Here is a 72,089-nt window from a genome sequence, read left to right as displayed (position 1 = left end):
GAAGTTCTCCTATATAGTTAGTCGAGAAATCCCAAAAAATTGCAGAATATTTATTTGAATTTCAGTAGAAATTGAACGAAATGTTAATAATGTAAATACTATTTTCAAACTCGTCAGTCTTTTAATATCTAAAAATATTTTGTTTTCAAGTAAAATTGTCAATAAATAGTTCTATAGCTTCAGAAGTCTTTGTAAACTTTGTCTATAGACCTAATACAATCTTTACTTTGTTGTGTGGATATCTTTCTTATCGGAAATTTTCAATTTTCTGCAATAGTACGTAGAATTGCACTCGCTGTTATGACGTACGCAATGGGAATTTCATACGAAAGTCGAAAGAAATATAAGTGATGTCTTTAGAAAATGCCTTTATCTTATTTTTTTCTTTTCGTTTTCTACATCTTTCTGATTTATTTTCTATTATAAAAATAATTATATATGAAAATAAACTCACTCTTTTTGTTCTTTCTTGCGATAAGTTCCCTGTACATACATACTATACATGATGTTTGTCAGATAGAATAATTGCCAAATGAAACAATTTTTGAAATTTAAATATTATTTTTGTAAATAAATCGATATTTGCTATGTAATAATACACACAGAAACTTTACAAAATAAGTAATATTTTTAGCAGAAAATAAATTCGAGATTTTCCTCAATAATTGAGAATTGTAGTCATTAGTTTTAACATATAAGATAATTATATGTTAAATAAATTATATTATATATATATATATATTATTTACCTATTTTAAACTAATTTCTGCAGTAAAATTTTTAAATTTATAAATTTAATTTATCGCATTTAATTGTAAGGATTCGTATATAACTTATTAAATTCATAAAAATCGAAACTGTATCAACTAAATCCTATTAAAGTATAATTTTAAATTATTTAATGAATATATTAATTGTATTATTTGTTAATTTGGAATGAATTTTTCAAATTTCTAATTTCTTTCATACAAAAGATAAGGATGAAAGCTCGAAATTCTGAAAGCTTTGATGTCTCTCACAAGATTAAATCATATAATTTAAGTGATATTAAATTGATGGAGATTAACTTTTATATAATAAAATTATCGTTTGTTTAAATTCTTGTATTTAGTAACTGTCCATCCCCTCTTTCTTTAATTAAATGTTTTAAATTTAATTACAGAATGGCCTCGATTTTAATTATTATTAAAATTCATATTCAATAATCATTATTAATAATAATTACGTTTAGCTCTGTGACCTTTAGGGTATTAATATCTAATATTTAATATTTAAAATTTAAGAAAAGTCCGGAATATTTTTTAATATTTTAAACATTTTTCTGTTATTTTCAAAAAGAATTTTTCCAATAAATGTGTTGATACCGTTAAATATGTGACGAGTTTTTCCATTTGCTCTATAAGAATGTGTAATGTAGAGAATATAACAATATTTTACATTCTTTGGTTGAAGTTTTCTCGATTTTTGTAGTAAGAAACAACTTTTAATCGGTTTATTTTTATTTTATCACACGAAAAAATGATATTAGAGACATTTCTTATACAAACACATCATTGATTTTAAGGATTTTCAAAGACGTGAGTCAAAAATCACCAATCTAATGTTAGAAAGTCAAATATATTGGACAATTTAACCACTGATATTATTTTTACATATAATTTAATAGACTTTAGATTATTTTAATCCTTTAAAATGTATTAAATTCTTAATATTTAGATACTTATTATTTTACTCTTTGTATAAACTGAACAGTGTATAATGTTTACATAAGTAGGCTGTATATTACTTGTTATACTAAGAATTTTCTAGGATAGAAAACGTATTTAGTAAATAAAGAATATTCTAAAATATTATTAATCGTTTTGAGTTACGCAAAAATCTAATAAGATGCGTATAAATTCAGTAGAAAATGATCTTGCTGATGGATGAATGTAACAGCTGGTCCTCTTGCTAGTAGCTGAATTCTCTTACTTTTAAAGTTATATATTTTTTTTTTTTTAAAGAAAGAACAACTTTTTAAGCTTAAATTTAAAACTGCAAGAAACTTTTTAAGTGGTAAATATTAATTTATTTAATTTAAATATCAATTAATTAATCAAATTGTTTTATAGTAATAAGGTGAATTTCCTGTTACATAAATTGTTTGTATATAATATATAAAATATATAATATACATTTTAAAATAATTTTAAATGCAATTTGTTATCCATTAACAGTTAAATTTATTATTTTTTCTATTTTAAATCAGTAATTACTTATATAAATAATTATTTTTAATGGTAACTTTAGTGCAGGATACATAGAATATTAAAAAATATTAATATAATTTGAATAAAATTTGACAATTTACTTAAAAATTAGATTATTATTCTGTATAGCTACATTCGAAATTCACTTCATTTCACAAATTTAGACTTGGAATTTACTGAATGAACTGAATCTATAGTATTTGATGTACAGACATGACTTCAATTGTGTAGTGTTTTTAAATGCGTGACTAAAATCGATAGCAACTTACTTTAAAATTTTAAAATATAAAAAGATAATACAGTATAAATATATTTCATTTATGGGAAATAAATTATTGCATTTTATATATGTGAAATAGTCATCTTTGATGGGATAAGGCAACACAATACATGAACGAGCTGTCTAGGAGATGCCTACATACTGGGAACTGGTCCAAATTTAGGTGAAGAAAGCCTGAGAAATCTACGTGTCCAGCCCTTTGGTTAGGCGTGTACCCACGTTCACACCAGTGTTGAATGGTTTTACGCACTGACGCTGGTGAGCCCAAATGTATAAAATGTCGCACGAATTTAGATATATGAATTTCGTATTTAAATATTCAAAAGAAACTTTTATTTCATTTTATATTTAAGTATGGAAATTAGTATAATTTAGGACGGGGCAACATGGAGCACTCTAAGCAAGCATTTTCAAAAAATCATCAATACGATAAGTTTTGGAAACTATCAACACGTGGAAGCACTTTGCAGATAATTCTCTTTCGTTTAGTTAAAATTTGGATTCATCCACTTTTTCTAGAAGCCGTAATTTCATTAAAAACATGACATTTTAACTTTCCGCAAAAGGGATGTTACGAAACGAGGTATAAGGAAATATAAGAATTTCACACAGACTCAGGATTATTTACACAAACACGTTGGTGCTTTTTCTTCCAGTCACGGAGTGATAGCAAACGACTTGAGGATAAAATACTAAAATCCTCATTAAAAAAAAACCGACGATACACCATTAAAAACAATACACACGTAATAAAACTTGTACAGTACATAGACACCAACCTTCTATTGTGGGATCTGGTGCCATTAGAGAGTTATAAGAGGTCTTGATTATGACGATTAGTTCTAAAAGTCCTACTTATAAATGATGTTAAATTTGATGCTGAAGTCCTTCGGTGGTATCGGATGACTAAAGAAAATTTACATAATTCCACACAATAATCATTTTAATAATAGAGATTTATCTCTATTAATATATAAAAGTTTTCGCTTAACTGTTGCTGTTTATGACTGTTTCATCTAGTCCATAACATCTAGTCCACACATCATTTAGTTTACATTATTATCTAGTCTCTATCATCATCTAGTCCCCTTTACTGTTCTATACTATCTTACACAGGAGTTCACAATGGAATACAACCATTATTATTAACACCCGATAATTATTTTACGAATAAGTGCATTATTCTGATTTATTTAATTTAGCTTGTCATGCCCATCAAACATACATGTACTCTTCTAACGTAAAATATATCTAGTTGACATTTCACAAACAGAAAACCCTTAAGTGTTCCATGTTGCCCAACCTATACTAATCCAAAACGCTAAGTTATGTAATTATTGTTTATACTGAAAGGGTTTTGGTGTAGTGGATTAATACCTGTTTAAACATTCCTATTAATTAATTAAATATCGAATTTCAAGCACGATTGATTGTAATTTAATTTAACTAAGAGTAGTAACAGCATCGCAATTTGTCAATTATGGCATGATTCTATCTATATTTAGTATGATTTTGTTATGTTACACATCTTAACATATTGTGAAAATAAAGATATGATATCTAATTAATATATTTTTGCATGTATGACGTGTTCTTCTATGATTTCTTATGTTTTATCGATAACAATGCGATGGTTTAAGGTGATAAAAGCAGAAGTATAGCCAAACCTCTAAACAACGGCCACAGACTGAAACATATAAAATGGCCATTGTTGGGAATTGAACCTTCAACTTGTGTTATCTGTTTTTTTATACTTTTAAATATTTAATAATGTAATTTTATTATGTGCTTACTTTATTAAATAATATGTGATAAAAATATTGATGTGTATAGCTGTTTTTTTTTAGATTTCTCTGGCTGCTGGCCATGAAATTTTTAAATAAATAAAAGAAACCATTTTGAAAATGTCATCTTGTATAATAAAAAAACAATAACATATATCTTTATTTTTAAAATTGCATTAAAACGACTGTATATATTCGGAAATTAAAAAATATATATATTGATTTTACAGATTGTATTCACTTAATTAGATTAGTCTCCTTTTTTCTCTTTTATATAAATATTAAAATAAAAATATTGTAAAGCTTTCAATAATATTTGCTTAAGATTTTATGATATAAATAAAAAAATATGCCAAAAAACTAACAATATTATAATCTGATTTTATAAATTCATTTGGTTTTGGATAATTAAATTCACAAAATTCGATTAAATAATTTCTAAAGTAAATCCGAAATAAATTTTTAATTTAATTTAAAGCAGAGCAATATTATTTTTTATATGATATTATATTATTAACTTATTAATATATTATCTGATTTAATGTCATTATTCATGTGAAGTTTGCATTTTATTTCATGTGAATGGAAATTTACCATAAATGATTGTGAACAAATTATGTTTCTTTGCGGATAAATTTACTTAAATTTATTTCTTAAAGACAAAAATATTCATATTTAAATATTTTAAAAGTAAACTTAAAATGTGCTTTTCATTAAAAGTATTTTTTAAATTTATTCTATGCAATCGTATTTCATCACTGCTGTTACCACGGATTTGGTAATCCGTTTATTATAAAATATTTCAGTTTTTCTCTTCATAATATTGGCAACATTAAATACTTAATTTAATAAAAACTCAAATAAAAACTGGGTCAAATAATTTTGTATATCGCTCCAAACTTTTCCTTAGAGCTAAACTCACACGTTTATAATGTATGAGTTTAGCTCTTACTCACTAAATTCAGGCACAATGTGTGAGTTTAGTGAATAAGGAACTAAAAATTGCTAAAATAATTTTTCATAATAATAAATTATTTTCAAATTTTATATTTTACATTAAAGTTAAAAATACAATAATAAAATATTAAACAAATAAAAGTTCCTAAATTTTTTTTATTCTTGGAAAATTTCCAATTATTTTTCAGTTCAATAAAACAAATCTTAACACTTTTATACCGTTAATTACTAATTTAAAGTTTAACTAAATTTAATTTAACTTTTGATCTAATATTAATATATACTAAAGATATTCGATATATCGATTACGAAAATTAGTAAGTACTGTAACATTTCAATGAAATTTTATTGCGTATAAAAGTTTAGAAATTAGTTTATTGAAAATTTAACAGCTCATAGCATCAAGTTTTCAATGCATAAATCTAAATTACTTGAATATATTAATATTTATAATAACGCATCAGGATCGGATTTAAACTTCTGTCTCTAAGCTGTAGCATATAAATGACCCCTCCATTACATAATAATAAATATAAAGGCACTAACTGCAGAACACTTACATAGAAAAAAGGAATTCTGATGAAAGATGTTGTACTCGGAAATGAAGTCGTCATTGGATCCTTGAATGAGGAAGAAAGTCTACAAATATTTAGGATTTCAACTCGTACAAATAAACAAATAATAACAAAAAAAACATAACAGCAGATTAAACTCTATACTAACAACACAGATCAATGTAAAATACAAGACAATCAATACAAATATCGTCTCAATACTCAAATATTTATTTAGTGTTATACAGAACAATATCTGTACATTGAACATACACAGAACAACAGTAATAAAATATCATCCTGTGTAGAAAGGCTCTAATTTTTCCTCGTAAGGACCAAAGACTAGGTCTCATAGATATAATAAATCTTTGCTACAAACAAATACAGACACTGAAAGAGTTTTTCTACAAAAAAACATCATAATTATAGAAAACTCTAACTTTTGCAAACAAAAATAATACATCATTAAAGTTAAAAACACAAGACTAGATCTAACACAGTATATAATATGCAAAGACATCATCAGATATTTTTGGGTTTGAAAGGAGCACACTGTAGAAATTCTAATGATCTCGTTCAAGATTACGTTGGCAAAACTACGTAACTGATTAATGGGTATTTCTTTAGAAAGATAGAAGGATTCAAAATTGACAAGGTCATAAATACAAGAAATTACAGGAAACATATTTTAAAAGACACAGTTCTTACAGACGAAACCTGTAGAAAATGTCTCATCATGCCGAGACTATACAACACATTACATCGGATTGCAAGCTTTTAACACGAACAGAATACTTACATCAACATAACCAAATAGCAAATATAACACGCCTAAAGCTTGCCCAAAATCACAAATATCTACGTACTTAGGAACCATACTACAAATATACACCTTAGATGGTCATAGAAAACAATACACACAAAATTTAATATGACCAAGCCGTAATCTCAGAAAAAAACAATGCATTACGACAGACCAGAGATCCCATTCATTGGCTAACAAAACAAAATCACATACATCGTAGATATAGACGTTCCAAACACCCAAAACATACAAAATGCATACATTAAAAAAAAATTAGTAAATAGAAGTCGTCCAAGAAGTGAAACGTCTTTAGAGTAAGCACAGGATTCTTTTTATCGTTATAATCTTTTCTTGCATTGGCGTCATATCACATACATTACACAAAAGTTTAAAAACATTACAGCTTTACAAGAGCACATATCACTCTACATAATGCAGCCATGCTAAACGCATACCGTTAGGAAATTCTTAAACACAGATACCTTTACCAATAGCACATAAAGCAGATAACAACTGTTTCTTTAGTTATAGCCTGGTCCGGCATTGCACTAAGCATCAGTGTTTAATACAGTAGGTTACGTTTCACCCACACTATAATACTAAAGTAACTACGTGTAAAATCTGCAAAGCAAAACCGAAGAACTGTGGAAAAGAATCTTTTTATAGTTTCAATTGTAGTAAAAGTACTAGGAGCTATTCCCCGAGACATAGAACATTTGAAGAATTTAAATCTTGATAGAATCAACACCTCCATATTATACAAAGAGGCACTACTTAAAACAGTGCAAATACTCTAAATATCCTGGGTATCTGCGAGAAATCTAATGATTAGAGACAAATGTATTCACTAACATTTGTTAGACTATACACATACTTAATAATAATGCACGTAATAGTAGTAATAATCCTACAAACCATATAGATACTTCCAATGTAAATTAGTTTTCAATCGATATCTTTTTATTAAGTTGAATAAAATCAGTCTAAAGAAACATAAAGTTACTTTCATTTCTTGTTTTCCCTCCCTTTTTTAGTATTTTTTATTAGTTAAAGTTAAGAAACTCATAAAAATACGAAGTAACAAAATTTTAAGTGTGTTTTTCATATAGTAATGCCGTTAATACAAGCTTCACTCGTTCTCATATCACTGAATTTATAGTAACATTTTATATTGTTAAATGAAATATTTCTATTGTGTATCACGATACTAAAATTTAAATTTAAAATTTAAAAATTCCGATAAAAATTAAATTATGTTAATTAAATGCTTTTCCTTAATAGAACCATATTATCTGATCGATGCGAAGTCGTCACACGTAAAGCTCAAAGAACAACAAAATCTCTTCACTAATGTCTTAAGATATTTCGCTACAAAATAATAAAATCCATTCGTAAATACAGATTTTAAAGGAGGAACTTTACGACACTAGATGACAATTGGGTAATTAATAGCCATTGTATTAAATCAAGTAATTGCTTTTGAACAATGTAAATATTACTAGGCTTTATAGTAATACATTATAATCGGAAAGTGGTAAAACTTTAAAAAATTGTACATAATATCCGTATGTAAATAAGATGCCTTTAGTCATTTAAAAACGATAGAGATCGTGTGACAAGTCGGATATATTCGAAAATCTCAATCTGATAAAGTTTCGTCTTTTCTATCACATCAATTTATCATTAATAAAAATCAAGTTTCTCTCTCTGTTTACTCAGTATGATCGAAAAAAGTTATTCGGTGGATATTGCTAACAAACTGAACAAATATTACAATAAAACTGCTGTTCTAATACACGATTATTTAGTTTAATACGTTGAAATACAATAATATAAAAATAATTCTTTACCCTTTTCATTTAAAATATCTTTTGTAATACATAAAAATGTTAGAACTTTGATTAGTTTGTTTTAATCTTATATAATCACTTCTTTTTATATCTTAATTTTTTATAGTAATGTGTACTGCTTGTTTAACTGATTTTTCATTCATAAATAATCCTTCGTAAATAATTGCTTATTATCATTTTATTTGGCTTATGAATTTTCACTTCGTTAACTAAACGTTAATTTATAAGTAGATTCGCTTATATTTTTTTACATTATATAACAATAATTATTTTATACAGATTATCAAAGTTATTTCTGTCTGCCATTTACGATGGCAGCTGGAACCTCATCAACAGACATGGCACGTGAAGTTTTCTGATTTTTCTTTACGTGTCTAACACCTAAATAGGGATCCGTATCCGGGAGGCACCCCCTTGGCAGGCTGATCATGTGTTGCCTTATTCATCAATTCAATCCCATTTAAGTTAAACACTTTTCTAGCTTAAAAGTACAGATGTAATCTTTCTCTTTTTATATAAATATATAATAGAAATAACTACTTTTAAATTGGTCTTTTAAAGCATTACTCGAAGTTCTTCGTTTCTATCCAACATTATGTGTCAATTTGTTAAGGTTCTCTTCTCACAAACCCCGCGCATTACTTAGGATCTTTCAACACCTTAATGTACAGAAAAATCTAAAATGTGCATAAATATAAAGTCAATATCAAACGGAATATTAAATCTATTTACGAATTGAAAAAATTATATTTGTAAAAATCGCTATTTCTTCTGCAAACAAGTCTTATATAAAAGAGAAACAAATTAAACTTTGATATGGACTTTTAACTTTATTCTTTTGAATTTTTATTTATCATTTATATATTTTTTATAATTTTTTTCTATAACTAAAAATCAATTTATTTTTCTTTTATTTTGCAAATTATCGAGTGTTTCTGTAAATTGAATTGTTCTTGATTTAATCAATCACTTTTCCTTTATATTATTTCTTCAAAAATACACTTCTTTGTTTATTGCATTATTTTCTTTTTCTATTATTTCTCAACATAAAAAAATAAGTAAATAAATTTTAAAATTGATATTTTTAACGATTTTCAGAAATATTACAAATAAACTGATATTTTGTATTTATATTATTTTATTCTCTTTTATTTGATACATATTCAAATGAAAATTAAGCATTAAATACTACGTATACACAATTATATAAATTTAATATAGATAATACATATAAAAAAAATAAGGGCATAATAAAATTATCCCCTTTTAACGCTATCTGGAGACATTTCTAACAGTCCAAGCTTATCAATGCTAACTCACTACTTTTATAACATGTAACTCATCATATAATACGCAATTTCGAGGGATAATAACTAATTACTGTAAAATGATAAAAACTAGCAATTCGTAACGAAGAAATTCAGTAATCTTCTAGGAATTATATCATCATCCTTTGGAAGAAAAAGATGCTACATTTATAAAAAATTTAATTTAGTTGTATACTCTTTAAACGAGTTTAAATCTTTAATAACATAAAAAGTTTTAATGGCATTTATAATAAGTTATTCAACACTATTTAACTTATTTATCAGTTTGTAATAACAAATTTAAAACGTGAATATGCATACTTGAAGGACGTTTGATTATAAAATTAATAATTATTCTATTATTATTTTTGTCAGTTATAAGAAGGATACACAAACACATAGATGCAGGGTGGTCCAAAAATTACTTAGCTGTGTTTTGTTTTATATGTTCCAGTCACACGTGTGAGTATGAATTGTATGCATAGATCAACTTACTTTTATTTGACAATTTTTTTGACATTTGTCGAATATAATTCCTTAAATTATAAATTGAATAAAATTATCAAAGCCAATTTTCAATTGAAAATTATTTTATTTTCTTCTAACAAATTGATACTTATTTGGTTGCAATTTGAAAACACTTGTACCACTCTCCTTCCCTAATCTTGAGGACAGACTTAAAGTCGAGATCAGATATGGATAGCTTAGGGGAAGGAGGCCCGATTAACTGTACACGAACTTCCGTATTAGAACGGAAGTCACGTGATTTCAATTCAAAAATTTTCCCCAGAACGGAGTTACATAAATGACTGGCATGACTCTGCTGTTATCAGGAAAAATATAATTTACAGGGGCAAGCTACTACTAATTTGAGATGGAGTGCATATATTTTAAATTAAATTAATTAAAAATATGATTAAAAATTACAGACACGTGCAAAAATAACTTTTTATTGAATTTTATTTCTACATTAATTAAATGATGCTACATGTAAATAAATTAAATTATTTATAATTTAATATTTTATCTTCTCACCCGTAATTCATTCACAGTTTAAAACAATTTTCTAATCGAACTTAATCACATAATCAATATCTTTTTCAAGTAATTTGTAATTATGTTGCACTTAACAGATTTTTAAAAGTTTTTTTCCTACTAAAAATGAAAATTTATAAGTCAATTTTTCTACTAAAATGGCTTTATATTTATTTATTTATTTTATTATATTGACGTGAGCATTATAACTTAGAAGAAATAAGTTTAAAGAATATTTTTTAAACAATTTTTACTATAATTTAATTTTTTTAATATTTAAAATAATTTTAATTGTATTTGAAACCATATACAATTATCATTGAATTAATTGATGGACCTACATAAATATCTGAACATGAAATATTATTACAATATCCTGTCGTAGGTTAAACAATAGAATAATGATTATACGATTAGCATCAATGTTACTGACTTTATGATAACAGAAACAATAGTATTGTTACAATACTGATGCACAATAAATTGAGGGATATTTCATAATTTATCATGTACCAAATTTTTAAAATAAAATATTAATACATTGATAATTATATATGGTAACAACAATAAATATAAATCATTCCTAGTTTAAAACATGTCTGATACAATGTAATTCCTAATATATATATCACATTATTCATTATCTTTATGCCTATACACTCAGTAATCAGCTCTCTCACTAATCTGGTGGACCTCTGTGCAAGCAATGGCCCAAATGATATATCATTTGGGCCATTGCCTGCACAGAGGTGCGCCAGATTATTGCAAATGACGGATTATTAAGTGGGTGGGCCTAATGCCAATTAATATTGTGATTTGTCGGCTTCGTGACTGATTCTTTTTTGAGCTGTACTGTTTTTGTTATCGTGAAATATTACGTACAGTAATATACAGTAATTTTATATTCAACTCTTTATTAAATTTAATTTTACAAATTTACTGCACGTATGAAAAATATATTATAACAAAGGCGTGCCGGATTAGCAAGAGTGCACTGTATATTAAATTGAAACATATAAACCCATATAACTAGGCATGTATGCTGTAAACATACGTAAATGTAAACATGTGCGTATGTGAAAATAATATATTAAATTTTCTTAATTATAAATCTGTAATTAAATTTAATAAACGTGAGTTTAAAATGTATGACGAAAATTTATTCATATAAAAATTTCAATTGTTTTATTTAATATTTTCTAAAGTTACAGTATATTTTAACGTTATTTTTTAAAACAAGTTTTAAAGAATATTATTATTATTTTTTTAAATTTTTAACAGTTAGTCGACATTTGATAATTACATAGCTTCATCATTTTAATAACGACAGACATCAGAATTTCCTTCGTTAAACTGCAAAACGATACGTCTATTATTAAATAATTAGCTTTTATCTGTATATATTTGCATGTTATTAGCACTATAAAGTGTTGGATTTCGAACATTATAATTTAATGATTATTATACAGTAATTATTTTATTATTACTTGTAACATATACATAAAAACATACACAAGCATACGTACAAACACTTGCACACATGTACAGTACTTGTATATACGCGTGTTGTTACTTATATACAAGTACTGTATACGTTTGTGTGTGCTTGTATGTGTGGGTGTGTGTATATTAATTCATACAATATTTAATATTTATTGCATGAAATTTATAAGTGGTTAATCTTTAATAATTTAAACTAAAATTGATATTAAATAGAGGTAAAACTTGAAAAATTATTAAAGTTTCATATAATTAGGGATTCAATTTCGATATATTTACATTTATGCGTGTGATTTTATAAATTATTATAAAATAAATTAAATTTAGAAAAAAACTTGTAAAATTCATTTCTTATACATGAATTTTATATTCGAAAAGCAGTTAAAATAAAAATAACTATTATTTAAGTTTATTTCTTACGTAAAAAAGTATTTATATTGTATCTAATTTTTTATTTATTTAATCATTTACACATTTTTACATCTGAAGTATTATCTTTTCTGAAAAGTTTGCTTAAAAAATCAAGAAGAAAAAGTCACGAGAAGAAAATAATCGATTTATTTAAAAATTTAATAAAGTTTTTATAAGATTATATAAAAGAGAAAAATTATTATTTTCTTTTTTTTTATACTTTGAATACTAGTTATTTTAAGATTATTTTGAATTACTATTTAAATTCATGTTTAGAACAGTATCAAAACTTCGGTATAATATTCTTCTAAAAGGTGAAACACTAATCAAATATCAAGTGCAAATAACAAATATATATAATTTGATTTCTGGCAAACGTTATTACTTTCCCGGCTCTGTCATATAGTATGGCGATCGGTCAAAAATAACCCTTTAAGATTTTTACATTTTTGGAATTAAGGGTCCTTGAAACGTCGCGAAATGTAAAACATTCGGGGTTTTTTAAATGTATTTATGGATGTTATTGTGTGGGGGGCACGATTTTGATGCTTAATAATTTCTGTGCTTTTTGTCGAAAATTTCTGAAATTTTGCCGGAAAATTTGTATAGTAAGACTGTTGTTGCTGTTAAATTTTGGTGATTAAAGGTCGCGAGTGTGGGAAGATAAAGATGGGTCGTGTGTAACTCCAGAAGGGTCGGAATTAATGACGATTTTACTTGTTATTAGCATTTAGAATATTTGGTTAATGTTACCTTAGGATCCAAAATGGCGGCCGGGAAAATTTTTCCCTACCTCGCCGACTGCGGCGGGGAAAAAATTTTTCCCTGGAGTCGAGACGTCGACGACGTGGGGATTTTTTCCCCGTTCGGTTTCTACCCTGCGTTCGACGTTGCCGAGTATCCTGTAACCTCGAAACGGAGACGCTAGTGTGTAAATTTGCGACGGTAGATGGAGCCTTTTCGTGACGTCGTGCGAGAGTAAAATCGGCGGGAAATTCGTAGGGGTGTTACGAACGAATATGTAAATGCATGATCTGCGACGTGATTTCTGTTCATTTCTGGGCAATTTTATGCAAATCGACTAGTTTCCTGTTGGAATCGTTTACTGCTGTGTTGCGACGAATTGCGTATTGGATTAATTGCTGTGTTTTTTTTTTCGTAACGATATTTCATTTGCACACAAATTGCTATCGGTGAATATTTATTATTATTAATTCCTCCAGTATTAGTAAGTATTGTTATTTCTTTTATTACAATTTAATCCTAAAAGTTAGAGAACCAAGTAATCAGAAATTACGGAAAGACCGTGTTTTTTCCCTCTTCTTACCTCCCCGCGTTTAGTTTATTGCCAATTGTTCGATAATGACTAGTTTTGCCGATTTGAGTTGCAACGACGAATTTTGGTCGAGATGCACTTCCCGTGATTTCTACAAGTTAATGAAAGACGACTTTTCGGAGCTAGGTTTGCCTCCCCGTATCGATAACGCATCGAATTTTGCTGTAAAATTAAGCATACAGCCGACCGAGTCCGTTTGCATTCATTGCGATGAAGATAAGAAATGCTTCATATGTCAGGTGAACGACAGATTAGAAAACACTGTGAATTGGATCGTTTGTAAATACGTGAATTGGATCGTTTGTAAATACGTGAATTCCGGCAGTACGATAATAACGGACGAATGGAAAGGTTATATGCACATTGACGACATAGAAGGAGTAGCGGTCGGACATAGAACAGTCAACCATTCGAAAAATTTCGTCGACCCCCAAAGAGATCATACTCAGAATATCGAACAATCGAAGTGAGTAGAAAACTCCTCTTTTTGTTGTTTATTTCGGTTAAAATATCCGCGGAGTGTGCAGAGAAATTCAAGATGGCGGCCGGAACAGCGGCCATCTTGAATTGCGGGGAAAAAATTTTCCCCGCCGCAGTCCGCGAGGTAGGGAAAAATTTCCCCGGCCGCCATTTTGGATCCTAAGGTAACATTAACCGAATATTTTTATAAAACCCACAAGTATTTTCAAAATTGAGCTTTCTGCCATTTTATAATAATTAGAAATATAAAACTTTTTCAAAATAAAATGTCATAAAGGATAGCGCCATCAACTTTTAAATGTTGCCGGAAAAGTTAAGCAATTCGTTGCTGAATTTTTCTTTAATTTATCATCATATAAATGGTATAGTAACTCAAGAATATTTTTCTGCACGATACAATCTCAGTGCCAGTAACTTGTTAGTTCTTTGCCATAGTGATGTAGATTTGAACCGATTTACTACATTCCTATAATTTGTCGAAGGAATTATACATCGAGGCATGGTTCCTAAATCCTCGTTCATGAAGTCGACATCAATAGGAATCGAGCACGTCTTAATGGGCATACAATTTACAATGTGTTGGGCTTCTTGTTAATTAATTAATTGATCAATTACATTAAAACGACGACTAGCTCTATGAAATGTGTAAGTAGGACTACGGAATTCGGATTTGGGGAATATAGTGTATTGTTATAACAATAAACTTAGGAGGAAGAAAGAATAATAATAAAGTATCCTGGTATACAGCTATTTCTTGTGGTATGTGTGATGACTGTTGATCATATCACGCGTAGTTTCAACGTTAAATCGTACATTGACAGCAATGGCCAACTCCACACTAATAAATCTACTAATTATTTTTTGTTAAAATGCTCAACACTTATCTTTTATCTCGTTAGTTATTAATAAACACTGTCCTAAGAAATTAAGTTTTAATGCTTTACAATTCATTAAGCTTTTTACTACATTCGAAATTTAAATTAGGCTAGTTTATAACATGTTAAGTGTAATGTATGAACATTTTCTTTCATTATATTAAATTTAATGGAAATAATTGTTGAAAATTACTATTTACCGTATTTCACAACGATAAATAGAATTAATTTACGGTTATTTAACACGATAAATTCGGCGCATAAACAAAATAATGTTCAAAATTATTATACTCTGTTATGTCGATACGAAAAATTGTAATCATTAATTTGTTTAATTATGATGAAATAAAATATCTGACTGTAAATGAGATATACGCTGATAAAATATGCTTTTTCGTTTAAAACTTTGTTGAAATCCATTTACCACGTGTATTATTTAAGTTACGTAAGCATGTAAACTGACACGGTTGCTAGTTTATTCTCTATTCATCTGTATTTTACAAATAATATATATATTTTTTCCAATTTTACTCCAATTAATTTATAATTCGTGGATTCGGGTTTATTTTTTTGTAAAAGTTGGCAGTTAAGGAGACACTTTCTTTCCGCTCAAAGAGCACTAAGAGTTACACGAGTGTATATTTGGTTTCAAGAATGACTCACCAATGCATAGGGAAGCTGCCCATTCGGTAGTCTGTGGGGCAACAGCATGTAATATACCGAGAAGAGATAGAGATGTAGAAGTATCACCAAACCTCTGAGCATTCCATGAACTGTACATATAGCTTATTATACTAATTAAAATAAAAATAGAGGGCTAAATCTAAACTTATATACAAGAATAAATACTAAACTAAGACTTAAGTAACATATAGTTGTAGACATCAACACCCAAACGTAATATACATAAAGACAAGAAACACAAAATATAATTGGTATAATTGGTTTTTTCTTTTTTTTCTTTTTATTTATTTATTTATTTATTGTATTTGTTTATTTCATTATTATTATTTCATTTATTTATTTATTTATTTTTATTTATTTATTTTTTTATATCTTATTATTATCATTATTATTATCGTCATTATTATTATTTTTTTAAATATAAATTTATATATACATACAAGTAACACAAAAAAATACAAAACATAACAAATTATAAATAGATGAAAACAGTAGTCAGTAGTGGGTAGGTGCAGATCAACAAACAGAGTACAGTAAAGTATACAAAGTACAGTAAGGATAGGAAAAACGTTACTTGTCTAGTTTGGTCCATATTTGTTGAAGCTTTCTATGATGCAACGTTTGAAGATTTTAAGATCGTCTTCGTTCTGTGTGAGTTCGCTTAGTGCCATGGGCCATGTAATTAATTTGCTTGTGAAGTGTGTAATGAGTTGCCTCCGCCAAGGGTCGAAAAGAGCACAATTATATATTATGTGTTCTATGCTTATACTTAAAATTCGAGTATTTACACAAAATAGCCCGCAATTCAGTTAACCGAAGTATATATTTTTTAAAATGAATTAATATTTTCTAATATTTATTATAGTATTTTCCAGATTAAGAATAGATCCGATGTACTAAATCTCGAATGTGTATCATTCCGCGCCGTAACTAAACAATGAAGATACAAAAAAAATATATATTTGAAAGTTCAGAAACGTCGTACGACGTTTTTTTAACGTTTTTCGCTCTTTTATGATTTAAAATGTCTTCCAAAATACAGGAAATTTCAAATAGATTATAACATTTTAAACATATTTAATGTGTGTTCTATACAGCGTTTTTCAAAAGTAACGTGCAATGGAAGAAGCTTAATAGACAAAGTATGGACAAGTATGTAGTGCACTAGTTATACTATATGAGGCATCATTTTGGGTCTGCAATAAGCAATACTGTCCAACGGAAATTAATTGAAAAAAAAATCATATGCGTGATTGAAACACTTTTAACTAATTTAGCCCAGCTGCATAGTTCAGTAACTTAAAACTAGATGTGTTGTGAGGATTGAACGTGTTTTATTTAATACTCGACGTGTTACCGGGGTACAGTGTTACCGGGTTTTAGGTTTAATTTCGTTTAAATCAAATTAAAACTAACAATAAACCCCCGGTAATGTGTCGTGTTCTTGGTATCATCTGCATATCAAGTATTAAAAAAAGGAGTTCCATCCGTACAACATATCGGTTAGTTACAGAACTGAGAAGCTGGTCTTATATTAGATGAAAGTTATTCGATCATATGAATGTTTTGCAATTAATTTTCCTTGGACAGTATTGCATATTGAAGACCCAAAATGATGCATCATACAGTATATATGTTCTGGTGTTCTTAGTTTTATTTATTTTTTGTATATTGTAAACTTACAGGCCTATAAATAATTATTATTCTTTTAAAAGATATTTGAGATTCAAACTTTTTAGTGTGATAATATAATGTTTTTTATTTTTAATACAAAATTTATACATATATTTTAAAATATTTATGGCATTAATAAAGTCCAAAATTCATTAAAGTTTGACGAATATCATATTAAAAATCTTCAAATATTCATGAAAATCAAAGAGAGAGAGGCCCAGAAGACCCTTTAACCTTTGTAAATAAGTAAATTTCAGAAATCAAACAAGTGTAATAAAAAGATTTTAATGTGACAAACGCGATGATACATATTTAAATACATCTAAAAGTTTACGCTTAATCCATAGGGCTAATAATAAAACGGATGAATTTAGGCTTGCACGTTTTAATTTTGGCCATTTTAATATCGGTTCTGGTTATTCTATTACACTTTTAAATTACGTATTTTCCATGAATATAGGGGAAATGAAAAAATATATAAATTACTTTTGGCAAATATTTTAACATAGAAACACCTCAAATCAGAACAATTTTCATTATATTCTTTCCGTGAAATTCTAACTTACATCGTTAAGTATAAGTGGCAAAATTTAATAATGTATTGTATATTAAATAAGACAGTTTTACATATAAGAGAATAGGAGAAGAAAAGGAAAGAAAAGAGAGGGATAAGAGATAGAGAAGAGAGAAGAGTAGAAAGAGAAAAGAGGAAAAATAATGAAGCAAAAAGAGAAGAAAAAAAAAGAGGAGAGAAAGAGGAAGAGACAAGAGAAGAGAAGAAGAAATAGAGAAAATAAGTGAGAAGAGAAGAAAGTAAAGAGGAGAGAGGGAGAGAGAGAGAGAAGTCTTTAATTTTAATAAAAATTTTGTCGAGATTTAATAGACTCATTCTTAAAATAGTATAACTCCTTCCAAACAGAATTTAGGTTATCTAATTAAAGGCACCCACCATTAATTATTTTCATTAAGCTTCTGTTTTTTCTCTGAAAAAAAAGCTCAGATAATTTGTAAACGAACTCTGCTAAATAATCTGCTTACTTAGACATTACCGAATTGGGAACCATTTTACATATTAACAATTATTTTAATTAATTTTAATATATTCTGAGTATGATAACAGCACAATAATAATAAACGTAATATCAGAACTAAGTATCAAGGAATTGTATTATGAGCGAAAAAAAATACCATCTTTAATGTAATAAAGTGGAAAAATTTACTGATAATTAAGATGAAATTTAATAAGTATTCTCGAAAATTTTTTTAACAGATTATGTAATTTATCTATATATTATTAATAATAACATATGCAAATTATCCTGTTGGCCTTTACCGAAAATTCTTATGTAGCAATTAATATTACACTTAAATTATATTATTTAATAATGCCTAAATAATTTAGGTTATAATTGCATATTTAATACAGAAAAATTCTAATTTACTGCGAAAATTAAGCAAAAATATTATAATTTAATAGTAGTATCAAAAATTTCATTAAGTAATTAGTGATGAAACCATAGAGAAACCCAAATTCTAATTAAATTAGTGTTATTGTTTGATTATTATATAGAACATTATAGAGCTAGAACAATATGTAATAAATATTGTAATGATTAAAAGTGTTTCCATCTCTATAGATCTCGTTACAATACTAGGAAATTTCTATCGAATTTTCATGTAAATATCGAACAAACATATTAATTAAAATAAATAATTAAACACAAATTCATTTATTTAAGTAAATTATAATAATTTTCATAATAAATATAAATGTAATTTCATTGAATATTATTTATAAGGCCATTCAAATGTGTGGTTTCGAATTTTATTACGTGTTTCATTCAGTAAAAAAAGTTGAAAATTAAGGTCGTTATAACGTTTAATCTTATATAATTATACGAAATTTGAGAACTTTCAAATTTAGAATAAAAAAATATGTTATAAAAGAAGATTTAAACGTCAAGAACACCATAAATTTTTAATTACTGGTAGGCCTTTGCAATTTTTATCAAATAAACTTTTAATATTGGATTTATCTACATTGTTCGAATAGTATAATTGTAAAATTTATCATAAATTTTGCTTAATTTAAATAATAAAATACAATTAAACCTCTGAACAACGGACGCTGAATGGAACGTACGAATGGCCGTTGTTGGGAGGTGTCCGTTATTGGAGGTTCAACTGTAATAATTATGTATAGAGAAATGAATGATATTGTATTTGTATGAAGATTTTTTATTCAGTTTTAATTTAAATATTAAAAATTACAGCATGTTACCGTATAAGCTGTAAATTGCTTAATGATACTCGTTGAAAGAATTATAATTTTATATAAAGAAATATCGAATTAATTGTAAGATTTACTTCTTTTTTAATTGAAAAAGTAGTGAAAATAGGCAAAACTAAATCGTCTTTATATATAACAAACAAAGCTATGAATTCTTTTTTAACTACCTTCTTTAACAAAGAATTAGGGAATAAGATATAAATCCTCTTTAATTCTTGTTGAGTTAAGAAAAGATTTAAGTGTTAGATTTAGTGATAGGATATTTTTATCTTGGTGTTTTTTTTTATCTGAACACGGAAGTCCTGATTTAATTCTATATTGATCAGGGAATGAAGACTTCAGTGACATAGATAAAATATTTTTAAAAAATGATGTTTATAAATATTTGAATTACTAATTTAGGACAGAAATGAATGATGCAGAATTGCTTTTTTTATTATTCTGTAAGTTTATTTTTTTAAACAGATTTCCTCCATTGGAAGGAAATAACTCAAAGTCAGTAAGTTGAATGCTGAAGAATTTAACTAAAAATATATTGTATGTACTTTGAAAGTAGAAAATTGTTTCACGATTGAATTCATTTATCAAATGTTTGACATAATATAGTGGATACGTGACAAACACAAAACTTTAAAATGTCCTCACAAGAAAAATAGCAAATGATATTTTTTTCCTTTAGTTTGAATAGAGATTTTCTTTCGAAATTAGGTTATACATTTTATAAAACTTGTAAAAAATATATTTCTCTGTTGTATACTTATGTTGTTATGTATACTTTGTATTAATAATTTTATATCTTTAATTATGTAATTTTTAGAGGATTTCGAATCAAAAATTATATAAGAAGTCTCATCTTCTTTCCACACCTTTTATAAATTTCTACTTTAAAATCACTTAAAGTTAAACGAATGTTTTAGGAATTACTTAAGAATTTATATTCTTAATTATTATTAATATAAATTTTAAATTCTCCATCATTATTTTCCAGTTTTATTGACAATTTCCCTTACGTTATATATATTGAAAGGTGAAGTAGAACTCTTCTAAACGTAAGTAGAAATCAAGCAGGGAGTCGCGAATCACTGGTTGAGAAGTATTAGATTTACCTTTTTCCTGCATCTTTTTGTTATCTTCTACTTAGTCTAAAGTGTTAAGGAAATATCCTGTTTTTTTCTTAAAGTAAGTTAAAGAATTTAAAATGTCCATTCAGCTCCATAAAGCCAATTGTATGCTTTGATGATTTCTTTAGAAAAGGTTATATAAGAAATCGCATTATATACATCGTTCCTTAAGTTAGTTTAACAGAAAATTTGGCCATAAGAGAGGAAGAAAGAATTTAATAAAGCTATCTTCTTAAATTTACTTCTGGAAATTAAGTAGAAATGGAATTAATTCGAGAAATAAAATAAACCGTAAAATATCTTTTCAGTGAAATTATTTTAATAAATAGATACAATATTAATGAACTGAATAATATCAATTTTTTTGGAATTTAATCTTTATATTTGAAGTGAAAATTCTTTCTTTAATTTATAAAATAATGTAAAAACTATACGTTGAAAATTTTATTTACGAGGAGATAATCTAATGTCTTAATGTATAACATTAAATATAATCTATAAAATACACAATAAGAAATCAAACTGACAGGATTCATTATTGCTTTTTAAAGTACAGTTTTCATCCACAGGAAATTCTTTACTATTTTAATATACATAAAATTCGATATACTTACGGATACAAATGTATATTTATGTCACAACATGCAGAGAAGAAGAATATACGAATTCGAACCATGGGTATTTATAATTAAATTATATTTAAATATATTTATAATAAAACAAAGCGAAACGTTTAATTCATGTTTTATTATCAATTTTCCTAAATAAAAGATAAATATATTTGTCAAACAGTATAATTTTTAATTTATACATATACGTATGGTAATATATATTTTTAAATATTTTGAAATAATTAAATTCATTATAACGTAACCGTGATTTGTATTTTATATCTGTAATATATATTTTTTTCTTTATATTATTTTCAGTCCTTTTGTTAAACATAAATGAGAAAGAAAACATTATTGAAATTATTCCTTATATTCCTCTTCGGAGGAATAATTCGATTCTTGAGTCGATCTTTTTCGTCTTCCGAGACCAAAAGAAAATCTCTGATCGGGTCTTTTGCCAAGACCAAATGCAAATCTATGGTCTGCTCTCTTGCCAAGACCAAAGGAGAATCTTTGATCTGGTCTTTTATCAATATCAGCATTGAAAGTATCATCAGCTCTTTTGCCCAGACCAAAGGAGAATCTTCTCTTCATGTAATCTTCCATGTCACCATCCATTGATCTTTTGCCAAGACCGAATGCAAAGCGGTTTGGTTCCCTTTTGCCAAGTCCAAAACTGTATCTTCCTGAAGGATCACGTTTACCCAGTCCAAAAGCGAAACGTTGATCGTATCTCTTACCTAATTCCAATGCGTAACGATGTTCGTCTCGTTTCAAGTCATTCCCATTTTCGGCCATTACCATTTCGTCTTCGTCAATGTTATCGGAATCGAGAGGAATATTGTACGATTTCTTGCCCAGTCCGAAGCTATATAATTGAGGTGCTCTCTTGTCTCTATCGATCGTTGATTTTATATTGTCTTCTTCTGCTTTCGTAACTGTCCAACAGATTGTTGTAATCAGGAACAGAAGAAATACGTAATTAGGACGAAAAGAGTGAATCCAATTATTTCTGTAAGAAAATAAAGGAAGAAAAAGTGTAGAATAAATACAATAAAAAATAAAATTTGGTGTTAAAAATATATAATTATTTTCAGTTTTAAATTAATTCTTTGCTAAAAATATTCTAATCGTTATTTTTAGAAGGTTTTCAGTGTTTTTTATTCTATTTTAACACTCTAATAACTTTTATTTTAAAAATGTTAAAAATAATTTATTTTTTTAAATATACTTATTAATGCTTAAAATAATTAGAACAGAGAGTTATCATTAAGGAACGGATAGTTATAAAAAACACAATTTTTTTTACTTTTCGGCTGTTATAACAGAGAGAGAGTATGGGCATCGGTCAAATAATGAACACCCAAATTTTTTACATTATTGAACTTTAGGACACCTTGAAACGTCGAGAAAATGAAAATTAACAACAAAAAAAAAAACATTCGGGGTTTTTCTGTATGTATGGATGTTAGTGTGTATAGGGGAGATAATTTTGTTCACCCTCATTGAAGCTTAATAACTTCTGTGCTTTTTGTCGAAAATTTCTGAAATTTCGCAGGGAGGTTTACTTATTAGGGGAATTGAGCTATTAAATTTTGGTGATTAAAGGTCGCGGGGTGGGGAGATAAAGGGGGGTCGTGTGTATCTTCAGAAGGTCGGACTTAATTACGAGTTTACTTGTTATTAGCATTTACAATTTTGTAAAAAGCTCATCCCTCCCCTCAAAAATAAACTTTTTGCCATTTTATAATAGAAACGTAGAAACTTTTCAAATAAAACATAGTAACAGATGGCGCCACCAAACGTTGCCGGGAAAGTTAAGCAACTCGTTGCTAGATTTTTCCTGTATGTTAAGTGAGATTACGTAGAAAATACTGATTAGAAAATAAATTCCTTTTTCTCGAATGTTATGGTTTGCTCTTATAAAAGCTGTGTAAAGAGCCACGCTTTCGCCCTATCGAGTTTAGTGGCATGCACTCCCCCACTATAACACTTGACTTTACTATTGCGAATAAGACACGTGGTTAAGCGTACGAAAATAAAGTTTAGTTCGGCTGACCTATTAAATTTCACTTTATCAAATTGCATAGTACGAAATTTATTCTAAAAAGTAACGAGAATGAATCATAATATTCGGTCCTTCTCTATAGGTACTAGCATCCACAGCCAAAATGTTAAGATTAAATAAAATAAACCTTGACAGCAGCATAAGACATGAGTAAAAGAGTCAGACCATTATTCAGGTTTGTCCTTGGCATTAATATCAACAGAGTTTATTTTTGCAGAACGAAGAGCTCATTTTGAAGAAATATAACTAACAATTATTCCAGATGAATGTACATTGCAGCAGGAATCTGCCTTCTTCATCTCTTCAAAACTATGTAAAGGAATACAGAAAAGTTCTGTATATCTAAATAACAATCGACGAAGCAACGAATTCAATGGGACGGAACACAAGTTTTATCACCTCACAATGCTTCTGTATTTTTTACTCTTGCTTTTCCATGAATGTGATGTTAAATAGGCACTTCTTAAGAAATTGTGAGTAGGAGGCGTATATTTTTACTTTATAAAGTGGTAATAAATTTTAAATTAATTTTACATCAATAAGATCAAAGTAAATGAAGAAGTGCAAAAAAAAACTGTGCGAAAAGCATACTCCTATATGAAAAAGTACCTCTACTGTAGTTATGTAGTATTTTCGGAAGCTGCACTTAACTTTTATTGAATATACGAGTTTTCAATTGTGCTTTGGATATTTTTGGACCAGGAATTATAAAAGGATGGGATTGCCAACCCACATGCTCAGGGCTCTGCATGGTTCACAAAATGTTCTTGGTGAGAAAATACTTCTATTTGTTAGCACCGTACATAATAAAGGGCGCAGAAGGTTTGTAAATCTTATACGCGAAGCTTTCGCACCATACTTGTCTAGTTAATGGTCTTCAGCATGTATATGAAACTATGTGGAACCAATATTAAAGTGTAGAATTACTAATAACAAACGTTAAAAATGAATTTTTGAGGTTGCTGTTCTACAGTTAAGAAAGAAAGAAAAAACTTTCGTTCAGATTGCCTCTGCCTCCCAAACCTAATTGCCACACGTTGGTAAACGTGATTGTAGGCAATGTAAAAATCATGTGTTGTATTAGTAAAATCTAACAAATGTTGATAAAAATAAATAATTTAATTTCAGCGCATAATATTACATATTTCTCTTCTTTTTATTTCACATTTGACATTGTATATTTTAGTGCTAGCTATCCAGGTCTTAGTTATGTTAACTACTTAATACGTTATAATGTGTTATTGGAATGATTAATACAGAAATAGCTTAAAATTAAAATAAATTGCAATTTATTAATACTGAATTAATAATATATGCATTCTTTCCGATTTTGTATTATACGAAATTAAAAATAAATATTTAAAAAATAATTTAGTGGGTAATGAAGTGTAAAGTTCATTCTTGCTTAAACTTTTTGTATACCATTTTACTGCTATAAAAAAACCTTTAAAATAGCTTTAATAGCTGTTAAAGTTTTTATAGTTTCTTCTTTACTCTCCATTTTAAATAAATTTGGTTTTTCTTTGAGTAAAATTTGCAAACTGTATATTATTTGACAATAAACATTCTGTTTTGTTCTGTTGCCTTTATTTCAAGTTGAGACATTAAATAATAAAATAACAAAACAATAAACCGTATTATAACATATTTAACATGTTAATTTTCATACGTATATGTATGTATATGTGAAATATGCTATTTAATTTTTTAAAATAAGAGATGCATCTTATATGACGATTTTAGTCTCTGTAATCCAAGATTATTCTTGGTAGACAAATCTCACAGCAATCTTATTGGCAAATTAAATTTAATTGCCAATAAGATTGCTGTGAGATTTGTCTACCAAGAATAATCTTGGATTACAGAGACTAAAATCGTCATATTAGATAATATACAGCAAACCATTTATATATATTTCGAAGATGCATCTTAATTTCAAGATACTCATTATCGTTACTGAAAGGTATATTATAATTATATATATATATATAGTATACAGTATATAGAAAGTTGCCGAAGCTTATATAGAGTGGGCCCTTCTGCCTTTTTTGAATAGGTAAAATGCTTCGTTATTAATAAATGGCAGTTTGTAAGATTTTTTTGATAGTAAAAATAATATTAATTTATAGTGGTAGGAACCGTTACAAGTCCCTTGAATTTTCTCCTGGTCCCGGGAAAAATCTCTATTTATCCCTCTCGATGGGCCTGTTACAGTGGTGCGTTATCCTATAGGCAAAAAAAGGCAACAGCCTAGGGTCCCCCATCAACATGGGCTTCAAAACCGATCCTTTATAAAAAAAACTATTTCCTCCAAAAAATTCCCAAAGGAAAATGTCTCATGTCAACACTGTACGCGAGGCCCCTAATTCAAATTCGCCTGGTCTCATGAAGTCATAACACGCTACTAGCCTTGTATATATGTATATAAATGTACTTTAAATTAAATTACATTTTTTTAAAATGGAAATTTAAATTATTTAACACGATTATTTTTTCATAATTATTTGATGTACTAGTTTGTAACTAATTGTTTTACTCGTGTACTAAGTGATTCCTTAATGCATAGATGTTATAAACAAGTTGTTATAGTAAACAATTTATGACTGCTATTAGAATCTAATTTGATAAAGCGTATTTAATATATTATGTCAAACTTAATTTAGTTATAGAAGATATGTTAAGCCATCATTTAATAGTTTATATCGAGAGTTTAAGTACGATAAATTTATAAACAAAGATAAAGTTTAAATTATTTTAACCTTCAGGAATTGTTAAGAAAAATAACTTAATTAAATAAATAATTTTATCTAAATGTTGTTTTAAATATTAAAAAATTTTAAGAGCTTTGGTTATTTATTTTAAAAATACAATTATAAAAACAAATATTTAATAAAGTTACTTTAATAATACAGAAATTTATCTACTTAATATCTACATAAAAATATTCGAAAAATATAAATTTTTTAATATAAAAACATAAAAATTTAATATTATTACTTTTATTTTTCTTTTTAAATTGCAATAATAATAATAATGAAGACAATAACATTTCACTTAAATATTATTAATTTTTCCATATTTATTTCTGTCACATTAATGCTGCAATTACTTTCTCAGAAAGCCAGAAAATTCAAAACTTTATTAAGAATTACCATTTTAATTAAGGTTTAAATAAATAATGAAAAAATAATATTTAAATTATTAATATTTATTGCATAAAAGTATAAAAACTTAAGAGTACAACGGATCAATTTTTATAAAATTATAGATAATTCCAAGGAAACAGAAATCTTGATTCAATTTCTATTGGTTTTGTAAGAGCCAGCTAGATTCCATTATTCTTTTTGGTCACTAGAAGACTAATGCTTTTTGTCATATGTTCGAACATCTAACACTCTTAGGGATTCTACTTTACTAAACTTTTTAATGTTTCCTCCATAGAAAAATGAATAAGAAAATGCAACATATATTTTATCTATCATTATTCACAGAAAACGTTAATGGAACGTTGAAACTTTTGCATATTTCTAAACTCATATACAATCTGATAATAATAATTATTAATTAATAAATATTTCAAGTTACACCCACATATACTGTATACACAATCAAACCTCTTGACAAAGGCCACTTACGTGGACATAAAATATAGCCATTCGGAGGTTATTTTCTATGAGTTTCAAAACGAAACGTTCTTAAAAGGTGGTGGCCTTTGTTAGGAGGAGGCCGTTATAACAGGTTCGACTATATATATGTAATTTATATCTATACAGTGCTATAGATTTATTCCATGTTTATTTGGAAATTATATTAAGTGTTTTAAAAAACAGATTACTTAATATATAACTTTTCTACAATAAAAATTTATTAATTTATATAAAAAATAAGAATTTCTAGGGTACATAATCATAAAATTATAATTAATTGTATTTATGATTTAAAAAGTAATAATTACTAACGAATTTATTAATCTGTTTTACTATTTTCATTTTAAAGTAAGTAATTTAATTAATTTCTAATAAGTTTGGTAAGTGAATTAAAATTAATTTTAATTACATTTCAAATATTTTCTACTTAACTGATATATTTATTTTATTGACGTCACAAAGAAAGAGTAAATATATAAAATTCTAGTTTTAATAACAGAAACAATTTATTCAATTAAATTTAATGTATAATATCATAATAAATTTAATGCTTCGGATTTAAAATTTATTTAACTATGTAACTGGATATATTTTGAAATTAATTAGAATTAAAATCTTAATTAGGAAACGAAGCTAAATTGAATTTTTCACACTATTATGTAAAAAAATATAATAATACGGTCGAACCTCTTTACAACAATCAGCTGTAAATAGTGGCATTATTCGGGAATGCTTCTATCTGAAATGCGTACAAAATAACCTGTAAACAACGGACATTTTTTGTGTTCGTCGGTCGCCGTTGTTGACGGGTTTGGCTGTGTAAGCATTTAAATTTATAAAAATGAATATCTTGGGTTCATAAAAGTAATCAAATGCAAGTTAGGGGGTATTTTTTCATTTTATTTTCGACTATATTCTCTATCAAATGCAGCAAACAGTAATTTTTTATGAAATTTTAAACCGGTTTTACTACTAAATGTTTATGCTTTGAATTTATGAGTATCAATGAAGAAAAATTAGTATTACATGTACTAAGATTGAAGGAAAATGAGTTATATAAAACTCGTGTTGTCAGTAAGACACGCAATAATCGCATTTTATCCAATTATATGGGCCAGAAAGTTCCCAAAAATGTTTTTAACAGTTTCAAATAACGTAGAATTTCATAAATCTCAAAAGATAAGAGTAAAAATATTACTTTTTTAAACGTGACATTTTCACAATGCCAGGCTGCAATTTTTAATATTTTTTAATTTATTTAATTTACATTTAATGTACAGTACAGTACAGGAGCAAGTCACTAGTAATTTGCTTCTGTACATCATACTTTTTCTTTAACAATAGCGTTGAGCGTATCATCTATTAACTGCTTTCAGGAGAAAAGATTTCAATTGAAATAACGTGACTTTCGGCTTTCGTCAGAAGTTCGTATATAGTTAATCGGGGTTCACTATGCCTACGGTTTTGATATCTAGTTTCAGATTTCATCTGTCTAACTTTATTCTCGAGATTTAGGAAAGGCAGACAGACAGACATACGGACGACATTGGAAATTTATAGGTTTAAAATTTTTTCAACTTGCAACTTAATAACCAAGAAACTAAGTGCGCGTTCGAATTTAAGTAAAATTTCATAGTTTCCCGTTGAATTGTTTCAAAGAAACAAGGATGTAATGAGATAAGGCAACACAACACATACGCAATCTGCTTCCCAAAAGGTCTTTAAAAGAAAACTAGCCCCTATTTAGGAATTAGACACGTGAAAAAAACTCCACGTTGCCAGCCTCTTGGTGAGGCACAAACCCGCGACTAGTACTTATTTGCTTTATCCACTCAATTATTGATGGGACAAAAAGAAATAACAAATACCGGTATCTACTATCATATTCATTAAGTGATTTTTAAATAAATATTATATTACTGCATCAAATTTTAGTGAATATAATATTAAAAGACGAAGCTAGTTGCATATAATAAGTGTTATATTTTATAAAATATATGTATAAAACATCTTTTTAGGAATTTTGTGAATGACCAACACATCAGCCATTGGAATTAATTGGTTAATTAATTAAGCTTTATATGAAACAGGATTTAAGCAATTCTTGTTTATAAACGTATATATATTTATAAAGTAGTTTAAAAAAATATATTTTAATTATAGAATTAATTGAATTTCGCTTCAGACGTGGTTGAATGAAAAAGCTTCAAGAAACAAATTATTAGAAATGAAACCATAAAAATACTTCTATTTATTCCTTTCAACTTATAAAAAATCATGTTTTATTATAGAAAAAAATTGAAAATTATTATTAAATTTAAAAATAGACTAATGTTAAATGTAATAAAGTTTCAGTAACTTTAGAAAAATTCAAAACAGTCATAATTTTTTCCCTTAAAAAAATTAGAAATATCAATAAATAAAATTTTGTTTAATATATTCATAATTAAATTAAAAATTAAAAACGATTAATTAAATTGTCATTTTTAAATAATTCGTGTAAATAATTCGCATGTAAATACTATATATAATAAGTTATAGTGTATGATAATATAAATTGAAAATGTGATGAATTAAAATACGAAAGCGATAAATATATAGGCCTATAATATAGCTATAATACTGATGAGCTCTTATTGCTGAGCTTGGTTTGGTTTGGGATTTGGCAACTAAACACATGGGCAAACTGCCAAGGGAATGCCTCCAGGGAGAAGTTTAATGGTAAACTGGCCCTACTTATATGTTAGACACTCGAGGAAAACCCTAAAAACACGTAACCAGTTGAACCCACGACCAGTGTTTAGTGGTCGCATCCTCTGTTGGACCGGTTCGTAATGCGCTGATCACATTTTTATCATTATTATTTTTAAAATGGCAAATGATAGCAGAAACAGTAGCTCAGTTAATACACTCGAGTGAAATCTCATTAACTTACTCTTTTAAAATCAATAGTTCTTTAAATATCTTTTATACATGCCGACAGTTTCTTAGTTTAAACATTGTGAGTAATGTTTAAACTAAGAAACTGAGAAACTAAAGAGAAATTAGAAAAGTTTCTTATAATTATACATTAGAAACTTTACGAATTTCTTTTAAAAACATGCAATTTATTCAAATGGTCGATTAATTTACTTGATAGATCATTTTGTGTATAATTAAATAATGCTGAAGTTAAGTATAATTTACACACTCGGCATGAAGTATTAGGATATAGCCTACACGCTTATGAATTGATGCTAAATCGAATGTGGCGTTAAACTGAAATATTTGAAAATTACGTGACTTTAATAACAATGCCGAGAACAATACAAAATTTTACGTTTAATAATTTGCAGATAACAAAGTGTTATCTAACACTTTATGAGGCAAAAATATTTATTAAGAAGCGTTATATCGAGGTTTTATTATATATATATATATATATATATATTCTAGTTTAAATATAAAAATTTTGCAGAAACATTGCCACAATAAATGGCGCTATAAAGAAGAAAGAAATGAAACAAACCGATATTACATTTACTTCAAAATTCAGGTTCGAAAAAGTTAAATATTAGCATTAATAAAATATGTTTTTTAAACTTTATTTCCAGCTTAATAGATAAAAATTTCACGTATATTTCCATATAACATTTAAACCTTATGCGGGCCACACAAATCAAATTGGAAAAATATATTTAGTTGGCGTGTTGCACCTTGAAACCCCCGCATATAAATATTAAGTTTATTGACAAAAAGTGTGCAAAAAATAGGCAGGAAGCTCTACCAAATTTTAATTTTACTGTAGAATGATACAAAATAAAATAGGTATTAATAATATAAATAACTATAACTTAGTTCTGCAGTTTATAAGCACACTGCAATGATATTATTATAGAAGAGTAGACTTGTTGTCTTTAATTGTTGACCTTTTCTGTCTTCAGATAATTGTGACATAGTACTTGGAGATAATACTATTACTACAGGAAAGAAACTAAATCTATTTTTCCATGATAAATATACCAACGAGTAGTCTATGTATTGATTTATCTCCCCTTAGCTTTACACATGTAAAAATTTAAATTTTATAAACTAATAAATAAACTATGTATTTTAATAGATGTGTAAATAAAGAAAATAGTTATTTACATAAGTAAATTACTAATATATATTTATATTATATACTAAAATAATCGTATTTTATATTATATATAAATAATAAAAATCAATTTTTTTCTTTCAAATTCAAAATTGATACGTAAGTTATTGGAAAGTGATTTTTCATATTTTATTTATAGTACTTTTTCTTTAAAAAAATAGAATAAATTCATCACTTGCAGAAAATATTTTCTATGTACAATTTTCTATTTATTTAAACATAAAAAAATATATATTAAATATTTATATAATTTTTTCATATGTAAATTTTTTTTCAGATTTTATTTTTATTTTTAAAATTTTCCAGTTTATCAAATTATTTTATCAAATTTATTTTTATGAAAGGTATAAAAAAAATTCTTTTAAATATTTAATTCATTAAATTTATTAAAAATTTATTTATTTTGTATTAATAAAGTTTGTTTTTTATTTCTATTTGAAAAATATCCGTTTAAATTTCTACTATTTACTTTAATCTCTAGTAGTTACCTCTATAATATCCTTTTAAAATATTTCTCTCTTAATTCCTACCGTGCAGACATACAGACACACGTGTAAAAAATATAATCGACTCCTCCTTAAATTTAATTAATAAATATATTTTATAATTAAAATTATTCGAGAAAAATATGATTATTTTGTTGAAATTAATGTGAAGAAGGAAGCAATCTTCATTATATTGTATTTATAAAACAAAAAATTTCGTTAAATAATCTTAATTATTTTTTGCTCTATTGCTGTAATAAAACGAGTTAATTAATAAAACTTTTCTAAACTAATTTTTTCTATTAAATTAAAATTAAATATTTTCGAAAATTTAGTGTTTTTTTAAGATGTGATTTTAAAAATTCATATGCTAATTTCACTTTATTTGTCCGCATAATTGCTTGTTCGTTTGTCTGAACAAAATTTTTTCTTTAAATCTTTTCAATTCTATGTTTAAATTGCAGTATTTATTTATTGCTTAGTATAATTTTATTTTATTTGAATTTCTCATGCATATATTTATTATTAGAATTGGGAATTTATTTATCTATTTTTAAAAATATGAGTAAATAACAAAATAGTAAAACTTGAATTGAACTAGTTATTACGTACAGAAAAACTGTGTAAACCCGACTCGCATATTTTCTCCGTTTAGGCAGGATTCCGTTTTATTAAGGTTCCATTTTAGGCAGGTTTTACTGTATATTATTATATTATTTTATATGTAATTTAACTAATAAAATTTCTCTTCAGTATCTTAATTTTAATACAATTTAATAATTTAATTTAATTTCTTTCCATTAACAATTTCATAACATATTAATAAGTCAAAAACATGTGTTAGATATTTTATTAAGAATTTAATTTTAAAATCTATTAATTAAATAAGATTTGTTCATAGATTTATGCATTTTTACTTAAAATAACTATCGATTTTTTCATGCATCGTTACATTATAACTTAAAATTATGTATTTGTATTAACCTTTCTAAAAATAATATTTGAATTACGTAAGTCACTTGTAAACAATGATTATTGTACAGAAGTTTAAGTTAAATTACTAAATAAATAGGATCTATTAGTAAATTTAAAATTGATTTTTGTTCGATAAATTTAATACTTTGTAATAATTAATTTTATTTATATTATTTTACATAAACCAGAATTGAAACTATTAAATTTTAGTCAATTGTGTTTATTAATTTATATTATTTTTATAATTATTTCTAAACAAATGACCTTTCACAGAAAGATCAATCCACTGATCGTGCTGCTTCATAGCAACGCTTTCATTGCAGAAACGATTAGAAGAAACAACTCTTCTAATTGACAGAATTAATTTTATGATAAATCATTTAACATTAAAACAATACTTTATTCTCTAAGAATGAATTTACTGTTCAATTTTTAATTTTTATTATCGATATTTATATCAAGAAAATGGCGAATCGATGGCTAAATATTATCAGAATTGGCTACTAAGTGTTTGGAAATGACAGATTTCAAAAAAAGAAGAGAGGGGCGTGCGTTTACTTTTTCTCTTATCAATAAGAATAGCATTAACACAGTGAAGAAACATTGTCTAAGAAGAGTAAGATCGGAAATCTCTCGTTACTAAATTTAGTAATAAAAGTTGTCGTGTGAATCGACTTGAAGTGGTTTTCATTTGCACGTTGTTACATTTTCAACGTGGCCATGTTTTTATTGTTTCCTTCTTTGTCAAACAGCACAGTAATCACACATTTTCATTCTATATAACGCATATTTATTATTTTTTTCATAATTACAATTAGAAAAGCACACTAATTTTGAAATATTGTACATGCCATAATTACATTTATGATTCAAACAAATGTATTTATTACGTGATAAATCAATTGTAGCATTGAGACATTAATCGTCAATTTTCTTGGATTTATTTATGGGTTTTACTTTGATTTATTTAACCTGTGTTGAAGGAAACAAAAAAGAGGAAGAAAAAACACATATATCTTTCAATCAAAAAAGTAATCAACAGCTTGAACTTTGTCAATTTTTTCTTTCAAGATCCTGTTATCTAAGGTTGGAAAAAACAAATCCTTTTGGGATTTACAACGATTTGTGTATGCAGCTTTACAATGAGAAAGTATTTATTTTGATATTTGGTTTATACAGAAATGCAAAAGAACAAAAATATAATTCTATAAAACAAAATTGTTTTGGAATCCTTTTACATCCGTGAAATAAATTGTATACTTGCATAAATAATATTAGTTTAAATTATTAAATTACACCAGTTTTGTTATTTTATACTTAAAAGTATAAAAACACTGTATACTACATTAAAATTTATTTATGTTTATAAAGAATTTAATTAAAATATATCTAAAACAGCAACAAAATATATACAGAATATGTCTGTATCTCAATTAAAATATTAAAAATAAATTAAATATATACCACAGTTAAAGTATTGTATAATTGTAATTTTTTAGCATTAAAATATACAGAATATAAAATACATACGATTTATTCACAATACATAGAAGTCTGATTTAATTAATTCAAATAGTGATTCATCAAACTAAATCATACGTTATTGGAAAATAACTATACAAAGTCACTTTTCATCGCTTTAAAATTAATCATTTCCAATTAGTTTTCATTTGAAACTTTCCAAATTGACAAAATATTCATTTATCTTAAGTTTAAGGTTTAAGAGAGACTCAAAATTTTGATTAAAAATAAAAAAAAAATCAAAACTTTTATAGTTCATTAAGTTTATTAATCTAAAGTATGGCTTTTAAATCTAATTATTGAAAACTATACGTTTTACACGTTAGAAAAAAGAATATTCTAACTATTCTGATAATGCCTAATCTACAAAGGGGGGGTGTTTTTGTGTAATAAATATCGTGTGTCTGATAATAGATAATTTCGTTACCCGAGAACAAAATGTTGATTCATTTTCGGAATTTAGTCGAGGTAACGAAATAAGAACCAATCAACTTGTAATTGATAAATCAGCTGATGAAAACAAATATTTCGTTCATCAGACTTTGTTGTAAAAAATTCCTTTGTTATTTTTGATCCACAGTTAAAAATTTACTTCTATACCCTTTGGCATTCTTACATTCATTCACTGAAAATTATACTTATAAATTGTACGATAGAGAAAAAATAATAAAGAAAACATCAACTAAAATTGTTTATTTTCCTATTAAAAATGTTACATAAGCTTTAAAAATTGTTTACCAAAGCAAAATATGTACTACAGTACCTTTATGAAAAAGAAAAATTCCATATACAGTATTAGCAAATTAAAATGAATATAATATAAATAGTGTTTAATGAAAAAATTTTAAAATTTGATTGGAAATTTCATATTCTATAAGAATAAAATTTAAAATATAATTTTGTAATTCTATTCCAGTAAAGCAATGCGTGTCAAAGCTGTGAATAGGATCAAGAGGTCAATTGGATCACTTTAACTTTAGCCAATTGTGAACAAAATAAAATTTCTATATTATTCATGCAATTTTAAAATAGGTTGTAAGGTCATTCAAAAGCTTTTAAAAACAAAAATCAGGAAATTATTGGCTTAGAAATCCGATTTTATCGGTAATAATTTTTATTGTTGCATACTTCTGTTATTCTCGTTTTTTCTGTATTTTTAATGCCATACATTCTTATTGATTTATACTTAAAGAATGTACTTAAAGAAGAAATAATATTTGAATACTTAAAGATCATTTGACATAAATTGTAATTTTCCAAAATTGTAAAGTTTAGATGTTGTTTGAACACTGATTTGAATTCAGAATTGATAAGCATACAATTCAACTTCTTGATAATTAGAAAAGCCTTCAGGATAAAGACACTGACAGTTGATATATCACTAATAGTTCACGTTTTCAATTTGGAATCCTTCGAGTCATAGATATTTGCCATAATTTATTCCTAAGCAACGGATATTTGACAGGATTTATGTTACCAATGATTAGGAAATCATCATTTCTGCAATATTCATAGGAGGAATAGCCTGAATATCATATATAGTTTCGAAAACAATTCTCCATTTGGAATAATAAGCCTTCGGTTTCATGAAATTTATGAAAGTGAATCGATGGATAAAATACTTTTTAAAAATACCATCAACTTTAATTATAAAAAATTTGATTGCTGCTAAACATGCAGTTTATCTGAATAATTTATTTAATAGTGAAAAAATGTATTGTATAGGTAATTAATGGTAATCTGGATGCTAATGAGCGATCTCGTTGATAGTATTTGAATTGTGATCACCAGGACCTGCCAGTAACTCCAACGTTCACGTAGAGGTAACAGAGGCTTGTTGTGTTCATTTCTAATGCCTGACTGTAACATCATTTAGCTTAAGTAATTAATATGAACTGCAATTAAACACAATGCTTTATTATCACAGTAACACGCAGTCCACACATTTTGAAAATGTACTCAATGCGCCCTCTTTCTTTTCTTTTTTTTTAATTTTGCTGTATTAAAAAAGTGCAAGGAGCAATCGTCACCGACTAGAAAATCTGCCGGTATACCCAGTCAACAGTTAAAAAGTATCAATTTTCAAGGGCCTACCTGTTATTCAGGTAGGCGCTTGTCCAATTTATGGTTAAAGTCTCTCATCTGTATTATATAAATAACTCGTTTTCTCAAATTCAAGTTCAAATTGGATGGTTACTTACATCAAAAGGAGGAAAGTTACGTTGCCTTTCGGTTGGAATTAAATTAATTACATTTTTTCTACAGGTGATAAGACATTTCAATTTTTATTAAGGCATGAAATCTTTCTTCTTATTGCAAGATGAAGATAATTTATTATGAACATGATTCTTTCTTTGGACATTTATGTGATAAATTATATGTAAAACATGAAACTATTCTTTGAAAAGAAAATAATTGTCGTCGTAATCTCTATAAATATCTTTGTATAAAATTAATCTTTCTAAAATATCACACAAAATATTTTTAGAAAGATTAATTGAACAAGAAACAGTACGCAGCTATGGCATTCAATTTTACTTTTGCAATCAATCATACTTCAGATAAGTATATATCATAACAACAAATCAATCACATTGTATTATTGAACTCTTAAGAAATACATTAACATGTGTTTTTACACCAGTTTAATAATAATAATAATAACTTAAATTCGAAACATTTCTTCTCGGTTTTCTTCCTTTCGTCATTGTTTCCAACGTTGAAGTGAGAAATTACATATTATATTTGGTATTATAAATTATGCAACGTTTTGAAAAATGCCATAAAATTTAACATAACCTCCTTCATGTCAAAATGTTAAGCAACTCTTTGCTGAATATTTTAAAATTAAGTTATTGTGCTTTGAGCTGTGTGAAATTGTTAAATTTAGTACAAAATATAATAGAAAAGATATCTCTCTTTTTATTTAAACTAACGCCATTTGGATTAAAAATTACGAAGATATAAGATAAATTATGATAGCACTTTTAAGCTTCAGATAATACGGAGCCTCTGTTAATCGGGGCTCGGATAATCGGAATTCTACTGTATTACAAATATTGTCCATTGATTCTAAATTGAGTTTTTTCGCGTAGACAGAAGGAAAATACTGATTATTAATTTATATTATCAAAAAGCCTGGTGATGAATTAGCTATGAGATTAACAGTAAACATTCTCAAAATTGTTCATAAAAAATTATGAGCAATATTTGGCATTTTATTTTAAATTTCAGAGTGAAATTAGCTTATGTGCTACTAACTAACAGTTAAATTATTAAAAAGAAATGAAAGAGGGTGAGCATAAAAGCAATTTAGATTTGGAAAAGTTGTATAAGCGATGCAACAGCGACAACGAAAATACTGAAAGATGTGTATAGAAAGATAAAGAAAATACATCTGACAGAATGGACTGGAAGATATTAATGAAGATTGTGAAGATGAAAAGAGTAGACCGGACGGAAAGCTGATGATAAATTTGTACTGGAACAAAGAGCAGCGCTAAAAACATGACTGATGAATTCATAACCGCGGAAATGCGGAGAGAAATGTTTTTGTTTTTAAGTAAGCAGAATTTAGCAGAAGAAAAATAATGGAATATATGAAGAGACTAAGAAGAAAATAAAAATAGAAGAACAAAACGTATTTCTTGAGAAAATTGAATATTTGTTTGTTTGTTTGATGGGATAAGCCTTAGAACGGTTTACTGGAATAACTTTCGATTGGAGATTTGCCCATTTAACTGCCTGTTCAGGTGTTAAATACGCAAATTTAGGTGTTAGACCATGAAAACTGCGTGCGGTCAATCCGTGAGTGTTCAAGTGTTTCAACTATTCCGCTCCAGCTTAATGACGAAGATTAAATGTAGGAGCGGTTTTCAATAGTTACGAAATAAATAGAAAAAAATATTTTAAAAATATTAAATAGTAAATAAAAAGATATAAAAATTTCGATTACTCAATAAATTGTGATAAAAAAAAGAGAATATTGAATTACTTTAATAGATCCTAGCGTAAATCGAGCTATTATTTATTGCGACATGGTTATAATGTCGGGCTGCAATTTTTACTTATATTTTAATTAATTTAATTTAAAATATATGCTTTCTACCTCAAATTAGTAGTGGCTTGCTCCTGTACATCATACTTTTCCGTTAGCAATGGAATCGTGCCTGTCATCTATCCAACTCCTTTCATAGAAAATTTTGAATTGAAATCACGTACCTTTCGGTTTAGATCGGTAGTTCGTATATAGTTAATCGGGGCCTCCTACCCTTAAGATTTCATATCTTCTATATTAAACTGCATTTATCTCACACCGTTCTCGAGTTTAGTAAAGACAGACGGACATACAGTGGAAATTTATAGGTTTACAATTTTTTCAAATTGCAGCACAATGAAAAACATTTGCATTGTACGATTCTGACTGATGGACAGTTAGAAAAAAGAAAAATCTGAAAAATTATCAAAAAAAAGTGAAAAGACAAAATATTAATAATCCAATAATTTGTTTTTTCACTTTTACATTCTTCCTTACTTTTTACAATATTATATAAAAAATACAGTCAAAAGGCATTTGATATATCAATATATACCATATTGTATGACAATTTATTTTTATTTTTATTTTTATGAATACGGAATATAACATTAAGATTAGAATACAACAAGCATAAATCAACAAATATATACGTATATTCATTGGTATTAATTTTATATATTAGGATATGTGTTTGTCATTTACAGTTAATACACGATTCTTTCAAAGTTTAAAGGTTTTATATTGTAATATAAAAGATTAAACATTTTTATTAATCTAACTGCAAAAACATTTTCGTCTTCATATAGCTTCTTTCATATTTTTATCACAAAGAATCCATCAGAAATGCTCTAAATATCTTTATAATGATACATTTATAAACATTAGCCATATTTCAATTGTTTAAAAGTTAAAATTAAAATCGAATTTAAATATATTAAAACAGTTTACAAGAGAATAGAATTAAGTGAATTTGATACGCAATCATTTAATATCTGACATCTGTTCCGAATGATCTACGATAAGAACGTGTTAACTTGTGCAATAAATCTGATAAAAATTTATAATTATCTAATTTATTATAATAGAATTACACTTTTTAAAAGTTTAATATAATTTTTATTCAACTTGAAATTAATAAAATCTTACTTTATGCATGGACTTTTATTTAATAAATTTATAATTATATTTTATCATGAACTGTACAGTAACACTTTCAATAACGATTACCTGCAAACGGCGGACATGTTTCATGTTTACGTCCGTGGTCGTTATTTAGAGGTTTCAACATAAATTTTACAACCACTCATACATTCTAAACTATAAATTACAGTAAAATAAACTTGCTTATAAGTACCTCTATATAGTAACTTATATAAATATCTTTTAATTTACAGACTTTAAACTAAATTATAAAGCTATTAATCATACATTTAATTATTTTTGTGATTGAATTATAAAAAATATTTATTATTCTTTCGAAATGATAACGTTTACTCGTGTTATTTCATTTTTTTATGAGTAAAGTTCGTTCTTAAATTTTCCATATGCCTCATATTTCAAGAATTTGATTGTCATACTAGAAGTATAGATAAAAATATTAAATTTTTGTGATTTAACTTTGATTTGATAAAATATTTTTACAGATATCTGAATCCTTGGTGTATCCTCCGACGAGTGATTAAGATGTCAAGGAAAGGGATAGAAAAATAAGAGCTAAGATATAATAAAATTTCACTCTTTAATTCGCTTATTTTTATTAAATTTGCTAAGCTTCTTAAACAATTTTTAATATTTAAAAAATTATGTATAGTGATTTTTCAAATTGCAGACTTATACATTCCCACTGTCGTTTGTCTGTCCTCCGTTAATCTTGAGAGCAGAGTTTGATAGACGAAAATCCAGATGACATATGGATATCTTAGGGAATGGAAGCCCCATATGACTAGATCGGAAGTCATAGGATTTTTTTAAAATTAAAAGATGATTAAGAATTGCAGCCCGGTATTGTGACGATGTGACAATAGATAATTGCTCGTTCTTTTTATAATTTACCAAAATAAATATTAAGTATCGATTAATTAATTTATTAGTATATTTTGATTTTATTTTTTAAAAAGCTTAATATAAAAATCGGATTATTTTAATATTTTTATAAGATAAACTATCATTAAATTCTATTTATCATAAAGATAAACAGCAATTTTGAAGTTTCTGTGTCATTCGGTGAAATTTAATATAGGACAATCATTGAAAAATTCATTAACGAAGGTTATTATTTTAAAGCGAATTGTAATATCGAATTTACCATTATCAGTAATTAGCATCAAAATACTTAATAAATAAAAGGAGATGACGTAAATCGAAGGGTGATCATTTACCAATATTCTGTATAAAATACAGGTTGCCATGTAAATTTAATGCTTAGAAATAAGATACTGACTAATTGTAAATATATATGAATTGCAAATAACTAAGAACAAACTAATTTAAAATTACTTTTAATGACGTTACTTCTCAAGTTTTACATTGATTGTGAAAATGAATAACCCAGAATACTTCGTTTAATATTAAAATATAATTGAAGCATTCTAGCAGTCAATACAATACAGTTAAAACAGGAATACATTATAAAACTTAAATCCATTTTTTGAGGGTTGCAATTTGAAAATTACAGATCTATACATTCTCACTGTCTGTCCTTCGTTATTCTCGAAAACGTAGTTAGATGAAAATAGGGACCGGTATACGAACTTCCGGATTGGAACGGAAGTCACGTGAGTTCAATTCAATTCATTTTCTTGAGAATGGTTTTACATGCCTCGATTGTTATCAGGAGAAATATAATGTACAGGATAAGACACCACTAAAATCCATACTGGAAGTGGAAAGCTAAGTTTTTAATTAATTTAACTGTAAAAAATCTACATATATTGCCAATTAGCTATATAAATATTATATTAATTTATAAAAGTATGTATCTATTAAACGTAGGGAAACAGCATACAAGCGTACTTTGTTGTAATTCATAGAAAATGTGCAGTACTTATCAATAAACCTAAGTATATTCTGCAAGAAAAGTGTTGAATTTCTATTTTATCGATAGTAATAAGTTATCTTATTAAATAAATACAAGGATTCTATACTAGTCTCAGAGGGAAATATGTAACGAAGAAGACATGTTTAATAAAGTTACACAAGTCTCCAGTAATCTGTGAATCTTTAAGCATGATACCATTATATTTTACCTCTTGAATAGTCCTTGTAGTGTTTAATAAGACTACTTAATGCACTCAAGCATCATTCTAATTACAATAATTTGTTATTTGAAACTAATGAATTAAAATAAATAGATTTGAAACTATTAATTACAGACATATTTTATTATAGAATTTTGTGAAAGTTTATCAGAATCTAATTTATGAAAGTATTAAGTTTGTAAATAATTAAAATTTAATTAAGCCAATTATACACACATAAATTCTGCATATTTATATATTATTGCAAATTTTAAAAGTAAATTGCAAATGCAGGTTACTTATTATATTTTTACATAATATGCTTTCAATGCAACGTATTAGTTATGTGTTAAATTTAATAATTTATTTTTTAAATTGAAAATTTAGCATAGAAAAACTATTTTTCAAGTTATAAAATGATTATTTATTAAATCCATTACGTATATTTATTTAAAATTAAAATGTCTTCGAATTTCTTTTAATCTTATTGTCAGCATAATCGAGTAAGTAATTAAAATGAAACTTTATTTTCATTAAAGATTTTTTTTAAATACCTTACAAGAGGTATTTGATATAGTAGTAAATAAAACAAAATATTTAACGAAACAACAGTTAAAGTTACACTTCTTCATAGAGAAATTTTTTAAATCCTTCCAATTTTTTTCCTATATTTAATTAAATTAAATTTAACTGCAAAGCAATAAAATTTAATGATTAAATTGCATTTTAAATCGAATTTTATTTTCAATCTATTTAAATTTTGTCAATTATTGATGCTTCTGTAAGTTATTGAAGAAGATTCTATGCGTAATGATAGAACTCTATGAATGACATAATTCTCTGTATCATCGATATGTAATTGAAAGCGCTAGACATAAGAATACTTTCCTTAAAGATGGAGGAACTGAACGAAATAACTTAATGGATAAGATAAAAAATGTTCTTTTATTATTTCTTTATTTTATGAACTGGAAATTCATTTTATGACATTATTATTTTAAAAGAATATTCGTAATATTCTTACTTTTAACAAAAAGATAATTCTACAATGTGTTATATTTTTTAAATTGCATTATTTAAAGCCATTTTGAGTTTAAATATAATGAGAGCTTCAAAAAGGTAATCCAGGATTTTTCGATTTCAAAGATACATTGATAAAATGCAACTATTAAACTGTATAATAACATAACAGATAATAAATACATTCATTAATTTATGGCACCAGCATAACAGTACTTCTATCTTTTTCCTGCTTTTGGGCACTAAGAGGACATCTTTCATGCCCATGGTGATTCTCGTATCTCGTATGGCATTCGGTATGCTCAGGAATGCTCGTTCTATAATGAAATGGCTGCAAATAGCCTTTTTCAGTAAGTTAATACAGGTTGAACACATGTCTACGTCAGTTTGCTACACTTCAATGTCCTGCCCGGTCGTCAAATTTATCCATTAAGCATTTGTGGGATCAGTTGAGATAGGAATTTCAGGAATATCTTGAGTGGCAGTTGCATAAGCATGCAACTGCCACTCAAGATTTTAAGGGATTTGAAATGGCACTTGAGATCCCTTGGGTAAATAGGGTGGTTTCTGCTACCCTTTCTGCCGCAGGGTAGCCGAAATCGCCACATATATCTACGCAAGAAGAGGACCTATAAGGCACTAAAGGTTTGTTTAAATTGTGCTGTTGTTTTACCGGTTATTGTCTCTGCTGTAATATTGTAATCGCTGATTAACATCATTATGTTTGCACTGATGAAGTTTCATACGATTCCAACACCTTCATAGTGAGTAAATTTTTAGTGTGTGTAATTTTCAAATTATCACATTATTTATTTATAAAAAATAAATCAAAAATGTGTAGAAAAAAGTATTTTCCTCCCTATATTTACAGGACATAAATTGAAACTAAATTAATTATAACAGAAATTCTGTAAATTGGACTGACATAATTAGAATATAGGCTAATCTTTTAACATTATGCATGGATTAACTGATTGCAAATTATTGGAATTACAAAGGACTTGGTGAATTCATAAGTGATTTCAATTGATGATAAATCTTTTAAGAAAATGCTTTAGTTTAACAAATTTAGTAATGATAATTAGCAAAATGTAAAATAAAAGACACAAATTTTGTTTTTTATTTGTAATTTCAACTGACTTGTAATACTTAATATAAATCGTTTCATTATGTAATAAAGATTTAAAATCTTATTTATTTATGCAATAATTTATTATAATCCTTACTTACCGATAAACAATAAAGATTATTAACCTTACTCTTGTAACTAATAATAATGTGTTTAATTTAATCATAATTTATGGAGATAATTTAGGAAGAATATTAAAATTGTTAAGCTGTTCGTCATTGTCTGTTATTCGAAAATCTTTTTTAAAGATTCGCTTTACACTTCCGTATTAATTTATAAACACTATTTTAAGAGTTTATTACGTCACCACACAAAAATTATTTTAAAAATATTTTTTATAATTAATTAGCAGCATGTGTCCTATGTTTCTTCCTTAATTTCGAGAATGAAGTTTGATAGACGAAATCGAGACCATATATGAAAAGCATAGGGGCAGGAGGCCCCGGTTAATTATATATACGAATTTACGGTCTAGACCGGAAGTTACGTGGTTTTAATTCAAATATTTCCCACAACGGAATTACATAGATGACCGGCATGACTCTATTGTTATCAGGAAAAGTATGATGTACAGGGGCAAGACACTACTAATTTGAAATGGAGAGCATATATTTTAAATGAAATAAATTTAAAATATGATTTAAAATTTCAGCCTGGCATTGTGACGTTGTAACAATAATTTTTACTTGTATACTCGCATTATGATTATGATAACAGAATCTAATTTTAGACGTTTAGTATTTCTTATTTTTTCACAATTCCCTATTACAACATAAGGTGTAACCTTTTCTTGTATAAGGATCATATTTAATACAAAAATTATAACATTATGCAAATATTAACAACCAAATAAAACTGTTTTAATTAGTTTTATACGTAGTTAATAATTATTAGAATAATAATAAAAATATGAAACGAGTTTAATACAATTAAAGAAAACTTTTTAAACGTAAAAATGTAGAATGCATTCACGACATCTTTAAACCTAACTATAAAATTATACACGTCTTCGAACTTAAATAATTTTACATAATTCTTGACATTACTCAAAGGTTTAAATGAATATTTTGTTTATTTATAAAACGTACCTTTATCCTACAAATTAAGAGTACACAATTTTATACTTTCTTAAATAATTTAACAATGTGTAAGTAATTTCGTTTTAAATTCTATTAATTATAAATTTTTCTAATAATGTTTACTAGTAACAAATATATTTTGTATAGTATGTATAGAACTCTAAGAGACCAAAAGTAAGTTAACTGTGATATCTTTTATTACGTAACTTTAACCCTTTCAATAACGAATCTGTTTCAAATCAGAAGTTTAATTGAATTTTGGGGAATCCTATATTACATTGTCACTAATTAATATATTAAAAACTAATACGATTATGCAAAATTAAATTAAATTTTAAGTTTAAACTAGAAACAGGTAAAATTTATATTTTAAATGGCAATTGTTTTGGAATATTTAATTTTTATTGATACAATTTATTGATTTATAAATAGATTAAATTTATGAGAATATTTATAAGCAAATATTCTAGTTACACTTTAGTTAATAATGATAATATTCGTTAAAACATAAGATTCTAAAATATTTTACTATGCTAATGAAATCTGTTATCAATAGTATGAATATTCAACGACGTTTTCAAACGAAAATAAATAATCTAATTGTAATACAGGACCCGCAAGATAACAATAAAGTCTTTAGCTAATGACTTATTCATTCGGAAATTATATATTTATTCCGTATTAATGTTTGCTGGACAATTTCATTTCGTAATTACCGATGAATATCAGCTGATACGTTCTGAATTTTTATCATTGGCAGAAATTTAAATTGTAAATATTCAAACGATTAAAAATGACATTGTAAATTAATACACCAATTAAAATTAAAATTATAATGAAGTTATCCCTACTTAAAATTTATGACTAAGGCCGTGACCGAGTTACCTAATGAAGAAGATATTAAAAAAAGCATCATAAATCAACACTGTTAATTTATTTAAAATATAATATTCTTAAATTATTAAGATAATTACATTTTACATAAAAGTGTATTGACCTAAAATAATTTTCTTTATATTGCTTGTTATTTTATATATGATAAAGTTAGAAGTATATTATAGATTTTCTATGCTGAGAGGCAGTTTATATACTTTGTTACAGCGCTGAAAATATATTGTATAAAATATACATATATAACTCGATATGTTACAACATCACGTGAATAAAACAGCCGTTTGTTAGGTTTAGTTTGGTGTCATAAGGCAATGCAAGGCACAGGGCGATCTGCCAATGAGGATGCTTCTCAAAAGGCCTTTCCATGGGAGACTGATTCGTATTTAGGTGTTGGCACGTCGAGAAAACCGGGAAAATTTCATGCGGCCAGCTTGTTGATCAGGTGAGAACCCGTAACCAAGTACTAGTGTTCAGTGTAAAATGTATAGCCTATACGACCAAAAACATTTAACCATTCGTTGACAGTATCTAGTATGAGAAGGTGCTCTATTGAAGAGAAGAATCATTAATTGAAAATATTTTCTCATTTAACGCTTCACCAGATGGGTAGTGAAGGAGAACAGAGAGGGACGTAGGCTATTACTTTCCCTCTTGAAACGAAATTATAATATAATATTTGATATAAGTAGTTAATATTATTAATCAGAATTTTTCCTTATTTTTTCGTGGCATTGAAGATGCATATAAAATTTTCCTGAGTTATTGAAAGAAAATAAAAAATTAACACATTCATTTTTTAAATTTATAATTAAATAATTGTTAGCAGCTTATTCTCAAAGTTTCAAGATTACGTCTGGAGAATTCAAAACACTTAAATAATTATATCTTCATAATAATTCTAAATAAAGAAATGATAAGAGTAATTATTTACTTATGGAAGGCAGTTTATTATAAGAACACATACAGACAAATGTAATAGACTAAATAAAGGTGATTACAAGTGCAGCATCATGTTATATGATTAGAAACTATATCTGAATGACTTATGATATGTCCTTGTAAGTAAAAGCACAGTCGCCAGACAGGAAGGTGCCATATTCAATGTCAGTTAAGGAATCTCATAATCTGCGATTTGTTCATCCTTTTGTCAAACGTGTTATAGATAAGTTCGAAACATATGTATAGCTGTGAATTATCTGGCATTAAGTCAGCTATTCTCTAATATTGATTATAGAAATATTTTGCTAACTTCAACAGTATAAAACATAATTCGTGTCATCTAAAATAAACAAAGGTTTTCCTATTGTTTCTTTTGTTAGAAGTAAGTTTTCATGTAAAATGTTATTCTTACAAATTTATATTTAAGTCTTTATTAAAAATGTTTTAAAATGTTTTTCTTATAAATTTTAATGTAAACAAAATAAATAGTTTATTGTAACGTTTTACTTGTTTTATGTGACAACTTAATTAAGATTCTAAATAATAAATTATACTCGTAATAATTTATTCCATTAAATTTAAACTTGTACTTATGAAATAAATTGTAATTATTGAGGACATTAAATATTTAGATTATTTTTGACAATATTTCTTTATGAAATAGTGATTTAATTAAACTTTTAATTTAATTAAGAGAGATTTAGAACTTCAAAACAAAAAAAGTTTTTCTAATTTCAAATTAATGAAATACATAAAGTTTAGAATATATTTATTAAACTCTATCGAATTTTTATAAAATTACGTACAACATTAACAAAAATTATTATTTTGTAACACATGTTTTTCATCACACTGATATGGGAAAGTTTTCAGGAACAAAATAACTTTATTGTTTTCGAAGTGATTAATGTTACTAATTTTCACTATTTTATATTAATAAATTTAATTATAATTTAACCATTAGTTGTATTACTTTACAAATTTAATTATAAAATAAATAATAATCGCAACTACGTGTAAAATTATAACATTTCCTTCATACCTTTCCTTGAACCACGTTGACAATTAATATCATAGAAAGATGTATTTTCTTCCCAAGGCAGGAACCACGCAGCAATTGTTTTTGTGTGGTACCTGTCTTGGGAAAACATACCTCTGTACAATTTCCTCCTATATAATTCTATTATATTCATAGATCTATTTGATTATAGTTAGAAATTTTAGCCAAATAATATACTAAACTTCGAAATATCAAATTATTACAATATAATATATAATAAATTTTGCCAATTAAAATTACTTTAACAACATTCTAAAGATCTACAAATAATATAAATTATCTGTATTTCTTACCAGTAAATATAATAATTATTATGTTTACTCTTAAAGCTTGAAAGTATAAAGATTTTCTTCACAATAAATCTAATTATTGGCAATTTGAGTACTTTGTACCTTTAAGAATAATGACGTCGGATTTATTCAGAAAACACTCGAGTTTTGTTTATGTGATAAAATAATTGATGAAAAACAATTCTTGTTTCTTGTTACCATAATGTAATTTCAAGATAATTTATAAATAGTGACACATTCTTAATCCTTATTAATGTCAGCAGAGAACTTTTATGCATTTAATTCTTCTACATTCAAAAAATTATTTATCTCATTAATATTTTTTCTATTCTTTAAATGTAGCAAATATTTGGTAGCCTTGTAATATATAAAATATAACCCAAATTTAATTTTAAATAAAATATACAATATAATTACGTGCTATAAACCATAATTAAACGTAAAAGTAGTGAATTAGAAAGATAAAAATGATCTTTATCTAAATTATCCTTGAGTTAATTGAGATGAAGTAAAAAATTGAGAGTTTATATTCATTCGTATTCACAATAATTATAATATAAAGGTCATCACAAACGTTTTACTCGGACTTTCGTAATACAATTATCCCAAAGTTTTCTTATTTGAAAGTATTCATCCTCCAGGGATGAAACAAGTAGAAAAATTAACAATGACAAAAGAATGTTTTTTAATTCGAAATGATTTATTCTGTTCGGCTTTCTTTAAGTTAAATGTTAATTTTTCTACTTGTTTTACCTCCGAAGATACGTTCCTGACATTTCAAATGTCTTATGAGATTGTATTACTTAAGAAACACTGATTAAATCGTTTGTGATAAATTACATAAATATTAATTGAGTCTAGTTTAAATATAATATAACTAAAATATAAATATTATGTTATTTATTATTAAAAATACATTTTAATGACATAATTGCAATGTTATTTTATATAACCACATAAGTTTTTACAGTTAATTGCTTGTTATGAATATTAAATACTGTAGTATCCTAATAATCCGAAATTCGTTTAAACGTAATCCGGATTAATTAATGGTTTGTATTTATTTATTAGTGTTATTTAATTCTACGAAAGTGTTTTTAATTTTTTTATTATTTTTAATTTACCAAGGAACTCCAAATAATATTTCATCACACCCCGGGTGTTTAGAAAATGGCGGCATTCGTGTGACGTTTTATCCTCTCCAGTGTTACCTCAGGGGCCAATGGGGCGCAAAATTCAAATATTTTATTTACAGAAAAAATAAAAAATGAAATATCCGATTATACAAATTAAATTAAATTATTGTATTCTTAAAACATCAAAAAGATCACTTTAAAAATATATTTAACTTTCGTTTTAATTATTAAATTTTAGTTTCATTTCACTTAATTCACTTGAATGACATCTTTCGGTTTTAATTAATGTTTGTTTGTTGAGATTTTTTATTAATTAAATTAAATAATAATTTATTTAATGTCAGAAATACGAGAAATAAACAAATGACAAGTATTAGTATCCATATATACTCTGATAATCAAATTGCAAGTTGTTTGTGATAAAATGTGATTTTTCAATGCAAAATTATTACCAATTTCTGAAATGATAAATAAATATATAAATTTAATCAAAATAGAGACGACAAAAGTTGAAAATAATTTCTTTCGTCAAATATTCTCTGGAAAAATACAACAGTTGGACACTAGTAAAGACTATAAAATGTCTTGGTTTTGTTATTATTTTCAACACTTTCCACAGCAAGAAACTTTATTTAGAAACTTCTTTTGTGATAAGTTGTGAATTCTAAATAATTTTTCAATATTCTGACAACATGTCGAAGAATCAACACAATTTTTTTGCATCAAGCTCAGTAGTTTCTAATAAAACAATCACCAAAATAATAAGCAGACCAGTGTTTCCGACTGAAGCACAGTGATGGCTTGAAAAATCAATGTTAGATTATTCATTCTAAAATTGTTTGGACTATTAAAATAATGGGATACCAAGCTCCTAAACCTGATTGTCACCAGATAAGGTCATTTTCAAGAAATTGCGCATCTTATACGCCATAAATTACTAATTATGGTTCCCAAATTTGGTCTAATCTGTATGTTGGTTTTATTAACTTATTCGCATCACACTTCACTGCCCTGTCCTACTACCTTAATGTATAGAAGATTTTTTAGAATATTGGTTTGTACGCTTCAATAAATAAAATAATTGAATGAAAATAATCACAATTAATTGCATGTTTAATCATATCTAATTAAAACATGTAAATGTTACTTATTCGACAAAACTGGTAAATTTTAATTCTGTGGTTTCAACTTGTTAAAGTTTCATACACTAATTTATAGGAATAATGAAATTTTCATGTTTCTATATTTGTTTTTCTTCACAACTTTTAAAGCAAATGTTACCTTTGCAAATTACTTTAAAACTGTACATAACTATATTGAAGTTATATACTCGGCCTGTATTTAATGGTATTTATAGAGTCCTTCTCTAAATAAAAAGGTGATTATTATTGAATCTTATACAGCAGCCCTTAAAGATGAATATGCAGGAAGGTGTTATGAATATAACATTGAATATTGAAGGATAGAAATGCAATAAAATTTGGAATACTTTAACAATTTAATCCCTCTTTTAAAATAACATTTAGGTGAATATATAATACGTTTAAAAAAAAAAAAATTGTAAAACTGAAATTCTTGCTACTTTTTATCATAATTGTTTCATAGTAAATGTCATAAACAAACAACACAATAGGAATTTCACTACTATTCGTTTGAAATTCTTTGTATTTCATGAAATATCTCATTAAATATCAGATATAAGTTGAGGGATTGGCTACATAATTAATATATACATTTAAATAGACTAAACATTGTTTTACACAAATTGGACTATTGAAGAAAATGAGACACACAGTTCGCATGATTGCAGTCATAATATGTTCTAATGTTTAAACTCAAAAGATATATTTTAGTAATTATAGACAAGATTAGAATTATTAGAAGATATCTTTAGAATTTGGAGCACTAAATTCTACATAAACTCCAAGTAGAAGAAAAGGATGAAGGACAAGAGACAGGCGAAGTGAAAATCATAAATGATTTTTTTCTAAAGAAATGCTTAAAAATTATAGTATTTTTAACGTGATAAACGATAATCGGAAGCTATCCATCTTTCTTTGACAATAGTCCATCTAGACACTTCAAAAATAGTTGGAAATTTTTTAAACTTTCACAAATAAATAGTTTCTTGGGGTGAAGAAATTTCCAGTTATTTTCTTACTGCTGACATAAAAAATTCTCGTAAAAAATATCTATTCTTTTGAATTAACTAATAATTAATTTAACTAATTTCTATATTTATTACAATGATTATATGTTCGAAAACTTCATCCAGATTCTTATATTAGAGTGTCAAAAGATATTATTAATTATTAAGAAAATTAAAATATTAAATTGGTTTAAACTGCTAATTATTTTACGTTTAAATAAATTCGAGGGTTGAACTTTATTTATTAATTTAAATAATTAATTAATTTTCTTATTAAAATTGGAAGTATTACTGACTTAATATTATTTTAAATAAATTTTTAGTTTTTTTCATTAATTAACATTTTTAATTATTATTTTTTTATTTAAGTAAAATATTACTCCATTAAAGATTGTGATTAACATTCTTTCAAGTGAAGATTCTTTTTATACTTAATGTTATTCTTTAAGGATTAAAGTTGAAGTTTTTCGGGAAGAATAATAAAGAAACAGCAAACTGCAAAATAATATATTGATCAAAGGAAAAAAATGTCATATTGTCTGTTTGTTTAATCTTTACATAAAAAAGAAATTAAAGAAACATAAAAGATATTTTCTGTTTAAAATTTTAAAAAATTGTACAGCATTATCGGAGAATATTAGCTTTTTTGTTAATTATTTATTTTTATACATCAAAAACATCATAAAGATTCTCTTAAAAGAAGAATTAATATTAGAAATGGTAAACTGTAGCTCATACTTCAGGTTTCACTTATAAGATTCAGGTTTCAGGTACTAAAAACATATCATTTTTATTATGTAAATATAAGAATTAATGTATAGAAATGTAATTAATAAAACTAAAAGTAAACTTTGTTTATAAAAATAAATTTAAAACTTTAAATTGTTTACTCAGATTACAATTGTAAACCTTTCTTTAACAAATAATAAAGACTAATTATTATAAATTACTCGAGTTTAGAAATGATTAGAAATATCTCTCGCTCGAAATAATTAAAATTAAACTGTCTCATCTATTTAAGATTTGTTTAAAATATACTTTGTCTTGTTATTGTAAATAATGCTTTTCTGTGTAGTGTAATTTTATAGTGGAACTTGAAAGTAAGTAATAACATTAAATTAAAATTGAAGAAAAATTATATGATAGTGTTAGTAAATATTAACTAATCATTAAGTTAACACAATAAATATTTATATACACACATATATACACGATATAAATCATGAAAATCGTATTTTCCATGCTGCTTCATGCGAATATTATGCAGGAAAGCTTCAAATTCAACAAAAGGGACAGGATTCTAAAACCAGAAATGTTGACACGTGTGATTTGCGTTGTTGTATTATTTCCTTTTCTGGTTACACGTGCATTTATAATTCAAGTTTCTCAAACACAATGCATATGCATATGCATTGTGTATGAGAAACTTGCCCCTTCCTACTAAGGTATGTGAACCTTGCCCCTTTTGCTGTCGCTGATGCTTTCCCACAAGGCTAAAAGATGCAGTATTCCTAGCACACATTGTATGTATAAATATGCATTCTAGAATCAATAATATAATGTATTTCTGACTAAAAATTATATTAAATTATAAATAAAATTAGTGACAATTTTAAAAAATTGCATCTATTATTTTCATAATGCTTAATTTTACAGATATTTCTAAAAATTTTTAAATTCTAGTAAATAAAATATAAATTTTGTTTAATTCCTTAATAGATAATTAAAATTTTCTATTTGTAAATCAATGAAAATATTTAATATAATAAAATATTGAATTAAATCTCGAAACGATTAATGAAGATTACTTTTCAATGCGTTAAGTTGATGAATATCGTTAAAGTTTGAATAAATCACTAAAGATTTCATCTGTAATTTCCACTTTAAATTACCTTAGATTTATCTACAGAATTTTTTTAATATTTATTTTATTGAAATAGCAACTGTTACTTTTAATTGTAATTATAAAAGACAATGTTAATAATGTTTAATTGGGATACGATTTAATTTCATAAATTAATATTAACTGGAGCATATATTTTTGATTAAGGGGAAGGCATTGAGTCTTTTTAACTCTACATTTTTGAAAAGTTTTTAATAACTGAAATACAGGAAAATATGTGCAAACTGAATCATGTCATATATATGCTATGACATATTATTTTTATGACGAAATATTAACAAAAACATAACATCTGCTAGTGATAAAAACAGAATATAACACGTGTTATTGTGTCTGTCTGTGTTAGTTCGATTAAAATATTAAAAAATAATAAAAATGCTACCTTTAATACTTCATTTCATACTTAATATAATTTTTTAAGGTTTGTTATTTTTAATTTAACACTATTTTCTATGAAATATTATGTATATTATGTTATAAACATCCAGCAATCCATATAAAGTTGGAAACTTCTTGTTTTACGTACATAAAATAAACTTTTCCTATTATTTAGTATATATACAAGTCTGAAGAATAGGGATTCTTCTATTGCTCTTTAATATAGATTTAAGTGTTTATATCTAAAGAAGACTTTACGCAAGATCATTTATTAAACGACGTAAAATTAATCATTTTAATGATAACTAATACAGTACCCTAAGTGATAGTTTGCAGTAGAAAGAACCAATAATTAACACCAGAATCCTATATCAAGGAGTTACGTCGCTCTCCACCGAAATTAGATAAGCCATTTATCTAAAATAATTTGAAGTTAATTAGTCAATAAAGTAAAAATATAAAAAATAAACAGGCGAATAAAGATAAAATTTAGCATAAAAGATTTCAGAACGTAAACAAATATTCATTGTTTTTCTTAAAAACACTACAACTAAACACATTTAACAATTGAAAAAAACAGCAAGATTATATTACGCACGTTTTACTTTAAAATAAATATATGCAAATCAGCTTGTCACTCGATCTTAAAAGATAAAAGAAAATCGTGATTTTTTTAAATATTCCGCATACTAAATTAATTATTGATAAATCGATTGTATTATTGAAAAAGATGACAAGTGTTCTGTCAAAATAGTAAATTCGAGTAGATAATTGAGCAAGTCTTAAAATAGAGTAACAATATATTCAAATTCCATATTTAAGATGGTTTAAGCTGCTTTATTAAGTAATTTGAGAACTTTAAATATGGCCAATTTAATCTGATAAATGTAGATATTACTTGTAGTAAGTAATAATACTAGTGGATAATATGTTACTAAAAAATAATACAAAAATTATGGCAAGTTTTTTTTTTACACTTTTAAACATAAACTGTCATTATATTTAAATAAAAAATCTATACATATACATGCAGTCGAACCTCCGACCACTACATACTTCCAAAATTAAAGGTTTTGTGTGCATTTTTGTTCCAAAAAAAGTTCTTAAAAATCCAATTATGGTCGTACCTCCATATAAAGACCACCTCTAAACAGCCGTTGTTTAGGGGTGGTCGTTATTGGAGGTTCGACCGTATTTGTATTTTCATAATAAATTATTTTCTTAATTTAAAAATTAATTATTAAATGCTTTATTAAAAAAATGCTTTATTTTTTACTTTATTTTTTTCAAACCGCTAATCCTATAATATCATGAAAGGATATTAAAGTATTATATATTAATAATAATTGAATAAAAATTAAATTTAATATTCTGAAGTAATGTAATTTAATTTACTTTAAAATAATATTTGAAAAATACATCTAATATATTGTTTTCCTATAGAATAGATACATTGTACGAAGCGATGAATTAGTAATTGTATAAAAGAGTGTTCTATTATAATTAAGTACAATTAAAAAGCAATTTCAGTAAAATCATTCTAGGAAATTTAACATATCAAAGATCGTTTATTTTCAAAATTAGGCTAATGTTAAATTGATTAAGTTGTAAATATTCTAAGTAACGATTATATAAAGAACTTTTCTAATTAATTGATCACAAAATATTAAAAGTTTTTAATTTAAATTTAAAAAATACATATATAATTAATTAAAATGACGTAACATATATTAATTTATATAAAGATTAAAGTTACATTATTACAAATTAAATGTATTTAGAGTATAATTAATTCGAAACACGTGTTTTTCACGATACACGTGTTTCCAGGTGTCTAGATTATGATTTAATTATTATTATTAGGGATAGAGCCACGGGTTTCGCATAATAATTTTTAGGGGTCAAACTTGGAAACATATAATTAAAATTTGTTTAATCATTTAATTTTTGGGGATTTATCACAAATAGATTATAGAACGCAATATTGCACCAATGCATCTCATTGTCGAGTGTGTAGAGCTACATATTTCGATCACTTTTACGATTATAATTTGTGGAAATTTTTACTCAATTCTGGGGAAGTGATTTGTTTGCCTCCTATGCAGACCCCATGGCTAGAACCTACTCAAGGAATCTAAGCTGAAGAAAGGAAAAGAGTGAAGAGATGAGAAATAGGATGAGAAAAAGGAGAGAAGGTCTTAATAGTGTACTGAGCAGATAGGATGGATCAGAAAGTATGGAAATAAATACAAAATGTTTACATTGTAGTTATGATTTAATTAGCCATAATATGATATTTTTAAATTTAATATATATGTATTTATGGCTTCATTTACATTTAGTTTAATATAATTTAACTAAAACTAGCTAAAACTAATGGGAAAATGTTAATTTATGTAAAATATATTTACCTGTAAAGTATTCATATAATTAATTGCAATTAATATTGATTATTTTGCTTTCAGTGTTAATTGCAATTAATAATACAATTTAAGAGACAATTCTCATTTATAAGCATGTAAAAAATTGTAAAATATAATACAATTTCTCTTCTTATAATTTTATAAAAATAAAAATTAAATTAAATATTTTATAATCAAACTTAATTTATTTTTAAATTGCTTTTCAATAAACTAAAATTAATGAAGTAAACTGATATTTAAAGAAATACATAAACTAAATATGAAATATTTATGTTATTATAAAGAAATAAATAAAAATAAAAATAAATTAAGTTAATTTAAAATTTAAATATTAAATTTTAATTTATTTTTTAAATAATAGTAATTACCTTACAAATTGATCTCTTAATAATATCTTGATAAATATTAAATAACTTAATATAAAGATATATTATATTATATATATAAATTCTTGGGTTAACCCAGACTTGAAACTGTATATCTAGAATAGTGGCTGATGCCTGTACAGTTGTCCTATATTATATAATACGCAGTAAACAGGCATTATTATTATTGGATTGCAATTTTTAAAAATTGTAGACGTAAATTTCCACTGTCATCCGTCTGTCTGTCTTCTGTCCTTCCTTAACCTCAAGAATGGTATTAGATGGATAACCAGCATGACTCTGTTGTTGTCAAGAAAAGTATGATTTCCAGGGGCAAGACACTACTAATTTGAGGTGGAGAGCATATATTTTAAATTAAATAAATTAATAATATGATTTTTTCTGGTTAATTTACTGATTTTTTTACATATTAAGATATAATTAAAACTTAAATCTCTGTATTTAAAATTTTAAATGATATTTGTTGATAATTTTAATAAGCAAACGGAATATTTACTTATCTTTAACTACTATTTTCATTAATTACAAGAATTGTTATTATAAAAATACTAATATTTACGTTAAAAATAATGAATGTTATCTCTTATTAGCAGCTAAGAATTACAGTAAATAATTTAATTTATACAAGATATGTTTTTCTGATAAAACTTGAATTGGATGCTTAGTTTTTTTTATGTTAGAAAAATAATTTAGGATTTATTTTTATATTTTTAAAGTAAAAAATAAATTAATAAATCTTGATTAGTTATTTAATTTCTGTAACATATTTCGTTATTTTATAATAATAAATTTGTTTTTTTCAAAGGAATATCGTATGATTAAATGGAATTTCCTTTGAAGTTTCAAACTTTTTGGAAGTTTTTCTCATATTCTAAGATCTGCAGTTTAATCCGATGTTGCGAGGTGTGTTTCTAGCACTTTTGTATCTAAGAAAATTGTCGTCTTTGCTATTTTATAGTTGATTTTAAGATGCTAGGAAGGATCTTTCTTATAGCAGATTGAGAACTTGCAACTTTGTAGAGTATATTTGCTCTACACGGTTGTATAGGAAATTCCAACATCGTAGTTCAGACAATTTACTCACGTTTGAGATGCTTAAAAATACTGTGTAAAGTTTTATTGTATACTTTACACTTAATGAATAATATTAATAAATCGGTTAATTATTAATTTTACAGTATTTTAGCAATTTTATTCTATTGAAAAATCATAAAAACACTAATATAAATCGTTCTAAATAGCTATTAGTTATCTGTATTATGTATAAGTTTTATTATTTATTATTTAATGTATGTATAGTGAAGCTATGTCGTGTTAAAAGAAATTTTGACATTGAATAATATAAATGATAAAAATTGCTTTTCGAATATTACAAACGAAAAATAGTTGAATATATAAAAAAATAAATTCATATATTATTTCACTTTAATAAAAATTAAATAAATGTTCAAATTAATTCAATATCAAAAGTTTTGGTAGACTCTCTTACTGTACGTTTATAATAATTGGGCTGCAATTTTCAAATTGTAGACCTGTACATTCCTACTGTCTGATGTCTGTCCTTTGTTAATTTGGAGAACAGTGTTCGACAGATAAAAATCGAATATATGGAAACCTTAAGAGGTCCCGATTAACTATACACGAACTTCCGGTCTGGACCATAAGTCACGTGATTTTAATTCAAAACTTTCTCGAGAGTGGAGTTAAATAGATAACCGGCATGACACGATTATTATCAAAAGTGTGGTGTACAGGGGTAAAAAAAACACACTACAAAAATACAGATCAAATATGGAAAGTTTTGGGGTTGAAATTCTATAGGAACTTCCGATGTGGACCGGAAGTAACGTCATTTTTAAATCGAAAGATGATTAAAAATTACAGTTCGGCATGTAACGCTGTCACAGTAAATAATTACTCGGTTAAGTTTTTAAAAAATGATAAATTTATAATAAAATTTGTGTAAAGTTTAAGTTATTGTCTTTATTTTAACCAAGTAATTTTTATTTTTACTTTCTAAAAATAAAAATTACTTGGTTAAAATGCTTAAACTTTAAACATTATTAAGTAGTCTTTATACGCTATTATTATTTTCATTAATTTAAATATGTATATATTCTACACTTGATCGAAAATAACTTAAAAAAATAATATTATTAAATTATATTGCATGTCACCTGTTTAAAATATATCATATTCTAAAAAGAATTTCTATTGTAAATCTCAATAGATTTTATTAAGTTTATATTTTTTAAATAAATATTTAATATTCCATTGTATATTTTAGTAAAAAATCTCAAAAAAATAATAATCATTTTTAAAATTAAAAATAAAATAACACAACTAAATTCATAGAAAATTTAAATTTTGAAAAATATAAATTTCATTTCTTCGAACAATAAAAGTTTTACATGCAAAAAAATAATAATAATAATAAAATTAAATAACTTTGCTATTATTTATGTAGAGCGGGCTTTTAAAATATATATTATAGCTTTAAAAATAATTTTATTTCATAGAAATATAAAAAATATTTAGAAATTATTTTCTTGTCGCTTATACTAGAAGATAAATATTGTTAGTCATAAAATATAATTGCATATGTTATGGACTACAAAGAATATTTATAGTATTTATCGAGCGCTTTTCATGCCATTCAATGAATAAGATCCTACTTTATTATAAAGGAAAAAATATCTTATGAGTCAACATCATATAAATTAATCACCATTGAAGTTTTATTATGTTATTAACAATATAATATATATAAAATTCCAATTTATAATATTATTAACTGAATTGTGCTTTAAGATTTCTAGTTTCAAATACTTTATAAGTTGAATTATAATTAAGTAAAGTAGATTATTATTAAATCGTCTTCTTTTTGTTAAAATATACTTCATTGAAATCAATATTATTCTCATGCCAATACATCTATCCAAAAAAAAGACCTTTATCTTCCAAAATCTTTTTGGATATAGATGACATTTGCTGAGCCAAAAAATTATTTTAAATTTAAATATATATTTTAAAGGTTGACAATTAGCATGTCAAATCTGCTGGTACCTTCACCCGCCTTAGAAATTGTTAATTCCCACTTTAAATTGGGACACTTCCGTAAGGGCTAATACCTGCATATGTAATTACTATAGTATGTCACTATTTATCCCTCATCTCATTAATTTATAACCATTAATAATTACGTAAATTATCGTTAAAATTGAAATTTTATTATAAAAATATCACATATGTTAGTCAAACTTTCATAATTTTAATTATGCAGGAATTTCCATGTTTAAATGGCAAAATTAAGTAAATATTCTAACTTCTGGGGAGTAATAAGTTGAAAATAATTTCTATATTTATAAATATATTAAAATTATATATAAGTTAATGTTTTTAAAGTTTTACAAAACTTATTTTACAGAAATTGCCAATAAATTATGCGAAAAAAAATTAATTTAAACATTTAAATTCTTAAAAAATTCGTCCTTGAGTTTAAAATTATTTTATAAAATTTTTTGTGGTTACAATTTTAAATATATTAATCTGTTTTCTAAAATATTTCTTTTTATTTAATTACTTAAATAAGTAAAATTATTTACCAATTTTTCTATTACACACTATTTGTTTAAAAACATTAAAATTTATTAATAAATAATAAAATAAATATAAGTTCCAAATAAATATTTAATTAAACATAAGTAATAATAATATTTTTACATATCGTAGATTTAATTAGAATTTAATTAAAACTTTTACCCTCGACTTATATCTAAATTTATTTAATTATAAAAAATATATAATTTTTAAATTTATAATATTAATAAAACTTAAAGATTTTTTAATGAATATTTAAATTATTTTTCCCCTTTCTGCGCTGTTAATTTTAAGAAAGTTTTTTTTAAATCGATCAGTTATAACGTTCTTCAATGTTTTAATATAAATATATTAAATTTTGACGTCTTTAATTATAATAAACTAATTATATTTATAGAAATCCGTATATTTATTTATTATAAAATTTCTAAAACTTTTCTCTTGATGTTATAAAATTTAAATTTATAAATTAATAAAAATAAGTTATAAAATAGGGAAACATTTTAAATATCTACACTTAAATTAACTTTATAAACTTATAAATAAATTCAGAAACGTTATATTTATATACTTATACTGGCAATAAATTTAACATATGTATATAATAATTTTAATTTATACTAATTAAAGAACTTAATAAGAATAAAATGAAGGTAAAATAATTAATTAATTATAAGAATTTTTACCTGTTAGACGTCATGTTATTTTTCTTTTTTGGGAATTTTCGCAATGCCTTAGAACAAACTTTTTTGGCTGTTCTTATCAATTCTGCAGCAGGAGGGTTGTGAAGCAGACTTGCACCTCACATGGGTCTTATAAACCGAGTCAGTTCGTGGGCGCTCTCAACGTGACGTCATTTAGCTGTCATCCAGTAACGCTTCGAGTTTGTAACGATAGCAGGAACTGTAGAAGAGTTCTGTACTAAGAGGAGGAAGCGCCAAGGCTTTTAATCATTGCTAGTTGATATGTGAACTTAATTTAGATAAGCAAGAATCTTAGCTTTTTACATTATATCAATTGCACTAAAATATTCTTTATATTTATATATATATATATATATATTTTTTTCTTTCTTTTAATATTTAAATTGTGTAACCAGAAGTAAAGGCTGTTGAATCGACGAATGAAATCACCTGTTAGTGTTTAATAATTAATTTAAAAATTTTAAATTTGGTTGTGTATAAAACTGTTTAAAGTATAGAATTTGATACTTTTAATTGGATTAAATTTATATTTAAGGTTTTAAATCGTTTTTATTTTATAGTAAATTTGATATTAATTTTGCAAAAATCAATTTATTTACTGTTAAAACGGAAGTAGAGAATGAACTTACTTCCTGTTAGATAATTGTTTTCGTTTCATCTAGGAATATGTTTCATTCTGCTTAGAATTAAATCTGCTTCCTTCCTTCCAAGGGATATACTTCCTTCCCGTTTCTGTAATGTAAACAGGAAGGAAATATATCTTCACTGTTATTTCGCTTAACTTTGATTAACAATAGCATTTCTAATGTTTGATATTTTTCGAATATAATTTAAAATAATTAAAAATAATTTCTATAATTAAATTCATTACTTTCATTACCAAACAATTCAACGTATTAAATTAGATTTTCGTGTTTTAATATGTTTAAAAATGTCTTAATAAATTACTGAAACCTTAAAATCTAATGACTTTATTTATTATTTTTTTATGTTTATTTAATTTTTACTAAAGGAAATAAAAATGAAAATATCGTATTTTAAATTTAGCATTATTAATATTTTAATTAAAATTAATGATTCGTAAATAATCCAATTTGAAAAATAAAGAGAACTTAAATGATGCAATCAATACTCAATCGACTCACACTTAAAAATCACAAATAAAAGTAAAATTAAAATACTTCGCTTAAATTCAGATAAATAACGGTTAAAAGTTATATTTAGAAATTATTTGTAAATATTTTTTACTTATAAGTTCAAATATTAGGGGGTAGAGCATAATCTAAGCTGAAGAAAGGAAAGAACAACTCTCCTTTCTTTAGCATTATATATATATATAACATTTGATGGTGCATTATATTACATTTTACATTATGTTTTAACTATCTTAAAAGATTTTTGAAATATTTATTGATATTTATAAATAATTTAAAATTAGTCTCTTCAATAATTCGTTATATTCTTATCTCAATGTCTTCACATATCTCGATAAAAATGATACAAGTGGATACTTTTTAGCTACTTAATTTTCATTAAAATTAATTTTTCTAAATTGTTTTAAAAAATTAATAATTGTATTTATGTGCTTGTAATTAACTTAAATTTCCAATGAGGTAAAACTATCTTTTAAGGGAATAAAATAGTAGTGAATTTTTATTTTAAAAAATTATTTTACATTAATTATTCTAGTAATTAAATAACTTGGAAAGAGACACGAAAGTTTAAGGTTTCAACAGTATTTACTTGTATTAATTCTTTCAAATTTATTTAGAAGTGAAATGATTTCAGCCCTTAAAACATGACAGTTTATTAATATATATTTATTTCTATATTATAAAATTATTATATGATTAATTTTAATAATTTTTTTTTTAATCTTGAAAAGTTAGCTTAAATTTTATTATTTAATCGTTACATTTTACTTTTATTTATAATTTTAAAAAATTATACATTTAGGTGTGTATACGTAAACATACAATTAAAATAATTATTATTAATTTTTATACTTAAAAAAAATACTTTACAGTTTTTTAAATTATTTATGTTTCTATTTTAAAAACTTTTCATAGTTAAATACATATAAAAATGTATATTTTTAATGATTTTTCTAACTTATAAGTTCGTTATACTGATAATAAAATAAGCTTATTATTTCCATTTTTCATTTTTTTTTAAAAGGATTTTTTTAAAAGCCAGGTTTGTTATTTCATATGTAGGAATTACAAACGGAATAATTAGAATAATATTTAATATTTCACAGTGAAAAACAAGAAAATATATTGTAATTAACCTAAACTTTATTAATTATACAATTATGAATACGTGTAAAGGATGCCTGCATCATTGCTTAAAATGTGTGATGCATACAAAATAAATCTTGTAATATATTTATATTTATTCTTTCAATCTTATTTATTTTATCTCTATTTAACATTTGAATTTACTTTTTTACTATAAATATATAAAAAATTTAACACTTCGTATAATACTACTGAAGCATACTTAAGTACATTGTAGTTCTTAATATCCTTAGCAGAATTTCAAAGATTTTTAAAGTTAAAAATAAATAACTTTTACTGTTAGAAAGTAGCTTTAAAGAATTGAATTGACACGTATTTGACATAATATTTTATCAATATTTATACAATAAAATGTATCTTATTAATTTTTATGTAATTTTAAATTAATTTATTTTTTTTACATCGTTACCTACGCAGTTATCGTGTTAAATTATGTATTTACACAATGAATAAATTTATAAATTAACAAATAAATTTTATAAGGTGAAAACTTATGAAATATTCTTGAAGCATCCGTTAGTTGTTCACCAGTGGGAAGGATTTTGCTTCCTCGCCTTCCAAAGTACTGCCTTAAGGCATACAAGCATCTCAGGTTGACGGCTTTATATTATTTTTATTCAACATAAACAATAATCTAAAAAATAAAATAATTAATCAGATTATTATAAACATTTCTGTATAATTAATAAAATATTTTTTAAAAGAGTAAGTATATTTTTCATTTATTAAGAAGTTCTTTCAATGAACAGGTGTAAAAAACAATTCTAAAAAGTTTATGAACTATCAAATATTGTATAAGAAAATTCTACGTTAGGATAAATAATTATTGAAAATATTAAATAAATTTCATATTTAATTTATAAAATATAGAAAAATTCCATTAAAACTTGCATTTTCAACTAATAAAATTCATTATATCTTTAATTAACCCTTTTTTTATATTCAATATTTATTAATTCATAATGAAGATTTGTTGCAGCAAAAATATATACTGTATTAATAAGTAATTATCGTTTAAATTTACACATTCAAATGTAAAGTATGTACTTAATTTTATTCTTAAATTTCAAAAATTGTAGAAAATATACCAAGAACATATGAAACAGAATCAAATTTAATGATTAAATAGCAAAAATTAGAATAGTTTGCATAATCTATGGATGAGTCTGTGAACTTCGTTTATTTATGAATTTAACACAAATAAATAAATTCAATAATACTTGCTAAAAATACACGCAAGGATAAATTTTGTTTTGATATGTATCATTTATAGAAGGTATCCACCAACCACTTTCGGGGTATAGGCTGTTTGAGATTATATTTCCATAATGCACAGCTACGTTTGTTTTGTCAGTACAGTGTACAGTACATTTTACGTCATCGGGTGTCATTCCTATAGTTTTTGCAATAAAATGATGTCAAATTGATGTGATACTGCATAATATTATAGAAAATGAATACACTCTGTGCTGTACAGTATATAATCTAAGGTTTGTACACAATCTAGAAGATATAATAAAATGTTTGTTGATAGAAAAATATTGTTTTTGTTTGAGAACTAACTTAGAGAATTTGATTTACATACATGGCTTGAGGAAATTTTATTCAAATACGGATTTAATTTGCAAGAAAATTGTCCAAAAACAGAATTACGTTTACATCAGATAATTCACGGATAATCTAAATTAAAATAACTTGACTATTTTTAAAAGATATTTATGTATTTTATTTGTTAAATTTTTATTACACACGTAAATAAATAAACATATTAGGTGACATTTTGTTTTATTGGTTACGCTGATCGTATGACATTCAAGAAAGAGTATGAATTTATATATTTAAAAGTGTACATTGTTATTAAACTCTTGTTAACTCAAAATAAATTTCATTCTTCTCGTTTCGTATTTTTTCAGGTTTGTCAGTTTAAAAATTCATAAATGATTTATTTTTATCAAATTTTTCTTATTGAGTTTGACTTTTCAAGATGTCCGTTCTACCATTCATACACGAAATAGTTGTATTAAATACATGAAAGAATACTGCAAGTAATTTTACCCAAAATTTCTATGGAAGTTGAAATTATTCGTATAACTTCACTGTACTTATATAAAATTTCTTATCGAAACATTCAATGGTCTTCATGGATACCATGGGATATCATAGATACCAAGCTTTCATAGTATGAAAGCTTGGTATCTATGATATCCCATGTTCTTCATACTATGAAAGCTTGGTAGCCATGATGAAATACGTGAAACGCATTAAAATATTTCAGATGCAGCAATATTTTTGAATTAACACACTGGTCGTTTTTGTATGGTATTATCGGATATAAAACGACTTTTTTTCATATTTTATAACCAAACGAATAATTCAAAATCGATTTTTGTGGCTCTTAGTAGCAATTTTCTTTCAAAAATAAGAATTTAATTACAAGGAAGTAAAATTGTATAAAAAATAAAATAAAAGAAAGTGTTGCCTACTTGTGAATTTTTATGAAAATTTAAAACAAATTGTAATCATTAAATTCATTTTCCTAAATTTTTAAAATAAAAAAACGAAATACAAACTTTTGACAATTCATGATGACTAGAGAGAAGTTATCGACAACATTTGTATTTTATAAATGAAAACAAAAGGCAAAACATCTCTAGAAATAGAAATCCTTGGAAACTAAAATAACAAAGGAAATATTATAACTCATATCATTTAATATCTTTAACTTATAGAGTTGTTTATCACCACAAGTTAAAGATATAAATAAATTTACGAATATGTTTTAAATATAGAAATGTGAATTTTTGACATAAAATAAGTGTATCAGAAGCTTGTTTCATTAAAGCAGAGAATTTCAAAGGATGTTTTTATTTGAAATTACTTAAAAAATAAAAAATTTAGGGAAATAAATGATTTTCTACTAATAATATCCCATTCATGTATCAAAAGTATTGTATTAGAAAAACATCAAAGCAAATTTTCTTTCCTAATTACCTAACTTTCGTTAATTGGCCAATGGATCAAGGAATATTTGAATCATTAAAGGAATGTGGACATATATATTTAAAAATCTAAACATAATACTTCAAAATTTTACAATTAAAAATTTAATTTATATTATTGCTTAATCTATCAATAAAATGTTTGCTAATACAATAGACTCCGCTTAAAGTAATTTCCGCTTATAATTTTTGCTTGTCAGTTAATCTTATAAAAATTAGTTCCAAAACATGAAAGTTATAATACATTATGAAAAATTTACTCATTAGAATCAGAATTGGGTTACATTATCTTCGAGTAAATAAGTATCTTAATGCTCTCTTTTCGTGCTAGAAACTTCAACATGTGATGATAGCATATAACAGTTATCAGCTTTAATTGTTTTAATAGTTTGAATTATGCTAATTTGGCGGCAGATAAAAATGCAGGATGAATTATTTATTAATAAGTCTCCGAGTTACACATTTTAAAATTGGTTTAACGTGTAATTTCATGTTGAAATGAATGAAACCAGAATTTTGTCTATTGTTATCAATCGGTTATTGTTATCAGTTTAGCTTACAACTTAGTCCCACTGTTTGAAATTTTAAACGAAATAAAAATTGTGAAAATCGTGACAATATGATATAATGAAAATCACTTCAATAATAAAAAAGATTATTTGTTCTACATAAATTTAAAAATTTGTAACTAAATTCAAGTGTACTTAAAATAACACAATGATATTTCTCTTATAGATCTATCTGTGCGAAGAAATTACGTCAGTTCAAGTGGGCGTCTATTAATATTGTTAAAAAATTAAATGAAATTTTTATACTAAATAAAAATGTTTTTATATTTTCAAGTCAAAACTTTAATTTAAACTACAGTCAAGATTTAACACAGATAATCGGATTACTTTTTAATAAAGACCACTGTCTAAAATTTTAAAATTTTGATATAGCATCTATTATTTCCTTTCCTAATACTAAATCAATACCTGCAGCATTTATATAATATTACTAAACTCACAAAATTCAAAAAATTCAACTCCTTTGTAATATATATCTTAGACACATAAGGATTTATTCATATTTAATTAATTATATTAATTATATTTGTAAGTCTGTAACAAACAATATTTGAAGACGTAAGGTTTTAAATTTTATAATAATTCTTAAGAAGTTTTATTTGTGTTATTAAATAGAAAATAAGTAATCTGGCATTTCTCCAATATCCTTGAAAATTATTCTTGTAGGTATAATGTAAGAAAATGAATGCATATATTTATTCCTCTTATGAAATCTATATTAGGACATATACGTTTCTGAGAAGATTAAAAAGTAAAAACTTTGATATAAGATTATATCATAATCATGGATGAAATGTATGAATAGAATATTGAATTTTTGTTTGGGCCATAAAATTATTTAAGATGTGAAAAAAAGTTTATTTCATTTATGACAATTATTCAATTTATGATCCTGAGCCAAAATTTTTGTAGAGGACCCGTGCCTCTAATATACATATATACATTATATAGGTTATATATAAAATATCGTTTCAATATAGAATACAGCTCCCACGTACTTTTAATACGCAGTATATGGCTCCTATGTGACAAGGTTTGGTCACTCCTAGTATATGTTATCACATTGAAATAGCCAACAAAAATTTATGAAATTTAGACACGACATTTCATAGAATAATAATACAAAATTTATGTAGATGAATTTATATAGGTTAATGTATGGGAAATATAGGACAATATTATAGTTATAATTTATTGATGAAACTTCACAATAAAACTTTTATTTCAAATTTTATCTCAATACAAATTTCATATTTACAATTTAAAATATACATAATCTTTATAGCAAAACAAAATTACTTATATACTACAAAGATTTCACATTATGCAATAAGGAGAACATTTCTGATAATTTTATCGTATGTATTGCACACAATAATTTTCTTAATTATTTTACTGTAACTATAATTTTTTTTTAATTTAATAATTGAACTTACTTTTAACTTTGAAAACAACTCACAAAATAAGAAATTATAGAACAATTTAAGATTTATCCAACCTTTCAGGACGTTCACACCAGGATTTATCAATCTGAATAAAATATGCAAATACTTGTCTATCGACCTATAACCTTGATGGAAATCTTTCTTCACTCAATGCTTGACAATATTTTTCAATAAGATTTAAATTATTCAGAGATATTCAAATTTAACAATCTTTGCATAATCTGTAATAAGGACTTTTTGATATTTCAATCACATATCAATGACCTTTCCGGTCAAAAAAGTTAGAAAAAGGTCACTTAATGTCGTATTAAATGCGTAATTATTGAAAAATGAATAATAATAATAATAATAACAATAATTAAGCAGAAATTATTCATAATCATAGGTTTATGGGTGTTTCTAAGTTTTGAAATGAATTTTATTGCATTTTCATTGTTTATTCTCCAACCAACAAAGAAAGTACTTTGTATAACGAACCATTATTATTACTTTATGTTTGTTAACTTGAACTAATTAAATTGTTTAAATTGATACATCATTAATTTAAAGTTTTGTAATGATTTTTATGCATTGGCGTAATAAAATTTAAATCATTGTTTACATTTGCCAAACAAAGAAACTTCTTAATTTATAAAAAGCCTCCATATTAACCCAGAAGAAGTACAAGAAGAAGACTTCTTAACTTATTTAACAGATGAAACTTAATAAAATAAAATATCGTTAATAAATTCGAGATTTTTATTTTTATGTTATTTATAATATCGATTATTTTTAAATTAAAATTTAATATATAAAAAAGATTAGAAAACTCATAACTAATATTTTGGTATATTAACTTTTTGATTTTTAAAATTTTTCTTTTATATAATTTATTTATTTATAAAGCAAGAAATTGCAGTTTGTGTGACATTTAAGATTTTATTAAGGTTATTTTGTTTGGTTATTAATTTTTCCGGGTATGTATTATTTCTTATTGATGATTGCATTGGAATAATCTAAAAAAACATTTAATTTTTAGAAATAAACCCATGTGAGTCCCGATAATAGTAAACTAAGCCCTAGTAATGTAACTCTTGGGCTTTCTGCCAATGGGGATGCCTCTCAGGAGGACTTTCTATGGGAAACTTGCCCTATTTAAGAGTTAGATAAATGAAGAAAGCCCACGTGACCATTCTGTTTGTGAGGTACGAACCCGCTACCTGCGTTCAGTGATGTCTAGTAAATAAACTCGATCATTAGTATTTTCAATGAAGAAATGATGCAATGATAATGTTTTTATTTTTGTTTTTTAATATTGTTCACATAGACTTTGCTTATAAATAGGACTTATTATATTGGTGTAATTTCTAATTAGCAAACGAAGAAAGTCTTAGTCGAAAAAATGAGTCAAAATGTCTATTTTTTACTAAGACTTCCTCTTTTTGCTAATTACAAGCTACACCAGTATTATACGTTCTATTTATAAACAAGGGCTACGTGGACAGTACTGAAATATTATGGATATAGAGGCACATAGAACTAATAATGTTTCTGTCTTTTCATCTAGTCATTGTAAATTGTAAAAAAAATCTTTAAAGCATTTTTGGCTGTTTTAGATGCATAAAACAAGATTGTCTTTCTGACGTCTTTGTGTTAATTAGAATTTTTTGCAAGCAGAGAACATCGATTTGGTTGGATATGACAATTCTCTTAAAAAACAATTCATCAATAATCAATAAAAATCTTAAAAAATTAATAAATTAATCATAATTAAAATGTAAAGCATTACATTGGATACAAACCTTTAAATAATAGAATAATATAAACATTAAACGTACAGTACATGGAAGAAACTAAAATATCTCAGCATGTCTAATCACCAATCACCAAGAACAAACAGTCTTCCTTTACAGAGATGACCTTTTATTAGAGATTGGGCGAAACAACCAGTTTTAAAAACTTCGCTAATGATAAATAAAAAATAAAACATAATATAAGGTGGGGCTTTTTGAATAAAGGGGTTTTGGGTTCGAAAAATAAGAAAACCATCTACCGGTTTGCGCAGATCGCACACAATTACCCTGTATGACTGAGAATGTTTGTAGAGACGTCTTACACGAAGCATCAGAGGATTTATTCTTCGTTATCTATCCTTCAACTCCAAACAAGCTGCAAAGTCTTCAGTCGCTAGTACTTTCAGTTACATTCCTACCTCGTACATCAACAATCACGTCAGGAAGCAAATCTTCATTCTCTGGCAAGAGAGCTGGGACCGTGACACCACTGGTAAGCTCACCTACACTTTCATTCCCAAGGTTGACACTACTGCGATTCTTCGCCACTTTTACCGTAGTTACATCTTCACTCAGCTATTTACAAGACTCGGCAGCTTTAAACAATACTTACATAGATTTAACCTTGAGGACAATCCACAATGCGATTGTGGTATTCAGGAGGTCCAAACACTACTTTACCTAGTTTTTCGCTGCAATAGGTACAATCACATTAGGGATAGTTTAATGAGAGCTGCTATTCTTGAAGGGTACAACAGGCCTTGCAATCCGCACCAACTCATTCACACACGAACAATGTTCCATCATTTACTCGCATTTATATCCCTTAGTGAGGCTCTTGAGAACACTCACTCCAGGGGCACAGATGGCAATTAGCTTTTCCTTGCTTTGTTCAACTATCAGCATTTAGCTGCCTTTTAACTTGTATTTTAATTCTTTTTTTCTGTCTTCTTTTTTAGTCTAAATTCGGTTAATCCTAATTGTTAGTTAGACTAGGGAGTCTTAGCTTGGTTTTCAATTAGAATATGATAGGTTAGGTTAAATTAGATTAGGGTGTGTGAGCTTTAGCCCTCTGGTTAGGTTTGTCTTGGTTATGGTAGCTTAGTTTAGTTAGTGAGGAAGTTAATGTTTAAAAATAAAATAAAATAAATAAAGAAATAAATTGGGGGTTTTGCCCGTTTGTCTCTGTCAGTCCGATCGGCTTGTCATTGTGTTCGTTTCCTTTTAGCGCTGCTGTCTAGCTGTTAAGTGTATTAAAAATCGCGATTGCGAATCTTAATACACTTAACATCTACACAGACTCGCGTTCGCTACACTCAAGTTTCTTTTAGACCCTTTGAGGGACTACGGCCTTGCAGCTTAAAAACTGCACGCCAACATCAAACATAGAGGTTACTGTAGCCATAAGTACGCCGTTCAGAGAGATCCTATCTTTCTCCACTGTCTATCTCCTCTTCCTCCTTCCCCCTCCTCTTTCCCTTACCCTCTTTTCTGCAGGTTAAAGACTTCGTGTACGGCCGATGTCTTTCTTGTATGTATGTACGTACATTCTTCATCTCCACCTAGAAAGCCCAGACAAGCATATCTCGCTCAAAAATAACCGCCAAGTAATAGTAAGTGATTGTAATATAGGGCTTACTCCATATAACTTTTCAGATCTAACCTAAAGTCTATTTGTCATGAATTCTGTAGAAGCTATAACGACAAACAATAGCATAATTAGTGAAATAAGTTCGAAGTTTGCGATATTATTTGCATTGAATTAATTTTGAAAAATATGGAGCTATACGAGTTATCTTCCCGTGGCTATTTGAATCGACGTAATTTAACGATATTGATGAGTGGTCGAGTGGTTAAAATCACTAAACAGGAATAATTGGTCGTGGGACTCGCCAACAGGCTGCACATGGAGTTTTTCGGGTTTCTTCTAGTTTAACACCTAAATAAGAGCCACCTTCCCTTTGAAAATCCTCCCGGTTGGCATCCTTCTCGGCAGATCGTC

The 72,089-nt window shown here is 25.8% G+C and overlaps 1 protein-coding gene across 1 annotated transcript; it reads right to left on the bottom strand.

Moving 5' to 3' along the window:
• Positions 1-21,920: 21,920 nt before the first annotated feature.
• AstA (allatostatin A) lies at positions 21,921-61,139 on the bottom strand. The gene is made up of 2 exons (XM_067265171.1): positions 60,985-61,139; positions 21,921-22,815 (listed from the first exon to the last, which is right to left on the bottom strand). Exons 1-2 carry the CDS (start codon positions 60,996-60,998, stop codon positions 22,164-22,166), a joined length of 666 nt encoding a protein of 221 aa, XP_067121272.1. The 5' UTR covers positions 60,999-61,139; the 3' UTR covers positions 21,921-22,163.
• Positions 61,140-72,089: the final 10,950 nt, after the last annotated feature.

Source organism: Centruroides vittatus, unplaced genomic scaffold, assembly GCF_030686945.1.
Source record: "Centruroides vittatus isolate TY-2023 unplaced genomic scaffold, ASM3068694v2 contig_10, whole genome shotgun sequence".
Lineage (NCBI taxonomy): Eukaryota > Metazoa > Arthropoda > Arachnida > Scorpiones > Buthidae > Centruroides > Centruroides vittatus.
The sequence above is the reverse complement of the archived record's forward strand: the minus strand, read 5'-3'. Positions and strand labels throughout refer to the sequence as shown.